We start from the raw sequence: 72,089 nt of genomic DNA, 5'->3' as shown, positions 1-72,089 counted from the left end.
ATCTGTTTCAAAAAATTTGAAATTTTTGAAGTCGAACGACACTTCATAAACAAACTGTGTCAAAGTTTTTTTCTTAGTTTGCACGCGCGGAGTTTTTAGTATCATGAGGTTCAACGTCGGAATCACAGTTAGACAAAAATTTACGACAACCCCAGAAACAACTGCTTTCCGCCGCTGGCTGTTAGTGCTCGTACGAGGACGGACGGCGGCACGTCTGATTCCACGTCTCGACGACGAACGAAGCAGGATTACGTTGCACACTGCTTCAACTACAGCTGTGCCGTCAGCGACGATTGCAGTGCATGGAAAACAGAGTTGACTTTAGAGAGTTTTAGTGGATCGTTCCGATGACTCCTCTAACAATACCCGATGCTCCGCCGCCGCCTTCGCGCATGCATTGTATCGTTCTCGGGTACTGTTATCGGAGGTATCGGAAGGACCTACTAAAACTCTCTTTTAACTCGTTATGGTGATGACCGTACAAGTAAAACGTTACTTTATTCTTTAATGAAGTAACGTGCTCGTGACATTTACAAAAGAGTAAAGTATACAATACTTACGTTACTACTGTTGAATAACGGAGAGCGTGGTCACGTTAGCCGTTACTTATTCTTAACAAGACTTTAAAAAAAATTAAACTCCAGTTTTTTGTGTTTTTATGGGCCAAGGCGCATTTTCCTCTACATTTTTGTTTTCTCATGGGTATTCAGTGAAACAGTAAAAAACAAATTAATTGTTTTTAGTTTCTGCTTGAACGTTATGTTTCTTGAAATGGGGCGCGTATGCATATACCTGTAACATCGAAACGGTAAACCGTTTTAATACATGAATAAATAAAACGCAAAAGTAACGTGCGTTGTTTTTATTTGTAGAGCCCGAGCGGTAACACTTTGATCATCCGTATATCCGACCCGCACCCGCATACTTCGCATCCACGTCCGAACTTCGTCCGCAATGTTCTTAAATGATTGTACCCGAATCCGATCCTCATCCGCGGAGTTTTCATCCCACCCTGAATCCTCGCAGTCATTTTACATTGCGTAATCATATATGAATACAAATCTTAAGAAAGCATCTGGATCATATCCTATAAGCTGTCTGCTTACCTCCGTATAACACACTCTTCGTGTCCGAATACGGTAAAAGTCATTTTATCTTGTTTTGTTTTATTGTATTTATAAAATAGGCCATCATCCTTCAAGAGAGACTCGGCATCGCTGGAGAGATGACTGCAGGTATAAGGTCGTCTCGAAAGTCCGTAACACTGACACTCGGTCCTGAAGATGCGCTCAACGGAAGGCAGTTTTAATATTTATTTTATTTTTTTTCTTTGCAAAACGCACCTCAAGCGTGCGCCTTTTCTATAAACATAAAAATTAGCGAATTACAGATTTATAACATTTTGTCATTTTATTTAAGCGAAATGATAAGAAAAAAAGTTGGAGTGGAAAGGCGCTCACTCCCCGCAGCAAAGCACTCGTGTATATAAATTTCGTAAATATATATTTATTTATTTATTTTACCTTCCTCAAAGGCCCCCGTAGGAGGGGGTATTTATTACATGAGGAGTCGGCATTACACAGCAAAGCAGCGAAAATTCCAGAAACCTGTGGACAAAATAAAAAAGAATACAAAAAGAGAAATCTATATTAAAAATTAAGAAAGACACAGAGAGCACACAGATGCACGCATGAATTTCATCATTATGAAACTATGATTGATCTAGCGCTATAAGAGCTTCTTTGAATTTATTTAAGTCCCTAAGCTGTACTATGTGTTCAGGAAGATCGTTCTAATCTTTAGCTGTTTTAATAAAACAAGGAATTTGCAAATCGATTTGTGTTTGGGCGAGCATATGCCACTTGTTGGGTGTTGTTAATGCGACTTGAAAAGTGCGAACGGAGTGTGAAGTAAGGGTTCCGTGACAATATGTGATAATATCGGTGAAACAGTGACAACCTGGAAATTCTTCGACGGTGATTTAGCAAAGGCAGAGCCTTTGCTAAATCACCATATATATATATACATATACTATATATACTGGGGTTGGCTATTGAATTAGCGTATGACAATAAAAAAAATGAATGATTGTGCCATTGTGTGTGTGTCATCTGTGTTCTAATTCCTTGTAGAACGCAATTTAGTATTAAATGAGGTAAGGGCGCAACATTTAGTCCCAGTGGCCTAAATGCAAGGGTGCAAAAGTTAGTCCCGGGGGTTCAACTTTGAGGTACTAACGGTAGGTAAGCAAATGTTGCTCCCGTTACCGTTGCTCTCCTAGGGGGGCAATGGTTGTGTTTTCTTAGAGTGTACGTTTCCAACATTCTTTTTGATATTTGGGTAATTTAAAGAAAGGTCGAATGCCAGCTTGCCAGGTGTGTCCCCCCCCCCCCCCCCCCCCCCGCACTGACACCAGGCGTGACGTCTTTTTCTGACCTTTTTGAAATTTGAAAATAACAACAGTGCACGTGCTAGGCACGTAACCAGGGGCCCTAAGCCCCTGGCTACGTCCCATGGGGCCGGGTCTCTCTCTCCCCCCCCCCCCCTCCGAAATCATCCATTTTGCTGGGGCCTCCTCTCTCCCCTCCCTCTCATACAGAATTTTGTCAATAGCGCCCCCCCCCCCCCCCCCCTTCGAAACAAAATCCTGGCTACGTCCCTGGCACGTGCGTACATTTTATGGGCGCTGAAGATGGGCGACAGCGGAAATTCCGAGAACTCCTTTTATAACGTAATGGTCCAGGAAGGCTTCAGAGATTCTTTAAAAATTATTTTCTGCCGTCCGTGCAACAAAGTGAACAGTAATCTCGATATTCGTGATCCCGGAGGCCAAATTAACATGATTTAAGCGTTTTTACTCAAATACAAAACCGCTTCAGCTTTCCTTGAAATTCGCAAATCTTTCTGTTTCTAGAATCGGGCATAGCTTTCATGAAGTCGTAGATTTAACGTTGTTGCCTCCCGTACGCGCACATGTCGAAAGGTATGACCTCGCCACGTGCGCTTGTGGGAACATTATCCCAAATGAAAAATTGTACGTTCATCTGTAGCCATCCTTTTTCGGAATTTAGGGTATTAACTATCTCAATGACCTCTTTTCGAAATAAATAAAATGAAAAACGACTTCCGAACACCTGGGAGGCGGTAACTAATATTTCTGCGTTCCAGTTCAGCTCGTTGTTTCTACCGAAATATAAAGGGACTAGAAAAACACGGCTGTACCAGCGTACCGCAACAATTTTACACGCGAACGTCCTCTGCGATGCTGGCTATCGTCTTCTACGCCGCGCTCTGCCTCGTCGGACAGAGTTTGGCGTCCGAATTTAGACCTGAAGTTAAGTCCTGCATTGGTACGTATAGTTAATGCACGCAATCTTATAGTTAAGGTGCCTATCAACTTTTTTATTGTGATTAATGTAAGTAGATTCCACATAATGAAACTATTTATCGCAATCTGTATTGAAAAGATACCTTTTCATATATCATTTGTCCAATAAAATTATGACAACTTATTTTAACTATATCAGTCACATTATTATATGATTTTATATGTTCTAATGTTTTTATTAAAAATAATCATGTACATATCTTTTTTCACAAGCTATGTGACAAAAACCAGCATATGCGAGTCGACGCAATTTGGTGCACCCAAAACATATTAAATGCACGCCCCCCCCCCTCTCCCCTTTTTGCCCCAAAAAACAGCACCAACATTAAGGTTTTCCTATGGGTTGAATCGGGAAGAAAGTAAGAAGTGATTTATCTGCTGACCGAACGCACACATTTTACAGAAAACGGCGTATTTTACCTGCGTGACCTTGTGGCTGGAAATGTCGTCTACGGGGAGAATGCAACTGGCGCTTTCAGTTTTGTCTTTACGAAGGCACTGGAGAACTCACCCAAAGTGATAGTGAATGCAACGGTGGGCGGCGCTCCGTTTCCTTGTCCAGACGATCCGGAATGGTGAGTTAGAACCAGACATGTTCACGTAACTGAAAATGCAACTAAATACCTGCTAAAGAAGTCGCATTATTTAATTGCGACGGTCGACAGCTGTGTCTGCTCCGCTCTAAGCACCAAGATGGCGCCACCCAATATCAGATTGGGGAACGGGGTGCCGATACTCTAAGCAGAGTGTCGAACCGATATTTTTATCGGTTCGGTTCGGGTTCGGGTTCACGGCTTTCGGTTCAGTTCCGGCTCAGTTCCGGGGTGCAAAAAATAACGGTTCAAACCGGTTCAAACCGGTTCGAACCGGTTTGAACCTCTAAATTGAGAATACATTTTCCGCGTTGTTCTGTCAATAGGCACTATTTAGGCCGTGAAACTAACTACTGTAAACTATCTGATTTTTGCGAGGACCTATTTTTTTAGAATTTTACAAATCGCCTACAATTCGCGAAAAATGGGTCCCGCGAACAATTTCGCTGAAATGTAAACAGATTGGAATTTATATTGAGATTCCACCGCGTCGAGAAAATTACAACCCGCGAATTATTCCAAAACTTCAGCTTTGACCTAAATCGCGAAATACTGAGCCCACGAAAAATAAGTCATTTACAGTATATAGTTTTCTTTTTTTTATCGTTTGTTGAATCCAGTTTTATTTTCAGGTATCAAAATTATAAAATTTTGTTATTTATTCCTACACAAGAAAAGTGTAGGAATAATCTACATTAACATACAAAACGTCGTGTTTATACGACTGAACATCCCTTCGTTTACCAATTTGTATCGCAGTATTAGAAGTTGAATCGTTGTTTTGCCGTTAAACTAAGGAATTAATTACAGTGAAGAAAATCATGAAATGGGCACCTCGTCACCATATATATCATGATATCTGTTTTACGGAATACATTGCACAATATATGTATATAATGACGAGACGACTGAGCTTAAGGCAATATAATTTTCAAAATGTCACGAAAGTCACAGGACAAGCCCTTCCAATCTATATTTTATAGAAACACTAAGCGACAATCACAATGCTTGTTTTTCTAACCAGCATTGTTTGCTCTCAGCACCATGATGCGGGCGACGAGTCATGCAAAAAGGAGTGGCTGAAATTGTTCACTCTAATCTATGAGCACCTTCGTACTGAGATCGAATCTCACCTAAAACAGTGCTTACCCATGTGAACATTTTCTTATATTGAATAAACTGGCATAGCCGGTTGAGGTTTGTTCTTGACAAGATGCCCGTCAATTTAATTTGCAAGTAAGCATCACCCTCGCTAATTGATTATTTTTGTTAAATAGAACAAAGTGGTTTTTCATGCTCTACTCAATTTGGAAGCTACTTAATTGGACACTTTCTTACAGTTTGCGTGTGTAATCGTCATAGTTCCACCATTCGTCCCAGTGTATTTTGTTTTGGTTCGGCCCACAGACACGTAAAAGTTCTGTTTAACAGATAAAAGACGCGATAATAAACTTCTATATTGCCGCAGCTGGCCAAGCAGGCAGCGCGTGCGTGGCCTATCCGGTTATCGCGCGTGCTTTCCACGCTGAAAGCCAGGGTTCGATTCCTGGCCGCGGAGGCGCATTTTTGTTGACTCTGTAAAGTAATGTTCTGGTAAATTCGAGAACCATGTTGCTTGTTCGAGGTCAGAATGTTCTACGCGCCGAACCTTCTACGCCGAACGATCCAGAAACCCAAGAGGGTACATAAGGGATTCCGCAAGGCGAACGGAGTCAGTTTCGCACCAGCGTTCGACTCTGCTGCTACGCCGACTTCGACGCCCGCGACGCTCTATTATTATCTTTTGTACTCGTTTATTTTCGGCACAAGTTCGCCACATTAAACGTTTATTTCTTTCTGTTTATTTCCTGTCTTTTTTGGTCACCACCCGTGACAATATATTTGAGAAGTTATATATGCGTGAGGAACACATAGTTATTTAAATTAGCTTCAAAATGAAAAAAAAGAAAGATTATTTAAAGCTTTTCCAAATCACCTATAACGTGTCTCTAGAGGATTAAAGCGCCGAAAAAGATTTGCAGAACATCTTTCAGATAATTTGAAGGTTCGTTTACTTATATGCGTATCTTTGAGGTGAGGATCTTTTATTTCAGACAGGAATTAAGTATATTTTTATTATCATCGATAAATTTGACTTTATGAAGTTCACATAACCGCCTGAGACCGACACGGAAGGATGATACTCGAAAATACGCCAGCTGCATGTTGAGTCTTCGGAAACGTGCTTTTGTTAGCTGTTGTGCAGTGTAAAATACTGGGTTGCAGGGTATGCCAAAAAGCACTGTGGTCACATGATATATCGGAAGGCAAATACACGAAATGTGCTGAAATAAGGAGATGACACGTTATTTTTCTAAATAATCCCTTACACAATGCTTTACTGCAAAAAAAGATGCATAGAAATGCATAAAATGATATTCCTAACTAAACATAAATTGCGCGAAGGGCAAACGAAGATTCTTAGAATCCTAATATAAATCACGTTTGGGCATTAGCTTGCCTCAGCTCGAAACGTCGCGAGATTCTGCCTCGGGAGGCTAATGTTATCTTAGGTTTTATGTTCACTTGTTTTGGGACCTTACTTCACGACTCTGTTCTTTATCAGTCATGTGCTCCAACATTTCATAAGGCTGCCGTATACCATCGCGAGACTGCTATAAATACTATACAACTTTACACCTTGGACGTCTACTGCTAGTGTTGCGAATGTCGCACTTCACCAGAAAGCTGAAGTATTTAACATGGTTCGCAAGTGACGTAATCGCACTATAGACTGGTTGTCATTGCAAGTTGTTGTTGCTGAAAAAATCAAATCCGGTGGGGCAAAATGCACGCTGCAAAAGGTTCGCGCTCAGTGCAAGCTATGTATTTGAGAGGCACACATTTTTCTTGTTGGTGCATCGCCTTTAGGCACGACGCGAGTATCTGGCACGACGAAAACATGCTTTCTGGCAAGAGTGTTTTCACAAATAAAAGTTGTACCCACCACCCATCTGTCACTATCGTTTTCAGGCCACGCTTTCTAGTCTGCGCCGAAAATGCGGGGCAGAGGATTCTTTACGACACATTATGCTTTAAAACTACACCCCCTCCCCACTCCCTTTTCTTTTATAGTTCCTCCTCGAGATACTTTTTATTCCTCAGGGATTGCCTGCTCCGTATTGGGTGGTGTTCATTCGACAATTATATTTGTGTCACTTGTTAACAGTAATTCTTCCCTGCTTTTACTTTGCACCAAACTGTGAAGTTTAAACAAAATACAGGGCGGTCGAAACTTGGAGAACTTGAGAACGACACTCCTGTGAGACTTAGAGCGGCTGCCAACGTTAGGCTATCCCCCTGAGGCCACTAGGATCTTTCTTTTCAGGTATCCCTTCCGTACACACTAATAGTTCTATGTAATGTCGGACTAATACGCTACATTTGGACCCTTTAACACTTCTATTCCCGGTACAACTTTCTGAGGCCGTTCAGCAACAACGAAAACATGTTTGGGAGCCTCAATGGTGTGCATACATGCAAAATGGGTCGTACAGCATTTGTTTTACCTTAAGTTCAATAAATACCGCTAAGATGTAATCCCTGGCGTTGATAACTTGCGAAACCATCCATTAGTTTACCCCTCTGCGAAATGGTAGACGCACTCGAAAGAAAATGAAACAGCTTTCCCCTCAACTCGCAATTAGAACTATCAGCCACGTGATCTGATCCTAATATATACACCGTCAGTGTTTATCATAGTCATACGCAGGGTTGGCAAAGCAGAGAGCATGGGCTGATCTTCAGATATAGTTTTAGTTGGGCTATAATGCCCGAGCCCTACTAAAGCGACAAACAGAAACAAACGACAGCGGCAATCCTTAAACCAGAGTATTTCGCGATTTGACAGGCTTTGTAGAATAAAGAAGGCTATGCTCAAACACAAACATCATGCACACGAGGGTACCATTTGCAGGCTTGTAAACACTCGTGCTAACTTCACGAGCATCGAACAACTCAAAGCCGTATAAACGTACCATCGCGAGCATGCTGCATGTGTCTGAGGCTTGTCGCTGTCGTTTTTTTCTGTTTCTAGCTCTAGTGGGACTCGGGCCCATCATAATCTTTGAGTTGAACACGAGCCGTTACCCGAATGTTTGGCGATGCTGGTTGTCATGAACCAGAGCATTCGACTCGGGATCATGACAATCGGGTACATCGTGGTGTCACGTGACTCTCAGTGCGAAGTTGTGATGTCATGTGACGTCACGGTATCAACAACGTTAATAGATATAGCAACGTCCTCAATTTGAATCGACTTAACGCGGTGAGTCACGTGACGTCACGGGGTCACGTAATGTGACATTACTTTACAGCATGTCTTGACATCATGACGTCACGTGACAATGTGACACATGCCTAATCATAATGCCAATAAGAAAGCGCCGCAAAAACCCAGGATTTATTATACATTGCAATTCTGTATGTGACGATTTGATCAATACGTAGAGGAATACACGTGCCACTTTTTTATTCCCAATTATAAAATTTGTAATACTAACAAAAAACAATACCGTGAACCATTTTGAACCGGTTACCGTTATATTTTTTCCGGTTCAGTTCCGGTTCAGTTCCAAGATGGCGGCGAAGATTTCGGTTCGGTTCAGTTCCGGTTTGGCTAAAAATAACGGTTCTGTTCCGGTTTTCGGTTCGGTTCGGTTCCGGTTCGACACCCTGACTCTAAGCGTAGCTCATTTAGAGGCCCTAATTCTTAATAGTGAGAAGGTAGCTCATTATATTTGAGCTAAAATGATGCGTTCCCTTGACATCTCCGTAACGGTTAACACATTGAGTAACGAGTAACTGGTTACTGAAAAAGTAACTAAATGTGTTACCCGTCACCCGAAACAAATATGCCACGTCAGAGCCAAGTGAACGAAAGGTCTGAACTTGGCGTTCTCCGATTATGTCATGTCCAACTTTTGAAGGCGATCAATTTTTGATCTCACAAACCCTAGCACGTTTTCATCCAGGATATAAAAGTTGTCTATTTTAATGATTATTGGGAATCTCGTAAATTATATAGCAGTAGAGTTAATTTATAATTTTGACTTTATTGCAGTGTTTCAAAGTGTAAAACATGTTTAATGTTCAACAAAACCGTCGTCCGCAGTGTACAATAATTCACAGAATTTTTAGAAGTTTGCCAAAATTAATATCAGAGTGTATATATATTATTTGTCCGTTATGTGTTTTTTGTTTTTTTTTCATTTCAGCAAGTACGACCTCTGTGATAGCAATACCGACACAGGCAAGTGGTTGAGCGCGCCGTGGAACAGTACTTGCCCTATTCCGGCGGGAACCTACAGCTACACAGAGACGGTTTATCTGGATCCAGCGTTGAAAGAACTTGTTAATGTGAGTTTCATTATCACTATTGTGCAATAATATTTGTGTAAATAAGACTTTCGGGGAACTGTGCATGAATAAATGTAAATAAAAATATGAGCGATAAACCGATGCAGATCTATTCAAAGAAAACGTGATGCGGTTCATAAATTGGAAAATGCGAGATGCTTCGAATCGAAAATAATGTGTAATCTTCATTCTTCACACTTCGGGTCACGTCCGTCGTAAACCACAAGCTTAAAATATTCTTCAACATCGGTAATTTGAAGTTGGGATCCATGTTCGGTTTAAATTAACTTGAAAAAATGTCTATAAATTTCCAATATAATTTTATGTAGTGGAACTGATGTCTATGGCAGCGCTTGGATATCGCAAGTTTTTTTTGGATAAAAAGGCCAACGAATTAATTGTGTAAATGTCTCTTTGCTTACAGGGCAACCCTATAAACAAACGGGTTGAGATTGAAGATGGAGGTCAAATCGTAGGATGCCAGGAATACTCCTTTACCATATCCGAGGAAAACTAAATAGCAAACAAAAATTTAATTTACCATGCATTATTTTTACCCTTTATTGTCTTCGGTGATTAAGTGCTTAAATGTGGAGATGGGGAAACCACAGTCAATAAAATGTTGTGGCAAAGGCAGTGGTGACACAGAATGTAGTGTGTTGCAGTAGTGGAAAAAACAGAAACCCAGAGTCCAATCACGTGTTTTTGTTAGAGCGTTTGCACTGTGGGCAAGCGCATCTGTGGGCACTGATCGTGTCCTTTGGTCACAATTTATACTTGGTCACGCGAGTATTTTAGCCATAAGTTGCTTTGGGGCAAGTCTCTCAGGATCTGACAACCTCCGTCACGGGCGTTGGCTGACGGATGCCGTGGTAAAGGAGCGAATCACGCGTGTATTTGCCGTCGTACAAACGAGTTTCAGTGGACGAAAACGCGCATAATGCGCTAAAAGCCTATCTATAAACACAGATTGAGCTCGCGAACATATTTTAATGCGCAGGAGGCGATCGAGCGCCCCGAGGTACGGCGACAAAATTGACTTGAAGAGCAGAACAAGCTATGACAAGAAAAATGGGCATGTTCTCACCTTGGGCGGCTCGAGATGGCGAGGTTGTCCCGCGGGATCGCTCGTATCCAAGCGTAACACAGATCATCCTTGGTCGATTATCTGAACACGGTCACCTTTGGGCCTCCGGTGTAATTACCTGGGCACCGAGGGACGCGACATTTCAACGGCAACGGTACGGTGTTGAAGACGTCCAAGGCAAACAAGCGCGCACGTTTAACACGACAACACGGATAGAATGACCTAAACGACTGATAGTTGTTTTAAAAAGGAAGAAAACAATAGAAAAAAAACGCACCACCCTTCTCATTGGATGTTCAACGCCAACGCATGCGCAATCGGCATCCCGACAGTGCCAAGGCGTCAAGTCGCGAAAAAAAAAGAAGAACATCTTCGGTCTTTGTTGTGTTCGGCAAATGACCTGCCGAGGCAGTGTGCCCTTTGCTGCAGACAGACTTCAGGCAATGACAAGGCAAGAACGGGCTGGAGGAGCTCCAGTTGTCCCGCCTCCAGCACGAGCTTCCTACCTCAGAGAACCCTGCGGCGTCTCTTGCACCTCGAGGGCGCACGAGCAACTAAAGCACAGCGGAAGGCAACCAGGGCGTGATGGAGGTTTTACCTTTGCTATACAGATACAGTCACACTGAACACGGCCATTTTCGGTTGAATTTAGCGGAGAAATATTTCCGCCATATTTCGCGGAGAACGTTTTCCTCCAGATTTAGAGGTGAAATCTTCACGCTAAATTTGGCGGGAAACTTTCTCCGCGTGACATGGCGTAACATTCTCATGCGCCGTGTCACTCATTTTCGTAAAACTTCCCGGTTTTATGCAAAAATGAACCCCAAAAGGTCTGTCGTGATTTGTCACCGGCAAAAGAAAAAATAATGCGGATAAAATTCGGGGACGTTACTCTTACAGAAAAAGTTAACATATCAAATGCTTTTAAGTCACATTTTCAGTTGAATTTCACCATACAAAAAAAAAAAAACGGTAATCTTTCAAGAAAAAAAATTGAACGTCGAATCACATATGCCAGAACGTAGCGTGATTGAGTAATGTATTCTGTGACTACTATTAAATATTGATACTGAAGAAAACAGCAGGGTCGGATAAGGTAAGTATCTGCTTTCTAAAAAAATAGGCAGAATGAGTTGCAAAATATTTAGTCACCACAAATAGTGTATCCCTTCTGCAATGTCAAGTACCAACAGATTGGCTAAGTGCCAAAATTATTTCAATACCCTAAACTGAAAACAAACCACATTTGAACAACTATCGACCTATTTCGCTTCCCTCGACATGCTGTAAACTATTGGAACAAATATTAAGTAAACACATCATGACTTCCATGAAAAAAAATACCTTTTTCTTTTTTTTAAATCAACATGAGTTTAGAGCTGGTGTTTCTACGCTAACAGGATGGCTTGCTGGGCTGGCAAGCTGTTTCTCAATATGTGTTTTTAAGGTCTCACAGCTGAGTGAGATAGTGCATGATTTCGCGGAAGCCATGAACAATAGAGGTCAAACGGATGCTATTTTTATAGATTTATCGAAGGCCTTCGGGTAGAGTGCCTCACAATAAGTTAATTCATAAACTTCACGCTATTGGTATTGATCCCAAGCTTGTATCCTGGATAAGGGCCTATCTGAATGCGCGCGTGCAGTTTGTGGAAATCGGTGGAAAGTGTTCAACCAATCTCGATGTATATTCCGGTGTGCCAAAGAGCCTAGTGCTCGGGCCCTGGTTTGCATTTTTGTAAATGACACTGGCAACAATTTTCACCCATCCACAAAGATCAGACTCTTCGCGGACGACTGCATTTTGTACTCTAACATAACCAACCAGAACGATCAGGGAACTTTGAATTCCTCATTAAATATTTTATCGCAACGGTACCCTGAATGCAGAATGAATATTAATATCCAGAAATCGATAGCAATGACCATGACCCACAAAAAATAAGTTCTTGAATTTCCGTATGAAGTTTGTTGCACCCCCCTAGTAAAAACAGATAAAGTTAAATATCTAAGAGTTCAAATAGTACAGGACTTAAAATGGTATACAGATGCTAATTATGTGTTTAATATGGCTCGCCGAAAATTGGGCTTCCTGATGGGACAGTTAAAAATGCAACACTAGCATGGAAGATAACCGCCTATAAGCGTATAATTCGGCCTACATAAGAATACGCGAGGGTTGTTTGGGAGCCTCAGTTTTAATAAAATTAAAAACGGGGGCTTACGATTTATTTATTTTTTTCAAAATACAGGCGCGCAGAGAGCGTGTCCAATATGCTTAAACAATCGAAATTGCAAGGTCTTGAAGTTATGCCGTTTTTTGCGCGTTTAAAGTTCATACATTAACTTTAGAATGGTCATCTTAAAATTAGCGTTGATTTTTATTTGGAAAAACCACATAGTCGCTCAAATCGAACTAACCGAAATAAGATCAAACCATAAATCACCAATAATGACACGTTCAAGACTTCATTCTTCGTTCTTAGCATTGAATATTAAACCTTACTGCCGGAGGAAGTAAGCACAATTTACGAAACTCTTTCGTTCGTGAATTGCTTGACTAAGCACTTTCAAGAAATTTTATAATCCATACTATCATTGATTTTAAATGTAGGGTATCCCAAAAACCATTCACTTTTTTTTTACCGTATCAGCATTTGTTGAATGTGATCTGATGAAAGCATGTGTTTGTGTACAGTACCCTTTTCGAACGAGAGGCAAACTGTAAGGTTTTATTTTCTGTGACAATGCTCGACTGAATTTTTATATAATACCATAATAACGTGCTATGTTACCCATCGGTATATATTTATTTATTGTGTCAAATATAGTGTCACCTGCCAGGGCCTGAAAAAGGCCCTCAGTATTTTAAATAAACACTGTAGCGTCATCTAATTTGGTCCCGTGACGTCATGTGTACTGGAACGTCACGTGCACTCATGCGGTCACACGACATTGACGTCACGTGACGGCATGACATGTGGCATTGCGACGTCAGGTTACACGGACGCAACTTGACGTCACTGTGATGTCACGTGCCACGACCAACCTACACGAAACGCACACAGAGATCCAAACACGCCCGGAGAGTGTGTCTGTTACACGGTCATTTAACGACTGCGAGTTTGACGTCGTTGCCGACTGCACATATACGAGAGACATTACATATGTCGTTCCGCACGCGTGTAGCGATCGTGTACGGTGGATAAAACAAAAGTGAGTGGCTTTTGATCCGTGATTGAGTGCGTAAATATTGCGAAGCTCGTCTTTGCTTGCAGCTCTTTTCTGCACTTCTCCTTGTGCCAGTCCCGTGTTGGCGGTATGTTGTCAATGAATAAATCATTAAAGGAATGTATATAATGTTCATTACCAAGAAGACGCCAGTCAACCTAGCACGGAAAGTTCAGTACTTCTGCTCGTAAGTCGTGAGACGCTTTCGAAGAAATACAACGGCTTCCGAATGTGGGCGTAGGATTGAAAGTGCTGCCATTGCGTCATTTCATGTGTCAATCATTAGTTCCATTGAGCACACCGCGGTGCAGGTAACGTAAAAATGCCAGCAAAATACAAGCTTTCGATTTGTTTTTTAATAAGCGAATTTTTTTTTGTTTTGCTTTTTGGCGGACTTCTATTTTCACCTATCAATAGAACAGAATAAAGCTGTAAGTACATTTTTGTTATCCATATCAAATGAACTTAACCGTCCGTGTCTCGCTGACCATCGAATGTGATTACGTAAAACAAAGGATAATTGAATGCTCCAAGGCAACGAAGAGATTCCCCGACTGTTAATGAATCCTGAGATCCAGTATTCCCAAGAGACGCCTGTTTTTATTTGAGACGAAACAATTCTGTAGACAAGGCAATGAATTCAGTCGTAGTTTGCCTTTACATAAAAGAAAAATGTATCTCAGTATCTGTGCTTTGTTCTTAGAATAAACGTATCTCAGTATCTGTAGTCCGGGACACTTTTTGGAGTACCTCTGCCCAGCCCTGTCTATGGATGATTGCAATGATTTCAAATAAGTGTGAAATATCGCCAAAAACAACCCAAATCGCAGTTATTTACCTTTTTTAATCACAAGAAAATGAAGGCTTATACACACGAACTGTAATAACAATACCGTACGTAATCCCCTTTTACTATATCTTATTCCTAACTTAAACTGTTTAGCATTCCACTTCGTTCTGTCCGATTTATAATCTCGTTGTTTGTGCATCATTACCAAGGCATCAGCCGTTCGTGAGTAGAACAAATTAATTAAATAAATAGTTATAATTGACGTCCAAATGCCAACAAGCCCAAATTTGAAATCTCACCCTTTCACGTGTCAGAATGCCCAGGATGTAGGGACAATATAATCAAACCCAAGAAATATACAAAAACTATAATCATTCTGCGTAAGTAGGTATTTAATGCCCCAGTTTCTTTCCGCTCAGTTAATTACTTTATTGGCTCGAGCGCGTCATCAAGGAACAAGGCTGCCATTGGATTTCGTGCGGCGTAGTTCCGAAACCCGCCCCCAGATGAGCCCTCTTCATGGCAGCGCAGCGTACGCAGCGGCCCTAAAGTTCCTAAAGAAGAGCTTCCTACAAGTAGCGACATATTTTGAAGCGCCGACTACGTGACGGTGCCGGACTTAGGAAGCGAATGGCGGAAACAAACAGAAGATGAGCCGAATGACGCCATTTTGCTCCAGCTGAATGTGTTTGGTCGTTTCTATCGGTGGTCCTGACTTGTAAGAAGAGGTATCAAGGGACTTTAAACGGCCCGGCCGTCGGTGAGAGGGAGCGGTGGCCACGGAGCTGGCAGCCCGCCCGGGCAAACTCCGGAGAGGCTGCACGGCCGACTTCAGCGCGGCGCGGCCACATCACAAGAGCGCTCGTTCGACCGTCGACTGGCGAAACGTGGCCGTCCACGCCACTACGCCGCAGACGAACTAAGGGAGCGGAAAAGCGACTTTCATGCTTTCGCATTCACAACTCAAAAGAAGTGCTTAGGTGTCTTTGGACTTTTGGCTCCGTCGGAGTGTAGCATTTGTGGGGTGGAGCTTACGGTAAAGCGAAAAGTAGTGAATACATAAAAAAAAAATAATAGGCACGTGTTAGTTTTAACCGAGGTTTGCAGACGGCTCTGACGTTCTAATCGGCCAATAGTATAGAGTCTCGTATCGTGGCTGCTGCCATGGTGAATTCTGGCGAAGCTCAGTGGGGGGAAAAATAGCGAATCAATTCACTTGTCGATTCCAGGAATTCGTGCCGATCGTTGTACTTCTTTCTTAACCATATATTTTGTTTATATTGTAGCTACGCTTAAACTGTTTACTTTAATTTTTGTCGCCTGACACAACTAGGTCATATTTCAACATGGCAACCGTCACACGAAAACGGTCTATACCCAAGACTCGAGCGTCGTGTCACAGGTGCGAGCCTTGACACGAGTTGGCAGAATTTACTATCATTTCGCCCTCCTTTTTTTCCGTTTTTATAACGGCTCGTTGACGAACAGTTGACGGTACTATGTGCAGTAAAATCAATGTCGCTTTTAACGCTAAATATGTTTTAGGGCTCATTTTCTTCGAGAAAATTGCGACGCACGAGCGTCATGAACGAGCGTCATGGACGAGCCTCATAAACGAGTCATGAACGAAAGCCACAAGCGAGCGTAATAAACGAGCGTACACATTAAAAAAAAAGTGATGTCACGTGATCTGACGTTACGAGTCGTATACATAAATTTAATTTTATCACGAAATTTAGCAGGAAGGTTGATGTCACGAGACCCGTATACCGCCAGTTTCCAGCGAACTTTAGCAGAGAAATTCACGTCACCTAACTTTCATCTTCCCAGTTAAATTTTGCGGTAAAATTTACGTCATGCCCCCTGACGTCATGCAGCCTATGTACAAATTCAGCTTCCTCAATAAATTTAGCAAAAAAATTGACGTTACGATGTACAGTCAGTTTCCGCGCTAAATCCGGTAAATAAATAACTGAAAATAGACAAACAAAGCGTAAATAAAAATAAACAAGATGTGTGGTTCGTGCGGGAGACATTCTGTGCTCCCTGCTCTTTGTCAGCATAATTAGGCTTTTGACGCGTTACGTGCAGGCCCGGATGTATTGGCGAGGAGATCGAACTATACAGGGTACGCGGAGGTAAACGAAAAACATAGAATGGCGGAACTTCTTGTGCGGGGATATTACTTCCTGTTGGCTATTGTTTTTGCTTGTTCCTGACGTCCATCAGTGAAAATCGCATACTTTAAGTCTCACTTCCGAGGACTAAATATGGTACCTCCCGAAATTTACTTATACGGGATCGAGATCCCTTCCCGTTCTTTTGGGTGAAGAGAAAAAGCACTTGTTCACCAAAGAACTGACAAATCTGTCGAAGATGTCGTGGGTGCAGCTTCAGGACTACCTATTCGACTAGACTGGTCCAAATACCCGAGAACCTACCAATCCCTCAAAGCATTCAACTACTTTGTGAACGGCAAGGCATCGGCGGTAGGCACCTACTTCCCCCAGGCGCCGGAGGTACCCAACGAGCTTCCCCGCAGGAGTCGCCGAACCGGGTTTTGGTTTCAGCAGACTCTCTTCCGAACGTTTTTATTAAGCTTCCTTCAGCACGACGCGAGTCTCTGACATGCACAATTATCTGTTTTGACTCGCTCGCTTTGGTATTCAAGGTTTGTGTCCCAGATCACCGTGCACACTGCATTTATACGCTCCATAATGGCCCATGGTCATACAAAGTGGTCGGCCGAGGTGCCGCGGCGCCGGCGCCGGACTACCGCGTCTGTCACGCTGCGCCATCTGTCGGCAAGAACATCGAAGTAGGCTAACACCGTCTGCCAATGCCGTCATCCTGCGATCACCCACACTCGGCGGCGTCAGTGGCGTCCCTCGTCTCGAGATAGTCGAAGTAACTTCACTCGCGATATTTTGTTCGTGCCGGTACGTGTCGGCAACCTGAAAGCACGACTCTGGTGCATGTCTAGAGCGTAGCTTCCATGGAATTGCTCCCTATAGTGAACCAAGAGTCGTCACGCACCCACACAGTCACAAGGTGGATATAGGAAAACAGGTTTGAGGCGTCTGTGCGGCGTTTTTTGTTGAACTTGAGCGCGATGACCGCTTGGGGTCGGATCGGAAACCCACTAATGATGACGTCACAGGCGGGCCTTTTCTTCCAAATTGTACTCGTGCAGCCTGCAATGGAGTTCGGCCGAGCATTTTGGAGGCTCGAGCTGGAGATCTGGTTTAACCAACGACGCTGTGAAAACTGCGCAATTGATACTGCGTGACCTGTCCAACCAAACTTAATCGCACAGCTTCTGCAAACTAAGAAAAAAAAAAAGAAAAACGCATAAAGTTTGGAATTCCGTGAAAACGCCGCGCGTGAGTGTAGCCTACCCAGTGCGACAAATAGTTTTTTTTTCTTTAAAAGGGGGGGGGGGGGGGGGGGTTGAATCGCGTTGCTATAGGGCGCCATGCAATGAAGAACACAGTTTATTTTAAGTCGAGTAAAATATCTTGGTCGCTCCATCGCTTCACCAAATCTGGCATTTCGGCGAATATAAGGGTCCGATAGGAAGAGCGCGCGGACGCCTGATTTATTTATGGCTTTCTGGCAGTACCCCCTCTGATTGACAGTCTCACTACCTGCCGAAGCAACGACAGGGATTTCCAGAAGCGTGTCAATTAAATATGAAGCTAGCGCGCGAGTTTAGATCACACAAAAAGTTTGTTGGCTTCGGGTACAGATGATGATGAATATATTGAGTTTCGATACGCTGTTACTCGTGCTAGTGGTGCCCGCATCCTTTCAATTCACAGTGTCATGTGTGTGACTGATTAGCAGTTACTCATTCGTATCGCGCATTTGTTTATAGCTTTTCGGTAAACGTAGGTACAGAAGAAGTCACGACATGAACTTCCTGTGACGCTAGACAGATATGAATCAATTCGAGGAAAAAAAAATCAATGAGTGTAAAAGAACCGTGCATGCCGACATCAATAAAAATACACTAGTAGCATCTGTGCGAGCTCATCTTCGTTCGACATTTACGGATTTTTGTTATGCTACTATAAAAATCTTGAAACATCGTAAGGGGTTTGCGTTCAAAGCCAGTGCATTTCAATCAGTCAGACATCATGCCTGGGACAGTCGGCGTCGCCACATTAATGGTTGCTCTCGCCTTGTTGGCTCTTCTCCATAACTCTATGGCTCAAGTTCAAAATCCAAGGCTGAGCTTTTGTAATGGTAAGTTAGAAAAACCTTCCACTGCAAAACGTATCGTAGAACGCTCTAGTTGGCCCAGACGCCTTTTTCCCGTCGCGCTGGGAGTCTACGCTGCTTAAATATTTTATTTCGCGTTATATTTAAATATCTCGTTCCTGTTTCAGGGGGAAGGAGAGCTTCCCGAACAGTAACTCTATGAGAAGTGCAAGTCGTCTGTCTGCTTTCTTGCACGTGAGTTTGCGTTGACGTTAGAAAGACGCGGAGCTCCGATTGCCTCCGATCGAAGGATAGTGGGTAGACCTCAAAGCAAGCTGCCTTGAGGTCTACCCACTATCTTTCCGTTAGAGCCAATCAGAGCTCGGTGTTCTGACGTCACCACAACTCCTGCAAGAAAACCAGACGAACTTGCTCTCCGCATAGTACAACTGTGGAGAATATGAGCTGAAACGGCCCTCCCCCACTTCTTTAACTTATATGGGTGTTTTTAATGAAGCTGCGTTTTAAATATGCATATGGAACGCGACGCCTATGTCTCAATATGCGAGCTCTAGCTTCGTCAATTTTATAATAATATTAATAATAAGAAGAATTTTATTCGGATCGTAAACATGTTACAAATGCAGGCCCGCGAAGCACTGGTTTGCTTGTATGCAGAACCTGGCGTCCAGCGGGCTGCTTACACTGAAATCCTGATCTGTGCTTTACTGGCACAGAACAAAAGCGTACAAGAAGAAAAGAGACAACTCAGTGGAATGCTAAGGCAATAAAGCCAGGTTACATTTCCGAATTGAAACAAGAATCTTTTAGTTCATTTATTACTTGTTTCAGTGACTTCATTTTATAGTAAGTTTCTGGAAGCCTTTTAAGATAAGATGGAACGTAATAAGCCCGTCTTTTTGTTCTCCATAATCTGTATAAATCTTCGGTATAACAAAACGTTTTATGTGCTTAAGTGTTCATTCGTGTCATGGATGAAGAAAGAATGAAACAATTGAAACTGGGACAACACAACCACATCGTTCAACTAGCAACAGGCAAGTAAAGTTTCTAACAGCGAGCAGCCGACTATACCCAGGAGGGAAAGAGGGGAGAAGGGGAGAGAAGGGGAGGTAAAAAAAAACGCGAAGTGCAAGTCAAAGAGGTGAGTTTATCTCGGATTTTAGAACTTTAACCTCAGTTTTCGTCAGCAGCAGGGAAAGGTTTGACACGTTGTTGTTTGCTGTGGTCATGGCGAATGACTCTATGATCTCCCTGCCGAATCTACTGTTACGCCCCCCCCCCCCCCCTCAGGATTTTTGTTTCACCAAAGAGGGAATCCCAAAGCAAACACAAACGGGCATGTATGACCATGTGATGATAAGAATCTGGAGAGGCCTTAGAAACTTTGTTGTGATGTTCCCGAACTCCGTGATTGATGCATCTGCCGGTCTGACCTATGTATTGATGGCCGCAGCTCAAGGGGATGGAGTAAACGTTCTTCTTTTTGCATGGAATGGATTTCTTTTCGTGTTTAGCATTGCAGCTAAACGGAATTCGGTTGTTGTTCCCTTTTTGACAGGGTTGTTTAGGACGCATGCGGCACGAAAAGACAACATTCGTGTCGAACTTTGAAGAAATGTATTTTATTCGGTGGGCTGAATTGTGCACCTAAGGAATGACGGCGAATCAGGCTTTCTTTTTTTTGTGGCTGGTGACTGGCGATCAGGCCCATGAATCAGCCTTTCCATTACTGATTGTAGAAGGTCGACCGGAAACCCTGCCCTGACGAGCCTCATGTGCTGGAATTTGAAGCTATCTTCTGAAAGATGGCAGCAAAACCTCGTGAAGGATGAAGAAAACAACGATTTGATGGTACCGTGTTTTACCGACTTAGAATGGGCGCTAGAAAACGCTAGGACAGGTTTTACACACCTTTGTTGAAAGGCCCAGCAGAGTCCAGTGGCACTGACATGAAGCCGCAAATCGAGGTACTGAAGACCTTCATTGGAAGGTGCTTCCTTCGTGAATGTAAGGCTACAAGGACAGCAGGTTCAGCAGGGAGATCATGGAGACATTCGCCGTGACCACAGCAAACAACAACGTGTCAAACCCTTCCCTGCTGCTGACGAAAACTGAAGTTGAATTTCTAAAATTCGAAATAAACCCACCTCTCTGACTTGCACTTTGCGTTTTGTTTCTTTTTATCTCCACTTCTTTCCCCTTCTCCCGCTTTTCCCTCCTAGTTATAGTCGGCTGTTCGCTGTTGGGAATTTTACTCGTCTGTTGCTTGTTGAAAGATGTGGTTGGGTTGTCCCAGTTTTAATTGTTTCATTCTTTCTTCATCCATGACTTGAACCAACGCGCTTTTCTCCCAAGCATGTTAGTTCCTTTTTAATACTATTTCAAAGTGGCTCTTATAATGGTGCTTTACTAAAATAACATAGAAGTGCAGTTTTTCTATGTATAACAGCTTTAAGACATCACTTTTTTTATTCATTCATTCCCAACCCTGTGTAGGTTGTTCCATAAGTAATATTAATTGCAATTTTATGTAGTATTTTGTCAAGTTTTTTTTTTCTTTTTTTTATAATTAGAGATAATAGTAACGTCCCGTTTTCAAGCTCTCGCATTTTGTCACCACCACTAGTATGACGTCCTCACGGAGTTTTAGTTTTTTTATGATACGTACAGTTTATTTTTGAGGGCCGAAAAACCGCGTTTTATTTTCTCGATAGACCCCGGTATTATACACGAAGATCGTACTGGAGTGCGCACATGCATCACTACTGCGGGATGCGCGTTAAAGCTCCAAAGCTAGTGGCCGCGGCCGTAAGGCGCAGGCTAAATTTCTGATAGGTAGTTCATATTGCGCGCAATAGACAAGGATATAGACGGACAGCAGACAAGACGAGTGCTTTCCGGATTGTAAGTTTCTCATTTACAAACAAAGATTTTATGCGTCTTTTGTTACCGACTAACTCATTTATTGGGTTCTTAACGATGAAATCTGCCTCAGAGGTGTAACAGAATCAGCAGCAAAAAGAGGATGACGTAAACAAACATCCATCGTCAACTAAGAACTCAACATCTACTACTTTTGGTCTTTCCTCAAAGAACAACCTTTGCTATTTTTGCACGAAAGAGTTTCTCTCTCCTTAAATATACTATAATCTGTAGTTAGAATGGCTTCATTTTGCACGTATTCGCGGCAGCGCTGACGTAATATATTGCATTCTTTTATTAAGGGGGCGCTTCTATGAGCTGTGTATTACTGACTCGTAACTTTTACGAGTAACAAATGTATCTGAGGGAATGCTGACTACAGTCTAATGTAACCAGATTAAAAATCTTCTTAAAAGTAACTCACACATCTTGCTACTGCTTACGAATGTGATCCTTAAAACCTCTTGAGACCTCTTTCGACGAGAGAACACACTGGCTCCAACTATCGGGTGAAGCACTTGTCATTTCCCTATATTTTCTCCTTTTTTTTTCGCGCGTCATTCTTTCTTCCTTGGGTAAAAAAAAAAGCCTTCGATAATTTTAGAAACGACTATATTTAAGATAAGTAGTACCCACATTTGATATCTCAAATGCCGCAAAACCTTTCCTCTACTTAGATGCAGTTCCAGGGTCACCTGATAGATGGTGCCAGCGTGGAAGTGTGCTCTTACGTTTTAAGAGATCCCAAGAACTCGGTCGTAAGGGAACGTAAGCGTGTGAACGGACCTTTACGAGCCAGCCAAAACTCTGGAACGCTATCGTACCGGTACCGCCATGAGCGTCACAACGAAGAGGGGTGCCGACCTGCGCGATATGTTAATCTCCAAAATCACCGTTTTCTCTAATACTTGCCAGACGTTCTTTCTCAAATCTTTAGCAGACGATTCTCTTTCGGCAGTTCCCTCTAGAAAACCATCGAAAGCGAAAGGACTCACATTTTGGAAAAAAACGAGTCGTTGTAAATTCTCGAGAGCTAGATATGTGCAGCCTAGAGCAACTGAACAAGCTATGCTTAAAGGACTGTTCACACATACACCGGAGCGCTACCTCGGCGCTCTTACTCAACATTGGAAATAGCACCGACCTTTCTTAGGCAGCACTGACATTGCGCTATATTTTGTTTTTATTTCGCTTTTAGTTACAACGCCGAGACGGGTCGTCCTCAGGGGAATCTCCGTCAGGGGTGCAATGGTTGGAGGAACGTTGCAAGTGAGCTACGGGATGCAAGTTTATCAGCCACTGACAGCCGATCCGATAATGAAGGTGACCGTGAGCAACAGCGCTGGTGTACCGTACGGCTGCTACTTCGGCGTGGGATCGTGGTATGTTTACGCGTCTTATAACACCACTTCCACACACTCGTATCACTTTCTCCTACAAACGTCATTACTAGTGGTTCCACAGAACGCTGCCTAGTTTCTGTCGGCCACGTCGACAGCCCGTCCTGCAGCGTCTCGCACAGAGCGCAGCTTTAGCGCACGGCGACGGCAAATCAGACGTGTCTGCAGCCTGGTGGCGGCTGTCGTCAAACTTCAATGTGTTTGCCTCTTGGGGCGTGTTTGCCTCTTGGGGCAATCAATTTGACTACATTCGCTAAATGCAACTTGGCATCACTCCCTAACGTTAATAACTGAAGAAACTTGCCTTATTTTGTCTTTTGGCAGTTCGACCTTTAAGCTAAGACCCATGTTACGGATAAAAAATAAAAGAAACAGGGCGCGGGATGGCCAAAAAAAACACGTTTTTTGTGTAAGGCTCGTCAAATTATAAGGCGCCGAAGAAAAGCAGCCTTCTGCGTTAAGCCCTTATTTTGAGCTCTTTTTGTTCGCCTTCCATTCATTGAAAACATGCGGAAGGGCCTCAGCACGCACCTTGTATTGCTGCGCCGCAGTGTTCTTCCGCAACATAAAGGCCGTCTGCTTTCATCGCCGTCATCATGGCAACGAACGCCGATTGAATGGAAGCACGCACGGTACCACCGCGTGAACCCAGCAACAGCTGACGCCATTTTACGAACGCCGTCTGCTAGCCAAAGCCGAACGCGGTGTCTCAGATCAGCCGTGTTCGCCGGTGCGCCGCTGGCAAAGACGACGATGCTGAGACACACTTACGGAGATTGAGCAAGCAAGAGCACAGCGAGATGACTGTAACGGGGGCATTTATCGGGATCAAAGGCGCGAAATAACCAAGATAAATTTTTGCTTGAATCATAACGCGTGAAATCTTAGTTGAGGACCACCTTTGCTGGGTCTTTTCTGTGAATTGTTTACGGAAACACGGGGTGCCGCAATGAGAAAGCATCTCCGTTTGCAAAATATGGGCGCCCTAAAAAGGGCCGTCTAGACCGCTACCACAACGCAGCGGAAAACTCAAAGTCACCGGGGCCGTCAGAATCCTCGTCCTCCGCACTATTCGCGTCTCCAGCTGGACGCTCGCCCTCCCGCGGCGGAAACGGGAAGCGCTCTAGTGAGGGTCCCCTGATTCTCCTGCTCAGCGGGCATGGCGGAACTGCTCGCGATCATGGCTCGCGAAATGTCGTTTCCGAATACAAACAACACTCTTCACTGTCCCAATGGAGTGCTGCAGCCGGTATGGGATTGTACTTTACTAGAGTGTTTAAGTATTGCGTATAGAAGCAAACGCAAGCGGTGTGCGTTTGCGTTAGAGTGACGTGCTCCACATTGCGCATGCATGTCATCGCCATGCGCCAATCCAAAACTAAAATTTTGGTCCACGCTCACGCGCAGTGTGGAACATGCAAAGCTAACGCCAACACACAGCGCTTGCGTTCGCTCGTATACGCAATACTAAAACTCGCTCCTGTTTCACCGGTTTCCAACGCCAAACGAGACATGCTGCAGTGAGCAGACGCGCAAGAGGAAGGCGTCCCTTCGAACTGGAAAGGCTAAAACGGGCAAAACGACGGCGCTTAAAAATGAAAGTAAATAAATGTTATAAAAAATTAATAATTATTTTTCTTTGGGGGGGGGGGGGGGGGGGCATTTGGTCTGGAATGATATTGGCGGCGAGTTCAGAAGTCACGACTTCTATAGCACCCGTAATTAATATAATTTTACATGAATTTCTCACATTAGCTAAAATGTTTTCACTGATTTTAGACTATATTTATTTTATAACTTGCTAATTAAAAATGCTGCAATTAGAACCAGTGATGATAATTAGCACACTTTTGTTTGCCATACTTGTTCGCGCTTTAGAAATTAGATCATAAGCAAGTAATTATTTTAGAGCTTGTAAATTGCGTATTAAAATATCTTAATTTTAGTTTTAATATTAATAGTAATACAAATTGCGGCAACGTGTTCCCCCAATTAACGCCACGGTTTCAAGAATACGGCATTCAACTATAATAGTCTTTCCACAAAAGTATCATTTTGTTTTCTTTTTAGCATATAAAAAACTCTGACATCGTTATCAAGATAGAGAAACAGTCAAGCACTGGATACAATATAAGCTCGAATGCGTCACGCGTTGCTTTGAAAAACACGCACACTTCACCTGTCTGACTTAAATTCCGTCTTTGAATTTTTTTTTTTTTTTTTTTTTTTGATTTACCGGATTGTCAAAGAGATGATGTTTGTCATTTTTTACCTCAATAAACAAAAATATAAAAGTATTTTTCTTTAAACTAAAAAATAGTCGAAATAACATACAGGATCACAAAAAAAATTACTGTGAGTTTTGTATGCTTTCTGTATTCATACCAGCGTACAGAACTAGGTAAAAAAATCATGGAGTAATAAACAGGTTTTCACCTTGCTCCACTCAATGAGTTCATCTGAAGCAAAATATATTTTTAAAAAATCGGAAGAAAGGTTTTGTTCTTTCGAGAAATAGGGTAATTACATATATTTAACAAAATCGAACGACCCACCCCGACGAGCGTGTTCGATTTCAAATGAAACCCCCTGTATTAAAGTTAAGAAAAAAAAAAAAACATTAACCTTATTTCGTCAGAAGAAAACTAAATACCAATGTTAAGTCTGGTAACAGTGCATTTTCGCCGAATCATTGCCGAATCTTTAAAAAAGTTCGGCAAAAGCTGCACCGAATTTTAGATTCGCAAAAGTTTGGCCCATCACTAGTAAAAGTAACCGACCCGGGGGAAAGGGTCTGGCTTGCCCTCCCACTCAAAAACGAGTTGGTACGCCGCTGTGTGCAATATTTTTCTAAGTAGGTGTGGAAGAAACATCAATGACAAACTACGAGAACAGGAAAGTTTTAAAGTCTTCAGATACGTGGATGACTTTCCTGTTCTTAGCAAGACGACTATCACTCTAAAAAAAAGTCTGTAAAAGGGTGTATTGTTACACCCTTTGTCCCATATAATACACCCCAAAGCTTTATTTCGACGTACAGGGCCCTATAGTCGAACAGACGGCTCCAAATTTTACGAGGGGTTTGATAACGGTGCGATATTAACTTTTTAAATAGCTAAAGTACGTATCAAAGACCACATAAAGGAAGCACCGAGTTTTTACTGTGGGGCCCAGAAAACCCCGATTGTTCTTTTTTTTTTTTGTAGTCGGTAAAACGTACATTAGCTATTTTAATAAGTTTTACCACTCGGCTATTAAGCCCCACGTAAAATTTAGGGCCGTCTGTTTCACTGCAGGGCACTGTACGTCGAAGCGAAGTTTTGGCGGTATATTATTTGGGACAAAGGGTGTAACGATATACCCTTTTACACCCTTTTTTCTTGAGAGTGTACAGAGGCTTGCGGTGAAATCCAATTAATACTAGATATGTTTAAAGGGGTTGTTCGGTCGAAACCGAAAGTACTATCGGGGAAAACTGAAATGCGAACAGAGGATCGCGTGGCTCGCGGTACAGGCTGCGCCGCCTGGAAGTGAGCCTAGGGGCGAGGTTGCGTGGCCTACTTCGATGTGTTCATGCCCCTCGATTGGCGCTCCCTCAGCTTCAGCAGTCCGCCTCTAGTGCGCTGAAAGCTATCACGGCTATCTTTGCTGGCTCAGCGCGTGCGGTGCAAAGAAGCTCGCCGCACTCGCCGAGCAGGAAAAGATAGCGGTGACAGCTTTCAGCGCACTGAGAGGCGCACTGCCGAAGCTGGGGGAGCGCCAATCGAGGGGCGTGAACACATCGAAGTAGGCCACGCACCCTCGCCCCTAGGTTTACTTCTAGGCGGCGCAGCCTGTACCACGAGCCACGCGCTCCTCTGTTCGCATTTCATTTTTCCCCGATAGTACATCAGTTCTAGCGCTCGTTCCGTTGAAGGAGCCTTCATGTAGACAACCCTCATTTTATTTTTATATATGATCTCAATTTTCATGAGCGGATGTACGAAACTGCACCCCACATTTCGCCAGTGTCAATGGCTGACATCCGTAGCCACTGCGTGACGTCACAAAACGGAAAGGTTTGTCGATAGATGTCTTGTATTTTGTTGCGATTTATAGCCTCCTAGGCTGTACCCTACTGAAATACGGCTCTTTTAATGCAGTTGCCAAGCGTGTGCAAAAAGATTCACGTTTTTTAGCAGCATATTAGTCGAAAAAAGCCATAAGCTTGGAACAAAGTTATGGCGTTTCGCGCAAACACAACTGCGACGGCCGCCGATCGAACTAGGAGCGCTTGCAAAGCAAAGGAATCAGATTTTGCCTCTGAAGCGGCATGCGTAGGTACATGAAGCGGCATCTGGGTACACATATCAAATCGGCGGATACCCTGGATCGGTGATGAGGCTCGGGTCGTTCCCTCGGAGGCGATGTCCGCGGGTGGAAGGCAAAAGACGAATCGTTCAAATGAATGTCGTCACTTTGACGAGTTTGGCGAATCGTAGCCACGCTCTATTTTCACGCGCGGGTCAAACAGAATCTGGCAGGACGCGTGCTAAATACAACTTTTGGCATCGTTTCCAGATGGCCTAGCTGTTGGTTTCGGTTTCGCTGCATAATCTAACCGATTGATCCGATTCGGGCGAGGAGTGGGTGAACGTAGTTGAATATCGTTGGCACAACATCACACCTCAGCTTACGAGCCTTCTGTCCGCTTAGAGCTCAGCTCGTAGCTTTCTTCTGTGAGGTGATTGCTGCATAAGCGGGATCTCGATCTTGACGGGAACTCAGTCCTTACGCACGGCGGCGATCTATTTTGCTTGTCTTTGCACGTCTCGCGGAAAAGTGTGGAACGTCACGTTTTGGCTGGCATGTGGTGCCCGGTAGTTGTGGCACCCAACCGCGCAACAAAATTCTCACCCATCCACGAAACAAGTTGAGCACAACAACAAAAACAAACCACGCTGCGGCGTTCACTGGCGGGCAAACGACGAGACGGGAATGCTCGCTTTGCGTTCTGTGACGTCAGAGCTTCAAAGCAGCGTTTACGCTAGGATGCGATTGGAGCAGTATAAATTCAATTACTCATGCAGAGGGGCATATAAAATCCAGATATTGTACGCACGATGCCTCTCGAGGCAATAACAATGATATTCAATTGTTTGTTCGAATACAAAATTTGCCCGGACAATCCCTTTAAGTTTTGTGGTGAAGGTCTAAAGTTCACGCATGAAGAAGCAAAAAAATGGCGCGTTGCAGTTTTTGGATCTTAGACTTAGCCTCAGGGGGGATCACATATGCTGGACGTACGAGCCGCGCTCCAAGAAGGGCATTGTCCCATACAGCTCAGCCAATTCTAACGCCTGGTTCACAATTGCGAATCGGCGGGCGAATCTGCAAGAATTCGGCGGCCGGGAGTAGCGTTCACTGTGCATTGCCGCGGCCGATTTCGCTTCGGCGGCAGCGGATTAGCTGTAAGTGTGAACCAGGCCTAAGGTTGTCAAACGAGGGATTGCTTCATTGTGTCTTGAGGCGTCCATCGAAAAATCATGTATGCACATTGCGCAAGAAAGCTTCAAGAAACAGGCAGCGCGCCTTCAGAGGGCTGGTTTCCCTCCAAGTACTCTGGTAGAGGTGGCGGAAAGCCTAATCAAGAAGATAAAAGGCATACAAATTAAACCTCGGGAAAAAGCACAGTTAGACCAGTGGTAATTCCGTACATGCACTAAATTACCCACAACATTAAAAAGGTTGCAGACTGGTACGACGTACCAGTAGTTTTCTCGGCACCTAACAAGCTGTCAAAACTGGGCCACAAAATTAATTTTTCCGCTAAAGATGCTACAGACAAATGCCAAACAAAACACCGCACGAAATGTACACAGAATGGGCAACGGGAGTTGTTTACCAAATTTCGATGTCGTGCGGGTCAGTATACATCGGACTGACTGGCCGATGCCTCAACGATCGCACACGTGAGCATGACGCGGCCACACGAGCAAGCCCCATCTGGACATCTGGCAACACACTGCAACCGCTGCCATTGCTCCCCGTCATTTAAAGACACAACATTTCTGGCCAAATACCCAGATAAGATATCCAGGGAGCTCCACGCGGCTTTTGAAATCAAAGCAAAGGGCAAGATGTGAACAAGTGACACGTCAATAACCTTATCGACAAAAGAATTTGATTTTCTAGAAACGGGTATACACCGTGCCTAGTCGTGACGAGAGGTTTTTCAAGGCTATAGAAGGGATTCGTTTTTTTCAAATAAATGTTAGTTGCAAGTGCGCCAGTGTTTACGTCTTTTCTCGTCCTCGTTTTTTTGGCGCCTCTCTTCAATCACGAACCAACTGGCCCAAATTGCCATCTTAAAGTTATGAAGAAAGTTCGTTTTTGGTTGTTATTTTTGTAAATTTAATTTGCCTATACCTTTTGAAATAAAGCAAAATTCTAGAAAAGAAAAGTCATTAAGTTACTACATTCAGTCCGCTCAGGTTTGGTGCGAATTAAAAGCCAGTAAAAAAGTCATTGCTGGGCCCTTTAAGTACTTTACTAGTTAAAACAATACCTCCGTTGCTTTCCCTCTTAATTATTTAACCAATAAGCGTGTTTTTCCCTTTAAAGTCAAGTACTAGGAGCTTTAGCTGAACTTTTTTTCATAAAAGCGGGACGAAAACTTATAATCGCTACTACAACATTTGTTTTACATAAAGTAGTAAAAAAGGAACCATTCAGTGTTAAAAATTATATGCGAATATTTATACCTATATTCGCCGATGAAGTGGTAACGTTTGAAGCCAAGCTTGTTACATTGCTATTCATAACGGTTGTACTTTCGGCTAACCAAAGGTAAACCTGCGACTTCACTGCCAGATGTTCAGTAAGACGCCCGTTAAGCCTAAAGATATTTGTAATTATTTATTCTAGTAAAATAAAATGAAATAATAAAATAACGAGTTAAATTAACGAGTGCACCATTTGGCCACGTTGGCAGGAGGGCGTCTTGAGAACTCCGTCTTCTGTCCCTGTTCAAACCAGACTGACGAATTTCGCGACGCAATCACCTGTGCTGCAATAATTCAAACGAGTGGGAGGGCATCGATCAACTCCGAATGTGACTACAAATAGGGAATGAACGAATTGGAGGATTTTGCCCAATCCTTTTCGGAGAATTGACATTCAGATCTTACACACTGCAAAGACTTCTCTGCGCTGGTATCTTCTTTTGGTCTTTACTAAGATAGGCAGCACAAAATACCAGACTGGGGAAGTAATCCGTTACAACTAACGGATTGCAGGTAACCCGTTACTTTTTAAGTAATTTTGTAATTTGCCGCGTTACTTTCTTGCGGTAGTAATTTCTAATGTAATTTCGTTATAAAATATTGGGAACGAATTACTTTAATTACTCGTTAATTAAGAAAAATGAGCATAATATAGAAACTGGAACTTACGAGCGGGCAATTCAGAAGCATAACGATAGCAAGTTCACCAAAATAGAAAACATCGTGAACAGGAAATTAACCGAAAAAAAGACTCGATTTCTTTTTCTATGACTGGCGACTAGACCCACTCGAAAAACGTGCAAGGCATATACAAATATGAGAAAAACAAATTTTAAGAAGACAACATCCGAGTGAGCCACCTCGACTTCTTTCCATCGCCTCCATCGTGCTCTTTTTTCTTTTTTTTTTTTTTCTTGGGGGGGGGGTTTGTGTGTATTCCCTCTTTCATTTCTTTTTTTTTTTGGCTTTTAAACCACTTGAAAGATTCATTTCAAAAGGGAGCTTCGTAGATCGGTCCCTGACCTCCGAATCTCCTATCAGAGTTAGACGCTGCTAGTGATCATGCGCACCGGAAGCTTTGCCTGCACAATTCCAGAGATCATTTCCGGTCGCCGTAATCTATGGCAAGATGGCAGGTGTGGTTGTAGCTTTCGATTTGCGCTGTCAGCTTGCAGCTGAACGGAGCTCACCTACATTCGTTCTCTTAAATACAATATTTCATATTTTCAGAGTCTATTATTATACGGGCGTATGACAAATGAGCACTAGTGTTAATGACGTCTTTGAAAGCATAAAAAAAAATTCTATTCTTTTTTTTTTATACGTACGTGTACTGGAGAAATAACGTAAATGTAATTTGCAACGTGACTAGTGAAGTAATCCGTTACTTTCTAGCGAAAGTAATTTGTAACGGTAATCCATTACATTTGAAGCTCGGTAACTTGCAATTGTAATCCATTACGTTTTTCAAGTAACGGAAACAAGTCTGCAAATACACTATAGACGCTGTAAGTTGCTGCCATGGGTGAAGGCGTTCTGTCAAGACGCAAATACAAGGGACTGCAAACCACTTCATTTGTTTACGACAGCAGCGCGCGTGTTCTCTTGTATCACGATCACGAGGCTCCACGACCTTCCGAGAGCATCAGAGGAGATAGCAAGAAGGAAATAGAATGCGCTATTAGCTTTTCTTTAAAGCAACGTACAGAGTAAAGGGTGATTCACATACTTAGGTCGCATCCGAGCAAATGCAGCTGCAACGGCTTGCGTCCATGGGTTGTATGTGGTAACAGCTGCACTGGCTCCAACAAGACCGGTTTTTACCCCGTTTTGTGGGAGCCGACGCAGGTGTTGCCATAGCGACCCGTACCTCGTAAGCCGTTGCACTCGCGCTCGGTCGTACTACGGTGCCTGGAACGCGTCTCCGACTTGTGTGTTTAGCGTCCTATGGGCCTCCTGCGTTGCCCAGGGGGTGCTGTGAAAAGGAACTTGTTAGGCCTTGTTTTGCGTAGTACAAACTTTAGCGTCTCAAACTGTCATGCATGCAGAAGCGTGCCTGCTCTGGTGTGGTGTGCGAGATCGCGATAAAAATACAAAAAAACAACAAAATTCGAACGCCGTCAAAGCTAAGACGCTAAGAGCGTGAGCCAACAGCTGCCTTTTCACGCGTTCCAAAGTAGACACGACAATGAAAAAGAAAAATGAAAGTGTCGCGTACAGGTGTTTTGACATCACCACCCAGAGATAAGAGACGCGTATACCCTATAGCGGTGGTGTCATGAATTTGGCACTTCTGATTGTCTTGCGGCGTTGAGCCTGGCCAATTTCTGGCGTCCAAAGGTGTTTTTTCGTTCTTCAGCACCAGACAGAATTAAAAAAGCTCAACCAACATGCCATAGGTATGTGAGGCTCAATCAGGTGATTTTGTACTACCCAAAATGAGGGCGCTACAGTTTGTGCAAAGCTTCAGCGCAGGAGGCCTATGCTGTTCATACATGAAAAGTTGTACCCAAGTTGCAACAAATGACGTCACAGAAGCCGGAATGTCATGCTGTTGCATGTTGCGATCCTGGCGGTTAGTCGTAGAAATGCTGGCGAAAACTACAGGCAAACGCGAGTGTCGCTGTCGTCACGGCCTCCCAGACGTCCCAACTTTCGGCTGCTGTAGCTTCCATGGACTGTCACAGTGGGGAGCGACCTACGGCAGAACAGGCGTCTGCCATATCCCCCACAGCTGCTGAGACACCACTAGAGTCGCAACCGGCGACAGCATGACACTTGTATGACATCATCAGGCGGAAATCGAGGGATCACTTTTTTGGGCGCGGTAATCACACCAGTCGGAGACGCGTTCCAAGCACCATAGTCGTACTCATGCAACTGTGTGAATCGCCCTTGAAGGCTCGTTCACATACTTGCGTCGACTGAGCGTTGCGCTGCGTTGCTACGTGCGGCACAGCGCGTATACCCATTGGCTCGTCACAAGGGCAGCCACAGCAACAGCTCGACGCAACAGTCTTAACGAGGAGGCGCAAGTTGTTGCAGTCGCACTCGAACGCAATTGCCTGTGAACGAGCCTTAAGTCCAAGCATGTGGCAATCAGTTCCTCTGAAAAGAAGAGTGCACTGTAGGAGAAAAAAGGCGATAATTGCATGTGTTTTACGGTCCATGCCCGTCTATGGATCCCGTAAAACCCCTCTATAGGTTCACGAGGAGGGCCTCCGCCGGCTCGTGAGGTTTGCTTGCTGTCTGTGCCCCCGCATGTCTGATTTAGCACTGATTAGGTCGGTGCTGCCAGTATTGTTAGGGATCGCGAAATTTCGCTTTTGATTCCGGTGTTGGCTGCCTGGGGACGATAGTGTATATTGACAAGAGTGTTGCGTAGCACCGGTGCCGCCAGGGAGTTCAAAGCGATACCACGTCCCTCTGTAAACTGCGAGCACGAGGAGACAGGGTTACAACGGATGTACTTCGAACCTCGTGACACTAAAATTGGTTTTATGGGTTGTCGTTTGGGTCTTTAGGCTTAGCGTCTTTGCTTTGCTTTCCAAGCTGTGACGTCGGGCGATTAATAGAATGAGTGAAAACCCGTCCCGCCATCGGGGGTAGAACACCATCCTATAAATACACTGAGAACGTGGTTATCGACTGTTTTGCCGGGATAAATTCAGATCCAGTTTTGCCTTCTTCTCCAAGAACAGCTCGCTGCCACGCATACCTAAACTAAGACAATCACTGAGAGCCGGACTTAGACTCACTTCACAAGGGCTTTCGAATTCTCCTCCCGGAACGCTGCGGCCATGAGAGAGCGCCAATCAGTTCGTGCATTCCCTATTTGCAACATTCGGAGTCGACGCATTTTCTCGCATTCGTTGGAATTATTTCAAGGCATGTAAGTGTTTAGAGAAATTCGTCAGTCTCGTGTCAAAAGGGGTAAAAAACGGACTTCTCAAGACACGCTCTTGCCAAACCGGGCGGCTTGCGCGTTCAATATCTTTACACGCTATTTTTTTTTTTTTTTTACTTTTTGAATCTGATATTTTTATTTTACTCAAATAAATATTCGCAAATATATATTTTTAACCTTAACGGGCGTCTTGGCGAAAGTCTCCAAGTGAAATCACAGGTTCACCTTGGTCATCCGGACCAGCGACCGTCATGAATATATCAGTTTAAAAAGCCTGGAGGCTCAAATAGTCCCACACCATCGCGAATATATATAGAAATATTTGCTTATAATTTGCACTACTTTTTTAAATTTTACTACTACTTTCTCTAGAAAATATTGTAGTAGTAGCAAGTACACGTAGAAAAAATTCGGCTTAAGCTCCTAGAACTTGTAACTTTAAAGGGCAAAACAGGCTTATTGACTAAATAAATAAAAAGGACGAGGAACGGGGGTATTTTTTTAATTAGTAGAATACTTGAACTTGAGCCCAATACCTGAATGCAGCACAAACATATATCTAGTCATAAAATACACGGGATCAAAAGATAATCTTGCCAGTGGCGCATTGGGCAAAAATGCCAGCGTGGAAGGTGCACTTTGCAGCGTTGTAACTTTGAAAGAAACAAATGATGCAAAATGATGCTTTTCTTTTTTTAATAACCACGAGAGTATGGTAAAAAAACTGACTATAAATTTTAAAAAGAAATCGAAGAAAGCCTTTTTTAATTGCCACCTGAATTGTCTTAACTTTGTACTTTAGTACCATTTTGGACCGACATAAAAATCGAATCTTTATAGATAAAGCAATTATTTATTTATTATTCGAAATAACGCTATATCAAGAATATATGACATAAATTTCAATGTTTTAGCTATTCAATTGTTTTAGATGACGGCTAAGAAATCTAGTTACACAACTTCAAAGGAGTCATGTTTGCGCATATTTGACGCGAGATATATATAACCTCGGCAATATTGTGCACGTTTCAATCTATAGTTCCTATGATGTATTGTGCAAAATACTTGAGAATTTTGAAATTTCTAGTTTGAGTAGTAGGTATCACAAGACATGACATAAATAAAAACTTCGAAAACCGAACACGCGACTCTGGCGCACTCAAATGTTTTGTTATTTTTAATTTTATATGATGTTTGTTTGTTTTTTTGCGAATTTTGTTTCGATAACTTTCCCTTTACATCTTGAGGAGTGACATATAAAAAAAAATAACACAATCAAACACGGCCGGACTCTCGTGCATATTCTTATATGAACAGAGCCACAATTTGCTTTCCGTAACGTCTGCACAGGAAATTAGGGTGCGCGAGGATGTCAGAGCGCCTTGCTCGGATTGGAAGGGTAAAGAGGCTATAGCTGCCTTTGTCTCCGTTCGAGCGCATTAAAAGGGTTGCATGTCGACCTTCAAACGCGAGACATTGCGCGCCAGGAGCACACGCGCCGCTCTTGTTAGCCCTGACCTCGGTGTATCTTACACCGTGGCCCTGACTCGGGGAGACAGGGAGCGCTCTCTTTACCTACCCACTAATTCCTCCAATAAGAGAGCTAGGTCCTCCGGCGTCTCCGAGCGCTTTCATGTCCCCCTCTCCCTTAGTTCCTCACATCCGTTTCACACATAGCCCTAGTGCAGCCGACGCTCTGATCCGCTGTCAGGCAGGACCAAAAGGGCACCGAAATGGAGCAGGACCGACGCCCAGTTCGCGCTTTCCACTTTTCCCCCGCTTCCCCCTCTCCCCCCTTCCACCCTGTCCACCGTTGCCTGTTTCCTTTTCTTCCAGGGTGAGAAGGATCTTCTGCCTTGCAGAAACTCGTGTCTGGTCGTCGGCCTTTAAGTCCAGACGAAGCGGACGCTACGATGTAATGGTACCAATCACGCGGCTTGAAAAAAGAGCACGTCACTGGGCCTTTTCTGTTTATGGTGGGCTCAGCGATGCTAGAACGCCGGTGTTGCCGAATTGTGGGAAATTTCTCACAAACGAAGCTCCAGGAGACAACGGGGAGCTAAACTCGAACGCATCTAAAATCAGTTTATCTTTTCTCCTTGGCGTTAGACTTTCCACGCGAGGTTGGAAATTTACCACGATTCGGCAGCACTGTAGAACACGCACAAAATGCGACGAAGACCGCAAGTGTCCGCGTTAGACTCTGTCTAATTTTTCCGATCAGCTCGTAGCATCGGCTGCGTTTTAAGGTAAAACGAGGTATATTTATTTTGCTGTTGCAAATACAATATACCGCGTTTCACCAGCTAAACCGGCTAAACAATTAGGCGGAGAAAAAAGCGGAGGCTCTAGAGGGTCCAACTCGCCTCGTGGAATTAACGTTTCGTAGACAACTTTTCATTGGCACACGTTTCATGAACACACATTTCGTCGAAACAAGGGTTTAATCGAAACTCGTTGGGCGAATTGCACGCTGTAGGGATATTTCGTTGCGCGTATATCACTGGAGTGCGTGTTAATTCCGGCTCACGAATACATATGAATCTCAATAACGCCAGTTACCGAAAACGAATGAAAGCGGGGCTCATTGTCCCAAAGAAATTTTCAGAAAATCACGTATAATTTTTTAATGACATAACGTTAGTGTTGAAATCTTGGCATCTAGCTAAAACAGCCAGCGCTGCATTTGGGCGAAGAAGGATTGTTCGGTGATACATATTTTTATTTTGCCAACCCCCGCCCCCCCCCCCCCCCCGCAAAAAAAAAAAAAGAAAAGAAAAAAAGAAACATTCGAAACATATTTTTTATACATTGAAATTACGTTTAAACATCAGGTTAAAACTATTGTCAACTCGTCTCTAAGCGTTCTTGGTGTTGTAAGTGCATACCGAGCAATTTTAAAAATCCACTGTGCTTTTTCGTTGGTGTTATTTTGCTATCTTGTGCGTAGCCGCCTTCAGTTTTCTTCAGTTGCATGGAACAGCATTGGGGAGGCGGAAGCCGGGCTCACACGTGTACAGTCGTGGTCCCACTGCGCACACATCATTCAGAAGACGTTCTACAAACACGAGTCTCCGCAAGATCCGTGGTTCGAACGCCGCGTGCCAGGTTTCTCATTGACCACATTGCCATGCGGAATTTTAAGAACGGACCTCGCGGTAATTTACTTTCGAATCTGTATGCAGACTGTCTTTTGTATGACGTTTAACCGGTGGGACCGCAGCTTTACACATCGTACAAAAGACAGTCTGCATACAGAATCGAACACGAGACACCGTAGGATGTGTGCTTGGAATGCCGTATGGCAATGAGTTCAGGGAGAAAACTTGGCATGCGGAATTCAAACCACGGATATTCCGGTGACTTGTGTTTGCAGAACGTCTTTTGCAAGATATATGAGCAGTGGGACTCCAGCTTGGCGTCTCTAGTATTCGCGACTCCGGCGACCTATACGCCTCGCAAGTGGGCTCATTTTTGTCTTCTGCGCATGAGAAAGGAAGTAGCGATGACGTCAGAACGCCGAGCCCTGATTGGCTGATCGCGACCCCCTATCTGAGCGTCGTCTGCTCCTTTGCAACGTCGTCTGCTCGCAACGTCGTCTGCGTCTGTATTACCTTTCCTGCGACTTTCGGAAGTGCAGGTCTTTACGAGCGAGCTCGACTTCGCCTTTCAGAGAGGGCAGTCGAAATAACTCGAGCGGTACGTTGTTTTTGTCTAACAACTAGCCGACGGGCATAAAGGAGGGAAGTCAAAGGACTCACTGGCGAGGTGTCCCGAGGCACCGAGGTTTGTTTGCTAAGAACCGAGATTGAGGGTGGTTAGTGTCCGCAAGTTCCCTCCCAAATACTTTTTCCCTCCTTTCGTGTGCGGCGAGACCCCTATCTCTTTAACGGCGTCGGCGGGTTGGTGCAGTGAACGTCGTCTGCTTTACGTCTGCTAGTCAAAGCGATGGCTGCTTCTTTACCTTTCCTGCGTCTGTCGGAGATTCACCGCTTTTTTACCGGCGAGACTCACCGTTGCCTCGGAAGACAAGGAGATGACAAGAGGAAGAGATTTACCTCTTAATCTAAAATTGAGGTCAGCGATCAAAGTATAAGACGGGAAGGGTTCACAAGGGTCGCGTGGGCATATTCCATTGAGCACACCAGCCGGTCGTGGGCAGACGGTCGCCGAGTCGGAGTGCCTGCTAGGCCTATCTGCCGTGCTCGCTTGGTCGTTGTCGGTGGAATCGTGGCCGTTGGAGCTTTTCCCGGGTGTTTGTGGATCCAGCGTTCTTGTTCCTCGTGGTCTGTTTCAAGTACTTTTTACTTTTTTTTTTGCTGCTTGAAGTCGGGACGCGTGAGAAGCGCACGTAGAAAAATAAACGTCCGTTGGTCGTCGCGACCGCGACGCTGTCGGCCATGCTGATTTGATTAAGACAGCTTCGAAGCTGTCGTAGGATTTCGTCGTAAGGTGCGCAAAACTTGCGAAAATTTCGTTTTGTGAATACGAATTTGTTCTCAAGTTTTGTCTTACGCACATTTTTGGCGAAAAATCGTTTCGTGAATCTGGCCTCTGCACTTCCGAAAGTCGCAGGAAAGGTAAGAAGACGCAGACGACGTTGCGAGCAGACGACGTTGCAAAGGAGCAGACGACGCTCAGATAGGGGGTCGCGATCAGCCAATCAGGGCTCGGCGTTCTGACGACACTGCTACCCCCTGCGCAAGGAGCAGACGAACTTGCCCTCCGCATAGGGGACGCCGCTATCAGGCAAATATGGCGGTCGAATCCAGGTAGTGCCGTGCCATGTGCCAGCTCAAGGCACAACGCTGGGGCACCAGCAAGTAAGCGTTGGACTCAAGATTGGTTCCCCCGCGTTTATCTTCCACGTTTCGAACCTGCGGCGATGTGTTGGGGTACGCGAACTTCCAGAGGCTGGACTTTCTTCGAGGAAACGAGGAAAGGACTGCCCACTGTCCTTCCACGGTGCTGATGAACGTTTATAAACGCAGAATGTCGTTCTCACGCGGTTACGTAGGTCGCGTGCAGAGCAACCTGGGTCACAAGGCGATACTACGGTTACGACACAGTCACCGGTACAACTGTTCTGTCGCGCAAACCACCGACAACATGAGAAACACGGACGCCACAAGAGACGAGTAGAAATCGCGAAGAGACCTGTTTCGGCCTGTTTAATGTTTTCCCGCTAGGTGCCGTTCGTTTTGCTGGAGTCACGAATAGAGCGAATTCATCGAAAATGTATACGCGTCTTTTGTGATCGTTACATACAGTTCAAGGTGTCTTGTGACTATGAGACAATCTGTAAACTGATTGGCTTACACTCCTTGTGTAGTAGACGGATGATGCGTGATTTCATGTTTTTGCATAAGGTTGTTAACGGTACACGTGATTCTAATTGGAGACGACGGACGTCAAAAAGACAAGGGACAAGCACAAACGTCTCACTTTGAGACGTGTGTGTCTTTCCCCTTGTCCCCTTTGTCGTCCGCCGTTTTTATTTGGAATGACGTGTAACGTTAATTAGCTCGCGTGTTTATTAACCTGCTCTTGTAAATGGTGCTGGTGGTTGCGCAGCGCTAATGAACTCTGTATATTTATGGGTCCGTCAGAAGTCTAGTCATGCACGCTCATTGTTTTACCCTTCCGTTTTACACAACACTGATTCCATTACTCGTATGCAACTGGTTTTAACAAATTCATATCCAACCTAGATAAACTAGATATCGATATTGTTTTGGATGCATACAAAGCGACACGAACCGACGTCTTTCTTTCATTCTGACGCGTGAACATTTGTTCATGGGATGTGAATAGTTATTATGATGAGGTAATACACCACTAAACAGGCGTATAGTTTATGTGGCACTGAAAATGAAGCAAATGAATGAATACATAATTTGTTCGCCGTGATTGGCTGTTTTAAAGTTCCACAAAAAAGTGAACCCAGGTACTTTTTTCTTCTTATAATGTTTACTGCATGGGCGAGGCCAAGCGAGCGTCCTTCTCGCCTTGTACTCTTGCAGTTCCTATAGACTGTGTGGCGGAACGCACGACATGGAGATGCAGCTGGCGAAACCATGGTCCAATCGGTGCCCCATCCGACCGCGCACGTACAGGGGAACGTTCCAGCTGGCCCTGCCCCCCTTCATTGGATACTTTGTTCGGGTAGGTACTGGACGCCAGTCGCACCCATTTGCTTGTGCGTGTAGGAAGTAAATGTAATTCGGGTGTCTCTAGATTTCTTGCAATTCGGTTTCAGTTTAAAGCTGGTTCGTCCGGTCGGTTCGATTGGGGCACCAAGGAGAATGCAGGAAATGGTGCTCCACGTGCCGCACGCGCACGCCTTTCCCGTAGAAACGATTTGAAGTAAATAACCGAAATAAAGCGTTGACGAACGCGCGTGGAAGATGCCATTTGTTTTAGGCTTTTGCTTTAGAACAGTTATTGCTGCAGATGCCGGCAGCATATTTTTACGGTGCAGGCGATAGACTCTCTCAACGACGCTCACGCCGGATTGGCTGCTCGGCAACACGCGGGAACTTAAATTTCGGATTCAGACGGCGCGTGTATCAGTCGGGAGCGTGTTAACCCACCCCCTGCCTGCGTTCACGCCGCTTCGTGACGAAAGTAGGCGGCTGCTAATTACGAAACTATGAACCCACTTTACCCAACCCTCCATCCCTCCATACCACTGTCCCCCATGCACTCGTGGAAAGGGAGTCCAATACCGTTAAGTTATGCGAAGTTTGTCGACAACATTCGTTTTTAGGGGCGATGCTCCTTAGGGTCTAGCCTTGTCCGTCCGTCCGTCCGGCCGGCGTCCGTGCTCACATAAAAAGAAAAAATGTTTGCGCAGTCGACAGGATTCGAACCTGTGCGGGGAAACCCCAATGGATTTCTGGTCCATCGCCTTAGCCATTAACCACTCCGCCACGACTGCGGGACGAGTAGGGGGCTCTGAGATGTGGTAGTAACTCAAGAGCTGGGGTTTCTGTCATGGATGAAACGTTGCATGTAGCCGCTCAACGTCTATACAGGAGACGGCGCTGCGGTCAAACGCGTATATAATCGCGTTAAACTTTCCATGCACTGGTTCAACGTTTATAGACGAGAAGGCGCTGCGGTCAAATGTTCCACTGCGTATATAACCATGTTCCATATCACACATTCTCTTTCTGACATGGACCGTTGACTTAAGCGGTGGAGATGCGTTTCCACGGCTTCTAGCGGATCCAAGCTGATCCGCTAGAAGAACCACTGGCTCTGCATTTCACCGACCACAAAACAGTAAGAATGAAGTCGAAACGCAACCCGGAACTCAGCACTACCTATGAGCAATAAAAAAAAAAAAATCAGCATCATCAGCACGACCTATGAACTATAAAATCAGTATCATCGACACCACCAGAGCTTCGCCCCAATCAACATCATTCACCACGTAAAGATGCGGTCATTTCTTTTTCTTCAGTGTTAATAGTAAAAAAAGAAATGTCATAAATTCCGCCAAATACCTCGGCAAAACAAAATGTTCGAGAAAAAGAGATAAAAAAGTAAGCCCATGTCGAACCCTGGTACGCTGCGCATGAGGCAGACACCTTAGCACTAAACTAGGTTACCGCTCCGTAAACTCGTCGTAACCGCTGCCTATGGTGACAGCGGCAGCGTCTATCTCGACGAGCCAGCCAATCAGGCGTGAGCGCTGCTGCTATAGTGCGTATCGCCTGCGCATTAACACTATTACCAATCTGCATGCCGGCACGTGTGGCGCGTGGAACACCATTCCCTGCATTCTCCTTGATGCTTGAGAAATTTAGCAAACACTCTAAGAAATTCATACGCGTCTACTTACTCGCAAAACACTAGAACAGAGAATCTCCGCGATCTACAAAATCAGCTCGGCGAATGATGAGGCGGAACATCTTTCTAAACCCCAAAAGTAAGTCTGCGCTGAGGCATTACGCAATGCAAGCATGACTCTTTGCATCGCGTAATGCTACAGCGAAGACTTCATTTTTGGGTGTAGACGGATGTTCTGGCTCGCTGAGCTGATTTCGTAGATCTCAGAGATTGGCTCTTTGAGTGTTTTGTGGGTACGTGCAGGCATTTCTTAGAGTATTGGCTTGTAATAATTATCTCGTTTGGTCACGTCTTGCGCGGGCGCACAAACACACAAGCGCCCGCACGCAGATGTACGCATGCATACACACGCGCATGCATGCATACAAATAATGAAGATGCCTGCGTGTTGTTTTCGTCGCACACCAAAAAGGCGGAAAAAAAAAACATGGAAATAACAATTCTGCTATACGCAGTTATTACTTTTTTAAACGCTGTCCCTTGAATAATAAAGTAAATAAACCCGGCATAAATGAGAAACTGAGAAGAAAATATGACACCGGCGCACCCCTCTCCACCCTAACGTTCTAAGAGATCTGGAATTTCGCGCCAAGCACTTGGCAGAGCGCCGCGTTCTCCGGTGGGCGCTCTTGGGATGGTTCAAAATATGCTTAGACCGAGACTGCGATGTGACACTAAACAAAGGCATACATAATTCCGAGTGTCAGAGCGCGAGCTGTGTTTGTAGGTATGTAACTATGTATAGACACGGCCGGACTGGAAGCGCGCGCGCTCTTTCTCTTCTTACGGCCTTTGCAATTGCCCGGGAGTCAATGGCATTTTTTCTCCTTACGTAGTTCACTTGCTTGCCGACGGGGGCGCAACCACCTCACCCCACTTAAAGCGCGCGCGTGTATGAAGGCACTCTAACCCCACTGGGAGAGTCCCTTCGAGCTGCTTTGCTCTAATTTTGGAGCTTCGCAGGTTGTTCTTTTGGCAACAGTTCCGCAGAATACTTCTGATTAACCATGCAAAGACGGTCACGGACAGAAACGAAAAATCAGCTGGACATGTGCACAAGCCCTCGATCCTTTAGGCTGTAACATGCACTGCACGAAAATTGTACATACTACTACACCCTTGTCTAGAGCCGCTGACCGGCTTCATGTGCGGCCTATGAAATGATGATGCCGACCACGGCAACTGATAGATTGGGCCTGCTTACATTTCACGAGAGTGTACGAATTATTTATAATTTAAAGTTCTTCCACGCAGAAGGGGTCTGTCTCCTCCTGTTCTTGAGTTGCAACCAAAGTCTTGGAGGCAAAGACGAGTATAGTTCTTCCGCAATTGCATTCCCTGTCTTTACTTACTACTTTTTACTCCCGAATATCTCGGAGATGTGCGTCAAATATTCACCGTTTTGGGCTCATCAGAAGCGCATTAGATAGTGGCTGAGGGTCTAAACATAAGGGTCTGGTGTCAAACCCTATAAAAATGTCGGCCGCAAGTTGCGACAGTGCTGAGATACACTGTCAGACGCGCTCTGTGCAAACAGCAAAGAGTAACCCAGGGGTGAGGTGACAGCGCTCCCCGCGAATTGCGGCGGGAGGTGGCGATTGTTACAATTGCAAAGGCCGTAAGAGGAAAAAGGGAGCTCGCGCTTTCAGTCCGGCCGTGGTATAGATAAGCTTCGTGATTTGCCAAGCGTCCTGCGTAGTGTGCAGCGATGAGCTCTTCCAACTGCTTTGCGTGAAAGTGGACGCTCCAGACACCTTAGGGTGTGGATGCAGCCACCTCGATGGCTCTGAGCCAAATGCGCCGGCCTACGGATCCCCAGTTGGTGTGTTCAAATCCCGGTCTATGTGCCTGCCCTCTGTCGGATGCGTCTTGCGGAAAATGGCTCTGTGAAATGACAAACTAAGCGATAAGTAACTCCCTGATGAATGGTTGGCTGGCTAGCAGACGCTCATACGTACGCGCCCCTGCTTATCTGTCTGGCCATTGAGAGCTGCACAGAGTAGCACCTCTATCGCTAGTGAAGATTATATTATATTATTGAACCCTCTGAGCATGCATGTTGCGGCGTGATAAAAAACAATATATTTTTGTTTTGTTTTGCTAAAAAGGCAGTGACGAATTGCTTTAAAGAGGTTTTACGTAAAGATGTTATTTTTCAACAAACCATTAACTTATATTGTCATTGTTTTTCGGAATATGATGCAGACAATATCCGAAATTTTAATCCTCCGCCGTTAAAGTAATTCAAATTTAAACACAGCCAAACTGCTCAGACTACACATACAAAACACACAGCGCTTTCGTTGCCAACAACGGAAGCTCTGACGTAACTTCAGACAAAGAGAGTCACTTAAGCTTTTGATTGCTGCCTCAGTAAAATAACGTCACTCTAAAGAAGTCAAGATTGATGGAGTTGAGGGAACACAATTCTTCAACAATTATGCTTGTACCCACCATCAACTATGTTGATAAAAACCGGATATAAGTCAACGCTCGCGACTGTGACGTTACCATGCCTGATGTGACGTCAGGACACAACGAGCCATGCATACTTGCGACATTTGGCGTGAAGTTTCGTATTGGTGGTTATAATTCGTTTCAGAAATATTGGGGCGTCTTTTAATAAAATAAATATCACACATGACTATATTTAGGCCCTCTCTACGTGACCCGCGTTAAAACTTAGTAGCTTCCGGATATCACCCAGCAATCCCTTTAAGTTCATGCTAAACGACTCAGCCTATTTGCACATCTAACCGCCATACACAAGCATACACACACTTTTCAAGTACATAGCAGACCTCGTTTATTTTTACAGGATGGAAGGCTTCGAATCCAGCTTCAGGGTATCCAGCAAGGTAAAGTCTTCGGATGCCAAGCGTTTACCCTGAGACTTACATCAAATAAGTAACTGGGATATGTACCCCACCGTTGCACAATAAATATGGGAAAGAAAACCATCCTGTATGGGCGAGGATTTCATGGCCTGTGTCCTTTTTTGTCAGATAAGTACCTCGAACAAGTAAGAGAGTGCCAAACTGCAACAACGGAGTAGATGAAAACATCCTAGGTATTGGAAAAAAGTCACATTAACCTCCCCGTATACAAACTAAATAGTTTTTTTTTTTTTGGTGTGAGTTTTGAATATGTTTGTAGGTTTTTTTTCGTGTGTTCTTAATACATTGAAACATATCAGAAATTAAATGATAGACTCGAAATAGTTGATTATTTTGTTTATGTTTCGAGTGTAGAGTAGCGTAGCGAGCTCTTCGGGTACAACTCATAAGACAAACCTACGCTCAAGTTACCCGGGAATCTGCGGCGGGTGCTAATGCCAGGGCGCTATTTTAAAGGGATGGTGAACCGAAATTTGGATTTAAAAAAAAAAAAAAATGCTGGAGATGTAGGCGCGACGCTACAATCCTTACAACACTACTAGTAAGGCGATATCTCAAACGGACGGCCGTATTTTCGGAAAAAGAAGTCGAGATTGAACCAGGCCGTCGAGGCGCGTGACGTTAAGATACCTATTTCCTCCTCTCTTCGCTTCGCTCCCCCAAGGCCGCGAGGCGGAGAAGACGCGAGGCCGTTCCCACTCCTTCTCGGAGAAACATGACGTCAACATTCCTGCCAAATGCGCCGCTTTTTTTTAAATATACGGTCATCCGTTCGAGATATCGCTGTATGAGTGATGTTTTGGTGTTTGTCGCATCCCGTTGCACGCTTTTGCCACGTGTTTTGGAGAATCCAGATTTCGGTTCAGCATCCCTTTAAGGGGAAGCGGCGGATTAGGTTGCTGCGATGGTCAATACATGCATCGTTCAAAAGCCTCGTTTTTCTCAGGAAAGTGTTGATCCGTATTAAGTATCGCTGAAAAGTAACGCGTCTTCGTCTTTCTTCCGTGTCGTGTAGTGTTGCGGTGAAAAAAGCACTACCAAAAAAAAAAAAAACTAGAAAAAACTAGTCTAGAACTTTTTTTTTTTTGTCGCGGACGACGCTGTTTCCGCGGTGGTAAGGAGGGCTCCGTGGCTTCGACCAAGGAGAGTTGTCACGTGCCTTGCACCGACGCTTTTATAGGATCGATGGGGCCGCAGCCTCCACAACTCGCAAAGCTATCGTGAAACGGAGTATATCATTATGTAGCTTAGTTATTCGTGAAAAAAACAAAAAAAAAAAGATTATAGCCGTCCGTAAGAAATTGCCACCGAAAAAAAAAAGCAAAACTTCGGCCTTTTCCCAAACTGATTGAAGCCTCTGAAGGTTCACCTTAGTTCCAAGACCAGAGCATGGGTTGTGATTCCCAATTCATACGTAATTATCTCTTTCCACAGCACGGAAACACGAGAACAATAATAACGAGTCAAAACTACGTCCTTGTGTTTAAACGTTCCGCTCCAGTTTGTAGAAAAAGCTATTGATACATAAGAATATATTCGAAGCGAATTGGTGTGTAACCTTTCTTATTGCCGTACTGTTATCACTTCATTGTCCCAAAATAATCAGAAAGTATCAACAGGGTGGGTCATATATAGTTTACACTGTATTTAGTGAATAACTCTTAACGGTTTACCAACACCCAGAGTATCATCGTATGACTACTCCACTAGTGTTTCTTCTCTAAAAAGCCAACTTAGACTTTGCCCCTTCAAACCCGGGGGAAGTTATGTCAGAAGTGAGACAGTGCAAACGAGCTGGTTAGAAAACGACATACTAGTGAATATTCAGGCAAACACAGAAAAAAAAAAGAAGGGAAAAAGGGACTCAACATACATAAAGAGGTTGCCCATCGCAACCTCTAGCGGCCAGACTAAGTAAGCCAGACCCAAGGCTTAACGCCCGTAAAGGAAATACACCTTCGAAAACTGAGCAAAACTATCGCCCACAATAGTCAACCATTCCCCCACTGCCCAGAGCTAAAAATCTCCCTCTTCTCTCCTCGGCTAGAATATCAAGCCTAATTAACACTTGTCTAATTAGACAAATCGTTGGTAACACGAATGCGTTTAACGAATGATTCCTCCCTCATAACATCGCTGAATGGAGCCAGCGGCCATTGTCCATTGTTAGTATCATCAATGTAGCAAATTTTTATAATCTGCTACTAGCACATTGTACTATCAAATATGTAATGCCCTAACCGGGTCCCTAGGGTGAAATAAATAAATAGAATGAGAGTTGTATAGTATTCACAAAGCACGATGTGATTTTTTCTTGATTTCAGAGTTTCACTACATAACATTAGAAAGTCAACGTTAAGAACTAGAAAGTTCCCTTCAACAACAAAGTATTTCCTCTGCCTATTTGTTAGAACTACAAAGTGCCTTATTTTTTCGCTTAAAACATTTCTTTACATGGGACAAACTTGAGAGAAACAAAACACCTTCTGGGCTATGTTCCGCCGGCATTGCATCACCAAAATAAGGACAGAATCAAGTCATCATAGTACTTTGTTTCACAAAAAAAGTGTTTTATGAGCACGAATGTTTTTTTTTCTTTTTTATTTACAACTAAATATGGGAAGACTCAGGTATAGCCTTCACGACCGCACGTGCATCACCCTGTTGTTTGCAAGGGGTATTTGAACCCATACCTTCTTCCAGTAAGCCTCTGCGCATGCGTGCCTCCTATCCCCTGCTGCCCGCTGTCGCCATTTTAGGAGGGCACCGCTGAACAACGCGCATCCATCTTCTCGCGTATTTCCATTGTTTTTGACGTTTCTTTTTTTTTTCTTTTTTTGACAGCAGTAGTATAGGGCATGAAAAGGGATGAGAACTGACACAAGGACACAATGCCAATGTGTTTTGACGGACGGAAGTATGTTGCGCTGCCCTTCATTTATAAGACGCGGATAATCCCTCCGAAGGCGATCGTTACTAGAAAATGTTAATTAACTGGCACATACAGCATGATTACGAAATAGCGCCATGCAATGAAATATTTTGTAGTTTACAACAAAAAGAATCATCGTTTACGTTGATGGAAGCACTGGAGATCCGTCAGAACTGCTGATATAGATGTATTCTGTCATGCTTGGAATAACCGCAGTGCTCTGAACAAGAGACTCATCGGTCGATTGTTTGTCAGAGCGGCCGGTGGCCAAAAACGTAAACTTCGGGCAGGCGATACTACGGAAGGGTTGGGCACGAGAACTGCGCCACTGTTCGAGGCACTCGGATGTTCGAGATGGAGATCACGTCCAATGATTTCCACCACGACCGTCTGAAAGTTGCGAAACCCTAGAAACAAATGTTATAAGTATAAAAAATTTCTTGGTCCAATAGACGCATATGATTAAATAAGACCATATAAGAGGATACAAGAACCTTACAAGGACATATAAGGACTTACGAGGACATATACTGCTTATGAAAGCCTAACTTGCTAGTGCTCGTCTCAAAAATGTACCTCGCAATCTCCAAGTTGCTAACAAGTCCCGGCAAGAGGACGGCCGCGATCTTCCTCAAAGCCCTTTTTTTTTTTTTTATCAGTTCTTTTCATACCGCCAGCCATAGATGTTATTTTCTCCTCTCTCACTTGTTCATCGCTCGTTCGAAAGAGATATAGCGATTTCGTACAGTTCGCCGATAAACCGGCACACGCGACTAGCGAGCGCTCATTTCAGCGGCTGAGTCAAGCCAACCGGCCAGCCGCAAAGCTAAGCAAGCCAATCTTCGAGCAACTTCCGGCTGTCAACTCGCGAGCTGATTGGCCTTCATTGCGCCGTACGCTTCCGGATACGCCACGCCGAAATACGCCGAAGCGCCGAGATTTGTCTCGGTCAGATCGCCTAATACGCGCGTATTTACGCCAACCTTGAGGCGTCGAGGACGCGCTCGTCCCGACCGTCTGCCAAAACGCCCGTAAATACGTCAGAACTACACCCCATGGGTTCGGCCTTTACAGCGTCTCACAACAATCGCAACGCAAGCGCGCGGCGTTCGCCAAGGCGCACGAATCTGCCGCTTTGCAACGTGTGCTGATGTTGAGCTTCAGCGTGTTTGCTGCTTGGGGCGGTTCGAGTATCCACTAGCAATGACGTCAAGCGCAGGCCTTGTCACCTATGTGGTATTGGTTGGGGACGCGCTCCATTCACGATACCTGTGCAACGATTTTAACGTTGAAAGATTTTGCATAATCTACTTTTGACATTGTTTATCATGTTACAAAGAACAGAAAACATGTCTCTTTCATTCGAAATGTTGCGATTCCGCCACATAATCACGAGGCAAAAATTAGAATATTTCCCGACCTGCACCCGCGAGCGGCGGCCATGAGAACCACATGGCATGACGTCAATGGGGGACTTGTAAAAAGACAGGAAGTTGCGCAAATACCTGCTTGATAAAAGGAAAATTTTCTACAAATTTTGTCGTTCCACCATAAATATAAATGCGCCAAAACCCTGGTATCATCAAGAAAAATTTTATCATACGGAGTTTTAGTGGCGCCATCTATCCGAGGTCAACCACACCGTCAGCTCTATCTGCTACCGCGGACAGCCGCCAGAAGCAGAATGGGGACGGCGGCAGAGCCGGACGCGGATGGCCGAACCCGGCGAGACTTTCCTCCTTTCGCCATGTTGATCTCGCCGCACAAAACATGATCACGTGGTCGCGAGCAGGTGAGTTCTCGCTGCTCACTGATAGCTCTAGTGAGAGAGCTTCACCGGATTTCCGCTCGTCCCCCATCGACGTCACAGCGCACGTGACACGGACGACGGTGAAGGAGTTGAGAGGTGCCGAAAACCTCAATCTTTGTCAATTTTTAAAATTAAAACTAGGACATGCAGACAAAAGCAGTTTTCTGTTTTTTTACATTAGAAATGTCGAGACACCGACTCCCAAATTATTTAAGCAAGCACTGAAATTGTTGCACAGTTCCTATAAGGGCGGCCTGGTGCTAGAAGACCTCGTGAATCGGGCTCGTTTCGTTTTGCTTTACAATAAACCAAGAAAGCTGTCGGAAGTGTAGATTTATTATATCAAAGTATAAATGTTTGAAGGTTACTGAGTAAAAAAAATATAGTAATAATCACATTTTTATGTATGTGATTTCGTAATTTCGTAAGAGCGTCGTGAGCCGTTGTTGCGTTTATTGTGACAGAAAACCAAAGTGCGAGGCAGAAGAAAATATGACGGGATGTTATGTTTTATATAGCCCTTCATTTTGCCAAAGCAAACGCCATAATAACCCACCGCGTCATTCGATGATTTAGCAGGAACTAAACTTTGTTCTGACGTTAGGTTAGTGCGCAGCCGACGTTACAAACGAAGGGCCCAGTCATACAGTGCCGAGGCAGCAGCATCACGGAGTCTTTGAGTTCTCGCGCGCTGGTTCATCCAATCGGGCACCTTTTCCTTTTCGCCTCCTGCCAGCTTGAAGGGCAAATTCGGTCAAAAGCGAAACCAAAATAAATGCTGGTATCACTTTAATGACATGGAATATTATTACAGCCGAAATATTACGTCAAGCTGACGCCTCGTATATTCCACGAAAACCGATCTTAAAGATGCGGCCACCTGTTCTTCAGCAGGTGGCAAGTGGGTTAGCCTTTAGTCAAGCAACACTGGGCGACGCGTACCGCAGCACCACTCTGACGTCACGTCGTGGTGGTGCCAACGCTATTGAAGTGCTCATAAACCCTGCTTGCAGAGGCATAACCCCCCCCCCCCCCCCTTCCCGTCACTCACCGCGGTTCGCCTCCCGTCGTTCGATGCGACACTGCTTTGGAGGTGACTATAATTGCAGTGAGTATAATAGTGATAGTAATAATAATAATAATAATCAAAAATCAAGAATAATTTTTATTATGTGTCCAGGAATGATCATGCGGTCTTGGTACTGGCACACCGAAACTTGCACACCACAGAAAAGGGGGGGGAAAAATATAATAATGTGATCCTGGGTGGCGTGCAAGGCCGTGCAGAAAGGTTAGAACCCGTACACGAGTACCCTTGCAAACACAAGATTTGAATTTAAAAAAAAAAATTGAGATAATTTGAAAAAAAACATACACAAACACACACACGCACACATATACACATGTACAAATATTTTTACACAAGGCCGATACCCAAAATGTTTTAAAAGAAAAAGAATAGTGAAATGTAGAGTGTAAGATTATATACTGACGCATGTACCTATACGAATATTTACACTCTACCACACACACAGGCACACGCACACACTCGCGCGCGCACACACACACACATACACACGCACGCACACGCACGCACACGCGCGCACACACGGACACACACACACACACACACATACCACCACTGTCATGATGCCTGCTGCTGTAGGTGCTTTTAAAACAAGCGACACATATATCTACAGATTCAGTTCGGTCCTGGGGAAGTAGCGATAGTATTCTGAGCGGGGCCGAGATGAAGTCATCGATACCGGCCAAGATCGGCGAGGAACTGTGGTGTTTGGTACGCGCTCGAATAAGTTCAGGCTGCCCCGATTTCCCTTTCAGCGGGCCGTCGAGGAGTCGGCAGGTAAGATCCACCCTGGCGACCCTTTACCGATGAGCCGGGGAATGCCATTTGAGGTTCTTCAGCCGACTGTCGTAGGGAAACGCAGGTTTGTGTTGGCGGCTAAAAATGTCCAAGTGGCACGCCGCTGCACGCTTTCCAGGTTGTCAACGAAATTAGTTTGATGTGGGCACCACACAGCACTACAGTACTCGAGGGGCGGAAGCACGAGCGCGGTGTATAGAACCAGTGCCGGATTAAGGCATTTGGGGGCCCTGGGCTCAGGCTGTTATGAGGCCCTCATCTATGATAACGGTGGTGGTGATGGTGGTGGTGGTGGAGGTAAGGATGACGACGGGAATATATATATTTTTGAACTTGTTAAATCTAGATATGTTGCATCGTATGCGAGCCTTGTTTAGATTTGTAGATTTAATGGAATTCAAGTTTTCCTTGCTGGCATTGAGGCGGATGAAATTGTTTAGAAGCTACTTCACAAATAATCAATATAGTAATTTCAATATAGTAATTTTGAGGTACAAAAATTAAATCAAATAGAGATTGCGGAAAATATTAGGAGTTGTCGTTCACATCCAGCAACTTAACCACCACAAAAACAAAAAAAAAAGAACACTAAATTGCTTCCCTTTAAGATGTTGACTCCGTTCATGAATTTGTTTGACTAGAATTACAGCTAGATTCATAGAGTACATGCCCGGGTCAGTTTGTACAAATTGGTCACAATGTCGACTTCTAGCACAGGTGACCATCTTGCTAACATGTCGAGTGACATCATTAATCACACATGAATTGAGTTATGCAGCAACCGAAAAGGTACCTACAAAATTCCCATTCTAATTTTGCTTCCCCTAAATGGCATGCCTCGCAAATCGACAACTGCCACGAAAATCTAGATCCCTTATTCTTGTAATTGTTTCAAATTATTGGAAGAGTTTTAACTTGTAAGTAGCCCTCTGTTAAAGGGGCGGTGCAACGATATTCAATTGGAATGTTTTTCACTTTACACCAGCTTACTGGCACTAATGGGACTCAAGGATACTCGCACGAAACGCCACTGATCAAGAAACGCCTTTGTTGCGCTGTAATTTCGAGAACAAAACCGAGCGTTTTGATTCAATCTCTCCTTCGCAAAACCTGATGACGTAGCTGGGCGGTAGCAGTACCGCCCAGTGACGATATTTGAATGCGGCTTATAGATTGGACCCGAGCATTGCGTGGGCACTCAATTTGGGCTAGTGATAATCGACAGCTCGAGAAGCATTCGGGTGGTGTCCTGTGTCCAATCGCTGCAATGACGACAACAGCCGCACCATAACAATGTCTGGAATGCAGCGCGTGCCCTGTGCCTTGCCAACCCCAGCGCATGGCTATGATCAACATTGGCGGCATATAATCGGCTCCAGATCACGTGGCCGCTTGTTCTGGCTGCGAGTTGAGGGGGTGAACTCTGCTCGTTTTTCTTTATTTTTTCTGTGACTTCGATTGCGTGTGGTGAAAAACGAATGGGTATTTCCCAGGTCATTAACGTCAGGGATCCGTTCTAAGCGGTATTTGCGCAAAATACAAAAATCGTTGCATCGCCCCTTTAATTAATTACTGGTGTGAACAGTGAAGGAATTGACATAGACAAGAAAGAAATTTCGTTAGTTGAAGCAGTCTTTATTGGGACTAAACTACTTTGTAAACGCTCTTCTAATAACTGAACTTTCGTTTCGCAAACAAACACAGACTTCCACATTTAAAGCATAGGAGAAACTGCGTGCGATTCTAAGACATCGACCGCTGTCGTTAGGGCATATTTGCATTTTAAAAATTTATCATGAGAATCGAGATGTTTTTTTTTTTTTTTTGTATCAACACGCTCTCTTTTTGAATGTGGAAAATGTTTCGCTTCAGATTTAGTACTAATCTTGTTCTTCTTAAATGCAGTAATTTAGACTTCGGCGGCCATTTTGTTCTGTGACTCAACGTTAAAAAAATAAGAGGTTATACCTCAGAGGTTGGTGAAACCATTGCAGTATTCGTATCAGTCGCTGAAAGGAAAAGTGTTCAGTTGCACTGGCAGACCAGATATCGACTTTAGAGCACCTCCTTGCAGTCAGTACCCTTCGAAAACTGTCGAGGAGCGTCTTAAGAGCCGCCTCCTTGAAACGCCTCTTGGGTGGTGGCTATATAGACGGTGTCCGGAAGATTTACAGGCACCTTTTCGCTTGTTCCAAACTTATCGTTCTGGAATGAACTCCATCTGGAGTATCGTGAAAAGGTTTAAAACAACTTGTGTGAACCATCTGCGTTGCTTACTTAACGCTTGCTTAACTTCCTGCCCACAATAGGCCGTAAAACACGCTAAGGGGGCCCCAGTACAAAAGAAAGCTCCATAACCGTACTTCCATCAAGCTCCAATTAAAAACATTTGACAAGGGGCATGGGAGGCCGGGTTGAATTTTGTTTTTCTGGCACGCTCTTGGCACAAAGAGCTCACAAACGCGAGCTGATCTAGAGACGGGAACTGTATGGCATCCTTGTTTCCTTGATGAGGAAAAGAGAACGAGAAGGCCATTGCGCCAGAGGCTCTTCGAAGTGTTTCATCTGCTTTCTGCCTAAACTTTCTTTAAAAAAAACACTAACATTTTTACATTTTCAGGGGCTAGCATGGGGCCCTCTGACAGCCTGGGGCCCAGGGCTGCAGCCCCCTTAGCCCGTACCTTAATCCGGCCCTGTATAGAACACGGAAAGTGGTAGGACCTCACGCTTTGGAAACCTGTGTCACGAATCCCAAAAGACCTGTGGCTTTGGCAACAACATTGGAAACGTGCAGAGAGAACGTCAAGTCACGGGTGAACGTCACATCAAGAATCGGTAATGATGTGACCGATATAAGATGGATTGCAGACATGGTGTGCAAAGGTGCTCCTGAGCTGCGGCTGTGACTGACCCGCATGACTGCACACTTGGATGCATTGAGAAGAAGATTGTTAGAGTCAGACCACTGCTGCACTAACGACAGGTTCCGTGGAAGGTTGGGACAGCATGCGTAAGGTGTAGTCTGTGCAAGCAGAGTGATGCCGTGTGCAAGCGTGGGTCCATGCAAGTGTCGAGCAAGTCCGTGCAAGGGTGTGAAATGCCGTGTGGTGAGCACTTGTGAAGCAATATCGTCGGGATCGTCGTCATCTCACTCCTTTGTCGAAAGTCTGAAAGCCATGAAGACACGGCGGATCGCTCATGACAGGAACGAGGCTAGGTAATGTGGTAAGTGTCCAAATCGGCGCGGGGAAAAAAACCCCGCAAAAGAGCAAGCCAGCTGGGTGTAACGCGTGCCTTTTCTATTGTCAGAAAGCAAGCCGGATCAGTGGCCTTCACAATGTTTTCGATCCACAGGGTGCTCTAGCTGTTTAGTTAAATGCTCGACCGCAAGCTGGGAAACATCAAGGCCCGCTTTGGCGAAACCGCCCCCCGGCCAACACCGGCGCGAACCACTGGAGCTCCACCACGGGGGTGCTAAACTCCCTGCGTCACCGGAAATTCGGCCTGCTCGTCTGCAAGCTGGCCACGCAGGGAGTACTCGCCATGATTTTGAGACTGGCCTGCTAGAAGTCAGCAACATGGCGGCCCAGCGTAGACCACCGTCGCGAAGGGGTTGTGTGTATGTTTATACAGCCTAGAACTTGGTCTGCCTCAACGGGCGACGAGTCTCCCAGCTGTAGATGAGCCAGTGCAGTACAACCGCTAGCCTGGAGTCTTTAACGTGCATCACGCAGTAGTGATACACGACCGCACGCCGGTACGATGCTCATCCAGATCGAAACGGGCAGGGGTGGGGATTACCGTCACGAAAGCCGCTGCTAGGCCTGACGCTCTTCACCCTCTTCACCATCCCATCATCATCGTTATCACTCACACAATTCATTTGTACAATATCATTTCATCATCATTAAAAGCGGCGCTTCAAGCTTTCAAAGTATGGGCGATTTGCCTTTCTGCGGCACCGCGGCTCTCCTGAGCTAAAATAAATATATCACAATATAATAAAGTCGTTGTCTTTTGGTTTCGCGCCCAGCTGAACGAAAGCAGCAGTGTGCCTAGATATCAGTGTTTCTAACTACTCGATGGGATCACATGGTTTATGGGCCTCTTTTGCCACACGAGCGTCAAAAAGGCGAAAGCATCGATCGTTTGCAAGCGTCTCCAGACTTTGCTTAGCCTCACTGCCCGCTTTCATTCTTTCTGCACGCTAGCTTACACATACGCATGAGCAATCAATTCGCGTCCGAGGTATCCGCCATTGCCTTGCACATGCTCCCCATGGTTTGAGTTGCTCCCTCTCTTTTATGGGATCACCAAAAGCATGCTGATGATAATATGGCTTTTCCCTTAAAGGGGCGATGCAACAGTTATTGTACTTTGCGTGAATACCGCTTAGAACGGATCCCTGACGTTAATGACCTATGAAACACGCGTTCGTTTTTCACCCCACGCAATAGAAATCCCAGGAAAAAAAATTAAAGAAAAACGCGCAGCGTTCACCCCCTCAACTCGCAGACAGAACCACGAGGACAGAACAAGCGGCCACGTGATCTGGAGCCGATTACACTTTGTCTCACTTTAGTATGGACTATTGTTAGCCGCGCGTGCTAAAAGCGCGAGGTAGTTTCTTCGAGTAAAGCCTCGGCGGCTGCGCGAGCGCTCGTGCAGCGGGTGCTCCAGTCAAGGCAGTCAAGGCTAGCCGCCGGCGCTAGCACATCATTCGTGGTTAGTCCATACTGGTCCATACTATTAGCGGCGAGATGTTTCGGTGGCGCCCTCGTTCGGTTACCTTCGTGACGTCATTACCTTGTGAACAACATGTTCGATGGTGTTGGTAATTGGGATGGGGGAAGCCTGAAATCATAGCGCTCTCAAAGCAACACTGCCAACACCGTCAAAACTGAAGTTCTTACATTCCTCTTATTTCCGTCGATGAGACATAATTTGCTGACGTCATAGTTACCATTTGGCCAATTGTGATGGGCCGACCACAGCGACGCTTTCGATCGCTCACGTCGCCAATACTTTGTTTCAGCTTCGGTCTGAGCGCGGCCGATGTTATGAGCCGAAGGGCCAATCAAACAGCGAAAGAGGCACAACGTCATGGCGTGCTCTCTGCAGTTGATAGAACCAGCCAGTATTTGCCGTTTCTCTGTGCGCGCTCCTCCGCCGGCTAGTCCTATCAAGAGCAGAGAGCACACCATGACGCTGCGCTTTTTGCGCTGCTTGATTGGCCCTTCGGCTCATAACATCGGCCGCGCTCGGACCGAAGCTGAAGCGAAGTGTAAGGTGAGACGAAGTATATATGCCGCCAATGTTGATCATAGCCACGCGCTGGGGTTGGCAAAGCACAGGACACGCGCTGAGTTCCAGACATTGTTATGGCTCGGCTATTGTCGTCGTTGCAGCAATTGGACACGGGCCACTACCCGAATGCTTCTCGAGCTAGTAATTATCGTCACGAGCCCAAATCTAGTGTCCACGCAATGTTCGGGTCCAATCTATGACCCGGATTCAAGTATCGTCATGGGGTTTTGTGCGATCCCAGCGTTACGTCATCAAATTTTGCAAAAGAGAGGCTGAATGAAAATGATCGCTTTTGTCCTTGAAATTACACCGCAACAAAGGAGTTCCTTGGCCAGTGGCGTTGCGTGCGAGTATCCTTGAGTCCCACTAGTGCCAGTAAGCTTGTGTAAAGTGAAAAACAATCCAATTGAGTATCGTTGCACCGCTCCTTTAACTACAAGCAGCTGGACAGAGTCAGCACCCTCTCTGATAAGCTTTATTAAAGAATACAAGAGCTTTAATTAAACATGAGGAAGATACATAGAAAGGGGGGACGGACAACGAAGACTTCTCACTAGCAACAACATTTATTGACCCGACGTTTGCATATATAGGTGAAGGAGAGGAGTGTGGAAGACGCTACACTGGAAAGTGGGAAAGCGATGGGAGAGGGTGTAGAGTCAGGGAAGTGAAGGACGATCCCGTGGGGTTGACATCTAATCGCTTGGAGCCTCGGAAACGAGGGACGTCAGCTCTGGCCCCAGGAAGTTTATCTCATTCTTGGATAAGCCTATGGACGGGGACCCGAAGTTGTGACACAACACGTAGACGTTTAATGATCACCGCAAGCGCCACGATCCCAAGCCCCCGGCGGATACACTGCGACGACATTTTGTCAGCGACGGAGCGAGGGGACCAATTGCTCTTGGTCCCCTCGCGGTATAAATGAGCACTGACAATTTGGCAGGCGGGCAACCTGGTTCGATGCTTTGGATCTCCAAGTTGCCCACAAATGTTATCATAAATGTGTAGCGGTACTCTTTCGCGGCGGGAAAAGGATATTTTGTTAATAATTTTTCGTGAAAAATTCATTCTACAGAAGCCTGCGAAGGACAGGAGCCCGCTAAGTCTACTTGTCAACGTGAATGTGGTGGACGGTGGCGTTACAATTTGAAGAACCAAGCAGAAAACAAGGGCTCAAATGTATGCCGCTCTGAGTTGCCGGGATGTCTTTAAATCCGCATTTTATTGATTTTGCGATCATAACCGGCGCTTTTTATTTTTATGCGTAAAACATGAAGATTTAAAGACAATTAAACAGCATAAAAAGCAAAATATTTGTTTTAACTTTTTGTAAAACATTGGCTGTATTTTGAAGCGCTGTCAAGCGCTTCAACCTAAAGTGAAACGAAGGATACGTAGCTAAGAAGACAGCGATTTTGTTTCACTCGAACTTTTACTAAGTTAAACTTATTCTTCTAAGGATTTTCTCTTTATCATTACTCACCACCCTACACTTTAAAAAAAAGCTCGTGCGTCTACTTTCCCGCACAACACTTGGAGAGTCAATCACCGCAACTTACGGAGGCAGCTCAGCGAATGACGATGATAAAACGTTTGTTTAGACCACGAGCCGGCGTGGACGTCAGACCGCCGAGTTCTAGTTGGAATGATTACCAAAGCCTCGTAAAATGATTGGCCGATCTGTTCTTTTTCATGGCGATCCCCTCAAATTTGGTACATTCAAATCTATTCAAAACTTCGAAGCTACGAAAGGGCCGCTCAAAACCAGTCGCACCAAGATCTCCATGGAGCATCATCGTACTGGAAGCGTTCCTAGCCAATATAAGCGTCTTTGGCACTGTGTATGTTGTCAATACTTAGCAATCATGCTTATATTCCCACATCTCTTACAATAGTATTACGGTTGTTGAGCATTTCAAAACGGAAAAATTATTTTTCAATACCTCCAAGTACCGGCGCCGGATGTGGTGGCGGTACAAAAATGTACGTTTGTTTCGCTGGTGTGTGGATAGCGAAATTTCGCTATACAAGAAACGTCTCTATAAAGCTACCCATCACCAGCGAATTTAGATCGGCTCACCAAAATTTAAAAGGTCAAGCAAAACTTGCATGATTCCATTAACCAAAATGGCGACCGTACGAGATGATTGACGCTTCTTTCCCAGGGTCCAGTTCGTTCAGGTCTACCCACTAAACCTTCCAATCAGAGCTCGGCGTTCCGTCAGCGTCTCGGCGGATAGGGCTGATCAGTGCCCCATAATGCCGCAGCGTTTCTGAAACTGATCCTTCGTTGCAGTTTTACAAACGCTGGTTCTTAGATAGGAGTTCCAGCCAATAGCACAATGGTCAACGTTATTGAGCATCAATCATTTGGTATATTATCTAAATGTCAAAAACAAACAAATGTGTGCGTGTCTTTTTTCTTTTCTTTTGCATAGTACTGTAGAAGTATAGCCGCGTTGTTACTACTTTTATTGGTTAAAGGTTCACGTAGCGTTTTTTTTAGAAGTTGGTATAGCTTTCGCTTGATGTCTTTTTTTTCTCGTCAATTTTAAGAATGTTTCATTCGATTGAAATTTCTCATTATTTTCAATTACTTAATTCAGTGTTCTACGAACGCGCGTTCCTAATAAAACCGAACGTGACACTATAAAATATTGAGTGACGAAGATTTCTACTGCTGCATTGAGTGGAGCGTGACCCAAGGAATAAGAATACCATACAACAAATTGTACACACTGTTTGCACGCGAAGTGTCTTGCCGGCCACAAAAGAACAATTCAGTTTTATTATCTCATAATTCTCTCGAGGCATACGAATATGAATACTCTCTTTCTCGGTAGAAACGCGCGAAACGCTGCTCAGTCCATCTTAATTCTACGGGGCTGAAGGACCAAAAACTATGTTGCGTAGCATCCTCTTTCTGTTCCTGGTTCTACTTTACGGTGTCTCCGCCACCAAACAAACACCCAAGATGACATACTGTAAAGGTGAGTTAGAAACTACGCTCACATCAACCTTTGTTCTTAAACCTGTTACACCTCACAGATATTGATAGACCTTTTCTGTGTACTGTCGTCCTCAGTCACCTAGCTAATGGGCGTATCCGGAATGGGCGACGAAAAAAATACTAAAACGTTTCAACCTGTAACTAATAAAAAAACAAGGGGAAGGCAAAACGATAATGTGTGACGGTTACGCTTATATTCTAAGTGTCTCCTACTGGCGTGGCGACGGCAAAACAATGTTTTCGCCCATACTGGAAGTGACGACAATTCAAGATGGCGGCGCCCTTGGAGAAACGGTCTATACTTTGAAAAACCTACTTGTCAAGGTCTAAACGCACTGCGTTATGGTCGTGTTGGTTGTTCATATCTGTGATGTTACAAAGGAGGTATCTATTCAGTTTCCGTTACAAACTTAAAAGAAAACAAAAACAGACACTATAATTGGCGCAGGCACACAAAAAGGGAGACACTTACGCAGTGCTGCATGAGTGTTTCCCTTTATGTGCGCATGTGCCAATTCTGTGTTAGTTTTCGTGCCCTGTAATAATATTGGCAGTCTAAACAGGCTAATCTTTCACAACAAAGTTGGAAAAACAGCAAATCATCCCTGTGGTAAAGGTTTCATTTGTAGAAAGAAACCTTAGCCATAAAAGATCACGGACTTCAACTGCGCTTGTATCGGCTGAAAAAACAGAAACTTTCTTAAGATAGAGGCTTGGGCGAGTTGGTAATTAATAACTTAAAGCTAACATTGCAAAATATTACTCACACACACATACCACATGTACAACGTAAAAAAAAAAAAAAATCTCACGTCGCGCTGACTGTCAACCCTGGCTTCCATTTCTTTTTTCGTCCCTTACATCGATAATAAATTAAGAAAAAAAGACTAAAATATCATTTTTTCACACTTCGTTATTTTCTTTCTGCTGCTAAGTAAGACAACCCCTATACTATGTGGTATTTTGTCCTCTTCTAAACGATTTCAAAGTTTAAAGCCTGATTCAGACAGTTGCGTTTGACTACGTTTTGCGGCTGCAAGAAACCAGGACATCCCTGCTGGTTATATCGCGTGCCAAGATAATTCCTTGATTTGGATTTCACGCTTTATACGAAGCACAGATGTGACGGTGACTCGCTTTTGTTTTTCGACGCAACGCAGTCAAACGCACTCAAACGCAAGTGTCTAAACTGGCCTTAATACTCCATTCACACGGTCGTAAATGTACCTTTAGCTAAGAGACCTTCATGGTCAGCAGCGAGTCAGCTCGCGATCCTCTGCGCGTGACAAGTGCTCGCGACCCAAGAGAACGTGCGGATTCGCCGATTGCAGAGGTAACTTTATGTTGGTCATGTGAATGGGATATAACACACTTGTTATTCTCGAGTGGAGTCTAGGTATAACAACTTCTTTTCGGGAAATGACATAGAAGGACTGCTAACACATCGGTCACTCTGCTTCACGATACTTGTTGCTTCGATGATATCTCTTGTCAGTGGGTGATGATTCTTGCTGATTACGGAGCGGTTTTTGAATTTGGCTGAGCATCCGCAGTAGCGGCAGTGAATGTCTAGAAGTCCCGAATCGCCTACTCGGGTGTTGTTGTTGTGTTCTCTTTATCGGTCCTTAACATATCTTCCTGTTTGGCCTATGTGAAGTTTGCCGCACGAAAGGGGGAAGGAACATACCACTCCTTCTGAGCAAAGGATGCAAAAGGTTTTATTCTTTCTTGTGCAGCCTATATTAGCTTTTGGCGTCGCTTTAAGTTTTTTTCTTTTTTACAAAAAACCTGCGAGTTTAGGGGGGCCAAAAAGACAACATCAATATTTTCTCGGTTACCAATCTTATTGAGGTTGTGGGATATGTTGTGAATGTGGGGTATAACTGTCGGTCTTCGGTTTCTGTTTCTGTCTCGTGATTTGCGACCTATCTTTTCACGTTTTTTTATTTGTTTACGACGGCTCTCAATGACTGAGGTTAACAGGTGTGATGAGTAACGCGCTCTCTGTATTGTGGATAATCGTGCTGCAAAGCTTTCTTGAACTGAATGCGGGCAGGACTTTAATATGGGGTTTTTGAAGCACTGATTCAACTATACCCCTTTTTACCAACTTAGGCTGAGTCGAACCATAACTAAGGTGTGTTTTTCCCCCTATGCTCTACATGACCAACATACATGGCAGGACAAAATGCACACCTCTAAGGTCCAGAAATCTTAAAGATTCTTGTTCAAAAAGCTCATGCCTCATCTCTACCAGGTCTAAACGTCTTTTAAGATTGGAGGGCATGCTAGGCACAATGGTCGAGAAGTCTTGTTTGTTGATATCTAGGAGTAGTAAAAAGTCGTCTACGTAGCGAAACAGTTTTGACAATTTTGAAAAGTAGTCACTTTTGAAGTAATTTGTCGTGATGTGCGAGAATAGATCACTGAGAATCGGCGCCATACAAGATGCGATGCAGACTTCCTTCTTTTTTTAGGTGTGTGTTTCCGTTCCAAGTTGCAAATATGGAATTAAGATACACCTTGAGCAATTTCAGAGAACTGCTTCAAGGAAGCCCTGAGGCATTTTGAAGGCTAAGGCACCGAACGAATCATTGCTGTCTTCGATGAACTCTAAAAGGCCCTTCTGATGCAAGGCATAGTATAGGTCTTTGATGTCAATAGATATTACCAGGTATTGGTTGGTACTATGCTCTTGTAGAAAACTGATGACTTAATTTTAGTTTTTTGCCAAATGGGGACCATCAAACGTTAAGCAATTTTAAGTTCTTGTAAAAATAATGCTACTGATTTCTGCCAGGTGCCTTTTTCGGGCAGTCAATTTTGTCTGTATTGGCACTGAAAAATATTTTTAGGCTAAGGTTCTTGCTTTTCTCGATATGGGAGAAGAGCTTCATCAAATCTAGCTCCTGACGTAACTCTTTATTTAACTTTTGTTTCGTAGCTAAAGAGGTGTCATTGTGGTGGTGGAAGACAGAGTCAATAGTTTAAAGGGCTTTGCTCCAAAATCATCTTTGGCCATGCCTACAAAACATTCTTTTTTGCCTGCTGGCATTACGTTTCAGGCGTTTTCTTTCCAGCAAGTTTCCACCTTTTTGATTTGCAGAAGGCTTGTAGATGGTTTGTCTCCTGAGCAAGGAAGTCGAAGATTTCTGAACCTTCGATTGTTTCTTTAGCCCTGCCTTGTATGTTGGTCATATGAACCTAGGGGACAAAACCACTTCTTAATTATAGTTAGGCTCATCCTAAGCTACTAAAAAGGGTATAGTGAATCAGTGCTTAAAAACTATATTTTTTTAAGTGCTGCTCTCATTCAGTTCAAGTAAGCTTTGCAGCACAAGTATCCTGAATACAAAGAGCGGGTTACACATCGCACCTGTTAATGTCAGTCGCTGAAGGCCTCCTTAAACAAACAAAAACAACAAAAAAGATAAAAAGAAACATCGAAAATCACGAGACAGAAATAGAAATCAATTCAAAGGCCGGCAGCTATACCCTACATTCACAACATATACCATAACCTCAAGAAGATTGGACACTGAGCATATATTGATGTCGTCGTTTCGCCCCCCCCCCCCCCCCCCCCCCCACAAGCTCTCACGCCCGTGTCCCATTAGTGCGACATACAGAAACAAAAGACAACGACAAGCCTCAAACCATAGTCTTTCGCGATTTGAGAGCCTTCGTAGAATAAAGGAGGCTATGCTCAAACACAAACATCATGCACGCAAAGGTATCTTTGGCAGGCTTGCAATCGCTCCTGCTTACTTCACGAGCACCGAACGACTAAACGCCTGTCAAAGCTACCATCGCGTGCAGGCTGCATGGGTTTGAGGCTTGTCGCTGCCTTTTGTCTCTGTCTGTCGCTCTAGTGGGACACGGGCATCAGTGTTATGTAAAAACGTTTACGCTACACCAAAACCCAACAGAAGTTGAACAAGAAAGCATAAATCCCCTTACATCCCTTGCTCAGGAGTGGTTTGCTCCATCCCCCTTTCACGGGAAAAACTTTACATAGGTCAAACAGGAAGTTATGTTGACGACCGATATAAGAAACGCGACAACAACATCCGAGTATGCCATTCAGGACCTCTAGGCATTCACTGCCGCTGGATGCTCAGCCAACTTCAATCACTGCTCCGTAATAAGCAAGAATCATCACCCACTCACAAGAGACATCATCGAAGCAGCAAGTATCGTGAAGCAGAGTGGCGCATGTGTTAGTAATCATTCTATATCATTTTCCGAGGAGTTGTTATACCTAGACTCCTCTTGAACGTAACGAGTGCGTTAGACTTTGAAGTCATTTAGAAGAGGACAAAATACCACGCGGAAAGGGAGCTGTCTTACTTAGCAGCAGAAAGAAAACAACGAAGTGTAAAAGCAATTTTTCCTTTTCTTTTTTGGTTTCTTTTTGTTGTTGTTTTTTTTTAATGTAAAGGAGGAAAACAAAAATGCAAACCAGAGTTGATATTCAGCGCGACGTGAGAGGTTCCTCTTTGACTGTGTGCGTGTGGTCTGTGTGTGTGAGTTATCTTTTGCGCTGTTACCTTCAAGTCAATAAACTTTCTTTTGTCAGAAAGCTTCAGCTGTGTTCAAGCCATCATGAATCAGACTTTTTACCTGAGGATAGACCACAAACGAACGGTTAGCATATTTTGTTTGTATAAAAATTCACAATATAAAGTGCAAATGTAGTGTGTTTTGGCACCAGTTTCCTCGGGCTTATGACAAAAACCTCATTAATCCGCGTTGTTTAGCGGATTTAGCGGATTCGTTGTTATCGAATCATAGAGGCTTACGCAGGTATTTATTTTTATTTATCTATCTCTTCGATACTGCCAGCTGCCTTTTGGCAGCCAGTGCCGGAGTGGTTACATTTAGTTTGTTTAATACATGTGACATCTCTTGACATGAACAAAAGCATCAGAAAGAGAAACCAACAAGGCATAAAGTACATACTGTTCATAGGCGTAGACTACGGGGGGGGGGGGGGGGGGGGGGGCATCGGGGCTCGTGCCCCTTCTGATAAGATCTAGGGGGGGCAGTGCCCTCCTCCGGGCTATGATCCTTAGTTGTCTTGTTAATGAGCGTTTGACCTGATATTCTGCAGCCGCAGGCTTTATTTTCATCTATTAAAGAGAATATAAAGACTCATGGCCGAGTGGATTAATACTTCAACAGGAACCTGGGTTCTACACCCACAACTTCGCAGCTGGCACAAGCATTTTGTTTTTCAGATTTGTGCTCGCCGGCGCATGCGCCGTGGTACCGGCGATGAACACACGGCTACGCGTGCACGGTGATTGACACTGACACACAGCGACGGAGACATGGCGATATACATACGTTGTAAAATGTACCCCCTAAAATGACCTACTGATAATTGTCGGTGTAAAAAACATTGCTCGGAACCCCCCCCCCCCCCCCCGGGAAGGTGAAAAGTCTACGCCGCTGATACTGTTGATAGTATACGGTTAAAAGAAGAAAACTGCTCTGTTCCGTTCTAACTCCGTAATAAACAACACTTCACTTTGACTGAGTACGAATCAATATTACAATAGCAAACGTAAACAAGGAAATGAAAAAGAACCTAAAGTAAAATAAAGAAGTTGTCAACAACAACAAAAAATTGTGTGAGAAGAGCGTTGACGACAAAATTAGAGAAATAGATAATGAATGTGTGGAAACATTACATGCTATCAAAGCTGACTCCTAATCACAAGATATATTCTAGACTCGACGTTTTTTTAATTGCTACGACGGAGACAGGATGTGCATTTGTTCAACATAGTTTGGCATTACCTCGTAAGAGGGATGCAGACGACGTAAAAGACTTCATCCTCAGGATTATTGCCGCCTCCATTAACATTCTCCACGCTCTCTTTGTCTCATCCCAGCGGTTTAATTTTACAGTGATACCTCTTATAGACTCTCCTTCCCACTAGAAACGATGTTGCAGGGCGCCCTTTGCCAATGCCGACAAATGTAAAAAAAAAAATCGATCGTCTGCCAGCGTTTTAGCCTTTCCGTCCGCTTTTCTCCCTGCCAGCGCGTGCACACTTGCTATCAATCGTCGCAGCGGGCACCCGTCATTATTTTGTAAACGCTCCCCAAGGTTTATGTTACTCCCTCTCTTAAATCTATGCTCTTTAACGTCGCATCAAGCAGCGTGAGTCTCCCGCCGCGTCCATTAGAGGACTTTAGCGTGTATAAATCAATTGAGTGTGTCTTTCGTCGAGCTGGTCTCGGCGACGGTTTCCTCACGTATGGTGCAAGATACCTAAGTGTAAAATACATAAGGATACATAAGTGTTCGATCAGCTGCAGCAGCTATCGCTGTGACTGTACTGTGGGTTCCCACAAGACCGCTAATGGTTTTTGTCACTTTTTTTGTTTTTCAGAGTATAGGGTGGTGGATCTGAAAAGGCTCGTAATTTCCAACGCCACCGTAGGGAGGACGCTAGTGGCAGAATTCGACGTAGAGTACAAATATGAAATGCACGGCTTACCCGTAATACAACTGACAGTGATGGCTGGTGGCAAAAAAATGCCATGCGGCCCACGCCATGTATTATGGTATGTTTTGTACATTGTTCAACAAAACGTTAAGGTGCAAACGAGCTGGTGATGGCTTGACATACGTTTAGACAAACCCTCAACATTGGGGAAAAGAGGAAAGACAACACAACACACAGTACGCCTTTTCTCCAGTCTCGGGAGTTCGTCTAAAGCTATGTTAAACATTCCTCATTTTTTGAAGTGCCGTTTGTATACCCCGAGTAATTTTTGACCGTTCAAACACTTGCGTGTGCTTAGGAACGAGCTCTTCTGATCACTTACCACAAGGAAACAGAGTGTCACCTTGGCACCATTTATGAAGGGACCCTGGAAATGAATTTGACTAGAGCTACGTTTTCGCAATATTTGTATTTCAGAGATAAAATATGCGTAGTATCCATTAGAAATAGTAATTTCTAATATTGTAACAAGGGTTTCTGTCCAAGCGCAGAGAAAGGCGTAGTCCTACCTCAAAAGAATATGTAGGAAATTGTTAGGTGTTCTACGACTACACGATAGGTGGTGCCAGTGTGTCCTCTCGTCGTACAATTTTTCATGGGGGTTTAAGGTACACGGTTGCTAGCGGTCGCAAGTGTGTGAGCCAGTCTTAAATCTTTTGGTACCCCCGGTAAGACCAGCAGTGAAATGTTGAAGCTCCTTTTCTCATAAGGTGGCAACCCGGCAACGGTCATCTGAAATATGCCAGAACTTCGGTGTTGGAGATTGTTCAAAACAGTTGTTATTGTGGTCCGCTTAATTTTGATAAAACACAAAGGGAAGGAATAGAGGAAGACACCCGTTTGGCTGTTCGGGGTAGTGCCGACATTGTCACACTATCATTGTTACAAAAAAATATTCGAAAATTCTTAGACTAGGTTCTTGAATGTTTATGCTGCCTTGCAGATACTTCACTTCAGTGATCATTTACTTCAGCTAATTTTTTATTTACATTCTGAAACATTTGAGCGCTTCATAAATCAATTTTACTTACTTATTTATGGTATATATTATAAATTGGAATCGAATGTTGTCAAATTAGGAGCTGTGAACGATTGTACACCTCACGAAATAGATTCGATGATGAAAAAAGCCACGGCAGTTATAAATGAAAATTTATTTCATCTCAATGAAACAATATTTTAGCTTTAGTTCTGGGACGCCAACCAATATGATTAACAAATTTGCAGCAGGAAAGTTAATCTCATCAATTTAATTTTTAAACCAGCTCAATATTACAAAGCCTCTTCAAAACAACGCAGTTTACGGAAGAGGTGCACTAAGGCAGTACATTTGTTTTGTAAAAATTTCAAAAAACTCCGTTTAAAAAGCAGGAACTACGCTTCTCGTGCGACTATATAGACAGTTGTCTTGTTCAATTATAAGGACGTGTTCAATGAACGTATGAAAACATCTAGCATCATATTAAAACTATTATACAACTTAGACTATTTTTATTAGTTCCGATATGTTTATAATATATTTTAAGAATATCCGCTTAATATGGAGGTAAAAAATACTTATGTGGAATATTGCCTAAAACTGTTTAGCGAATTCAAAAAGCAAAGGTTTAAAATTAAAAACATAAAACATAAATACCCATCGTATTTTAATCACTCAACAAATCAGACGTCAGTCAGCAAAACTTCGAAAGTTACGAACTATTTTTCGAAACTTTTGATGAGAAAATGGGGCCCGGTCCTGGAAGCGAACGATGTTAATCTACATGTATTGGTTGGCCCAGTTGTTCCCGAACAGAGTATTGATAGTAGCTAGAGCCACTAAATCAGCTACGCGTACAGTGCCGGCACTCCACCCCACGATTTTCTTTTGTGCGCCGTCATTTTGGTGCTTAGTGTAACAGGTGCGATTGGCGATCGTTGCCCGGGAAGCACGACATAGAAAAGTTTATCTTGGCACAGGCTTGGCAGTCATAGGTTCCTAACTTTGGCCAACTGCGGTTTTCCTCCGAATTGTTAGTTAGTGCTAGAGTATACTTTTCCTTGATGCTTTTATGGCTTTTCTTTGGTTCACCACATAATTGCCAAAGTGTGAAACCTAAGCCAAAGATGCCAAGTATCTTTAGGTTTACGTTTATTTACTGATCCTCACCAACAGCAAAACGCCTTCCTTGTGGCGCATCACATCGAAGACTAAAAAGAAACGCACACACACACACACATCAAACACTCTATCATTAAGACACAAAATTAAAATAAATATTAAAGAAAAATGCATATCGTACTACAGTTTTACATATGCTACTACACTTTAGTATGAACCAAAGAACCAATAGTGAACCCTAAATCTAGCGCTTGTTTTGGCATTTTAGGCCCAACGTTGCCCCGTAGAAAGCGAAGAACCCGAAATGAAGCCTAACTTTGACGCTTGTTTGGCGAACTGGGGACTGTATACCCAGACCCTGGCCAAAGAAGGTCAAGTCTTGTTCTACTTTGCTTTCTTTTGGCTATTTAGGGGTACTCCATAGGTTTTTTCATTGTATTTGATTTGCTTGATATTTTGGTGAACTCACCAAGAAACATCGCTAAAATAGTATCCGTAATATTAGGTCAAAACATTTTTTTTTTTCCCGAAGAATTGAATTTAGAGTTTTGCTCCTTACCGTGTTTTTCAACCTTAAAATCTTTACTGGCAACAACAAAAAAGTGACGTCAGTTGAAGTGCCGGGGTTCACTCTTTGGACTGTAGACTTTTTTTCCCAAATGATTCGAAGCAGTTTCATGGTGTCAAATGAATGCTTGGGAAGGTCGCTCCAGTACCCGCGCTCCATCACGAAACAAATCATTGGCATATTCTATTTTTATACTGCTTGCTCGACTGGCAAGACTGCCTGCCGCTGACGTCATGGCACTGAAAAGTGCGGGTATATTTGAATGTTGGTTTTTGCATCATTTTCATTTGCCGATTTCACAATAACTATCATGAGTTTCGCGATACTAAATAGCATACCAAAAAGGGTAAAGGCCGGGGAGTCAGAAGATATACTTAGTCCAGATACCTCAAAAAACCTGTGAAGTACCCCTTTAAGGCCCCAGATTCCGAGCCAAAAAACACATGTTGGCCCAAAGAACTGTGCGACCTAGATACGATTCAAAAATGCAACTTCCTCAGCTTGAGGTACAGTGGCTGAAGGCTCAGGCGATATCATTTTGCTCTGTCGCTGATGGTTTTAATATATTCCCGAAAGACGAAAAACCGTCTTCCGCACTTTCAGATGAAACTGACCATAACCGGCAACAATACCTTTAAGCACCAAAGAGACTGAAGTATCGTTATCCTGAGGGGTGGCTATCTTAGTTGTTACAGCAGTTACGTTTCATGGTTTGAATAGCTGCAGTTTCTTTAGTAGTGTAACAAGAAAGAGCCCACTCATTTGCCTCCCTAAAGCGCTCGACTAATGCCCGTGTTTTGGCCCGTTACAGAAAAGAACTAACGAAATATCATTCCACGTTAGTTTGTCAAAACCCAATGCGTTCCTGGTACTTGTTTCCATCTTTAAAATGTAACAAAATAACGTTAGAGTTATTGATTACATCTTGCTAACGTTGCGTTCGCGTTAGTTTGGATTTCAATATTATTATCTGGTAGCGATTAGAAGCGAATATGAACTCTGACGACAACTGAAATATTACAGAGTGATTTCATAATGCATGCTGTTCTTTGCTTCTCAAATATGTGAAATACGGGGAAGTCCCAGTCGCGCGTTCGCCCTTTTAATGAAACTAAAAACGTAACTGATCTTTGATCGAGGGTAATGATGTAACAAGTAACGTAATTTGATAAGCAGTAACGTAAAATAGTAACGAAGTTACTTTACTCTGTAAACCTTTCCGAATTCTAACAAGTAGGTTAATAAGATACAATTAAACCTAACGCGTTACCAGCGAGGTTTAATATCGAACAATCTCTAAATATGCAGTACTTACAAGCTCTGTGAAGGCAAGACGAAATGGGACGAGATCATTGGGAAAGCGTGGGACAACGTGTGCCCTCCTCCGCCAGGAAACTACAGCGGAACTCTGGAACTCGAGCTGAAAGAGACTATCCGCTCTTCACTTGGCGCAAGTACAACTATTCTCTTCCGGAGCAAAGATTCTAAGCGGAAGTGCTGAGTGAACAACACACCCCTTTCGAAAGTGCGCGCCATCTAGCAGCTGCCGCGCTACTTGCTCGATTCCGCCATTGGTTGCTTGGGCACGCTCTCTGAGTACGTATTGGACACGAGGGCTGCATCGCCGGTCGGCGAGGACTCGGAACCATTCAGACGCTTCGTGTCCAAGCGACCGTCACTGGTGCTCGATGAGGTTTTGAAAAGGGTATGAGTTTGGAGCATCATATTAGGTCTACGGTTTTCGGTGCTCCTCGCCATATTTACAACTTGAAATTGGCATGGCAATTGAAGTCATTGCTTTATATGTTTACTTTGTGTCACTATTGACTTAATCGTGAAGTTATCTCAGCAGTAAGTTTCTCAAGAAATCCGCGAGGGAGGCAAAACTCCGCTCCGTAGGACCCGCTCCGAATCGACGAGCGGAAGATGAACTCGCTTTTTTGGAGATACCCACCGTCACCGATTCGCCAGAGACGGTCGGCCATTCAATATTGCCGCCTCTCGAACTCGACAAGCTGACCAACGGCTCAGGCGAGTTAGCTTTCCGACGACCAGTCACAACTGTCACTGCTTAAGTGCAGAAATATTACGCGACATAGGCTCGGCGAAAATTTCCGTACCGTGCAGCCTGTGTCAAAATAACGAGGAAGGCGTCCGCGTTCGCCACCCACCCTTCAGCCGCCTCGAAGCGGCCGGGCGCGCACGGCGATCGCCATTGGTGGAGTTGAGATTGCTGTTAAGGCCTTAATAAACACAAGGAGGTGACAAACCATCACTTGCACGATCGTTGCCCAACCTGTTCTTGCTTTATTGCACGAGAAAACGCCGGTGGCGTGCAGTGCTAAAAAATAAACAATCAGTGGTGGCAAAATGAACAGGCCTCCGGATTTTTTGTCGTTCTTTTTGTCGTTCTTCCTCTCACGATCACAGATGTCAGCAATTACAATTTACCACGCTACAGTGCCGGCTTTGTAACTCTGATTTACATGAGGTAGAAGCGTTCGAGCCGTCACAATCTCGCTTAAACAACCGACGCATCCGAACAGATCCAACTCGACGGATCGACCGGTCCGGCGACCTCGCCAACCTCGCCGCGCATGCGCACTGCCTAGCTAAAGGAAATGACATACGCGCTTTCGTCAACTTCCGCCAAGATCTGCGGGATTCCACGGAGTGGGTGCAGCACAATTTGGAGTGCTCCACGGAGCAAGCGCTGCCGGAGATCTACGAGCGGAAGATGACCAACTTGAGCCAGATCTGCGAGCGGAATATGCGCGCTCCAAATGGAGCGCTTTTGGAGCGCTTGAGATCTGCAACGGAATTCAGCAGTAGACATGTGACATCACCCTACTGGAGAGCGCGGGGAAACTTTAACGTTGATTTCTGGATTACCTTTATTTATCATTCTTATTAGCTAATTTCAATCTATAAATAGTAAATATCACGCCGGAAAGAGTAAAGCACGTGCATTCCGAAAATGTAATTAGTGGCGGTGGATGGACAAGGGTCGCTTACCGCTTGTAACGGGTGGTAACTTGCGCCCCCTAGCACCCGATCAAAACTGCTACATATCCTCGGTTGTCAGAGACGTGCCCCTGCCTAACGTTATACTGCTGATAGTGGCCGATTCTAGAGTTTGAAGCGCGTTTGCTTCCGAACTTATGTACACCCACACGCGGCCTGTTGCACTTTTGTTGGGCCGGCGTATGCACACACACTTCGATGCATGTGAATCTGCTTTCTACGCACACGCAGTGCCTCCACTTGGTGTCTGCAAACGCTCGCTTATTTATATACAGACTATCGAACCCTTGACGGTGACTATGTATTTTATCAATCCCTACGCCAGACTTTGAAATGGCATTCACAGAAGTCTTTAATGAAAACTCTTGGAGTTGATGACTTGGAATGTTGCCTTGTTTGCAGGATGGAAACGTTCACGTTGAGCTCAAAACTTTGAATGATGGTTCGGAAGTCAGCTGTCAAGAGTTT

The 72,089-nt window shown here is 44.3% G+C and overlaps 1 protein-coding gene across 1 annotated transcript; it reads left to right on the top strand.

The window, feature by feature from the left end:
• Positions 1–18,616: 18,616 nt before the first annotated feature.
• On the top strand, positions 18,617–44,489 carry LOC8042376. The gene is made up of 4 exons (XM_029982947.3): positions 18,617–18,734; positions 22,834–23,017; positions 39,730–39,871; positions 44,382–44,489. The coding sequence occupies exons 1-4, from the start codon at positions 18,626–18,628 to the stop codon at positions 44,472–44,474; spliced, it is 528 nt and encodes a 175-aa protein (XP_029838807.2). The 5' UTR covers positions 18,617–18,625; the 3' UTR covers positions 44,475–44,489.
• The last annotated feature ends 27,600 nt before the right edge of the window (positions 44,490–72,089 follow it).

Source organism: Ixodes scapularis, unplaced genomic scaffold (genome assembly GCF_016920785.2).
Source record: "Ixodes scapularis isolate PalLabHiFi unplaced genomic scaffold, ASM1692078v2 PGA_scaffold4__175_contigs__length_147842914, whole genome shotgun sequence".
Lineage (NCBI taxonomy): Eukaryota > Metazoa > Arthropoda > Arachnida > Ixodida > Ixodidae > Ixodes > Ixodes scapularis.
This window is presented reverse-complemented; position numbering and strand designations above follow the sequence as displayed.

Excerpts from the sequence above, each read along its gene's own strand:
- LOC8042376 (XM_029982947.3), top strand. The coding sequence starts at position 18,626 with ATGCCTGGGACAGTCGGCGTCGCCACATTAATGGTTGCTCTCGCCTTG. Across the intron at positions 18,735-22,833 it reads AAGGCTGAGCTTTTGTAATG|TTACAACGCCGAGACGGGTC; the intron begins GTAAGTTAGAAA and ends TTTCGCTTTTAG. Across the intron at positions 39,872-44,381 it reads TCATTGGATACTTTGTTCGG|GATGGAAGGCTTCGAATCCA; the intron begins GTAGGTACTGGA and ends TTATTTTTACAG.